Genomic DNA, 72089 nt, shown 5'->3' with positions numbered 1-72089 from the left:
ACGAACTGTGCTTAATTTGTCCTCAACATCAACACTAGACTAGATACCTAGGTAAAGCTCCACTACACTATAGGTCTAAATGTTTGTGGATACACCTTCAGGAAAATGCATTCAGCTACTTTAAGTTGCACCCATTGCTGACACAGATGTGCAAATGCACACACACACAGCTTGTCTAGTCCCTGTAAAGAAGTACTGCCAATAGAATAGGACTCTTTGGAGCAGATCAACATGACCCTATGGGCACCATGCTGCCTAATAAAGCCAGGCATGGGCTATAGAGGGGTATAAAGCCCCCCAGCATTGAGGAGCTATGGAGCAGGGGAAGAGCTGTGTTCTCTGGAATGATGGTTGGTGCTTCATACTTTTTTTAGGAATTTGGAGTTGGGAATTGGGATGAGGTGGAGTGGTGATCATCATCCAACATTCTGACCTCACTTGTCGATGAATTCAATCAAATCCTCACAGCAATGCTCTTTCAAAATCTACTAGAAAGCCTTCTTCCTTGGATAGTAGCAAAAGGTACTCAGGATCAGCTCTTTTTATAGTTAACTCTTGATTTCAGAAGAAACAATGGATGAGCAGGTGTCCCAATACTTTTGTCATATGTAGTATTTTGGCTTTGTCTGGCTTCAATGTCTGCAATAAGCATGCCTGAACACCTCCTACCCTTTCACACACTCTCAGACAAAGCAAGGAACCTGGATGTTAACAGAAGTAGCCAGTGCTGAGAGATGTGTTATAAACTCATTCATGGCTCCTGACCATAAAGCATGTAGAGAAAGAATGTGAGTGTTGTAGGCAGGGTGGAGTTACCCAGTATTGAGAAGGTCCTGTGATGGCAGTCTCCAGCCAGCATATAGCTACAGTCCCCAGGAAACTCATAAATGACTCCATCAAAGGTGTGTACGTGCTGCCGACCAAACAGGCTGCAGCGACCGGCCCCCTCCACTAATGCACAGCCTGGAGGTAAGAGAGAGAGTCATACACATGCTGTCTCTCAGCCTTGCTGTCTCACAGTCACATGCATGTTCATACAGTGAAAACCTTCACGTCTGGGCGTTTGATCTTTATGTGGACGTAATCTAATTAAACTCACACACCTGAAGAAACGTCTTTATTTATCATCATTTATAAAATGGAGTTAATATAAATTTAATTTTCTCATAAGGAAAAAATTCGAACCCCTGCCACACACACAATTATTACTCCTTCAAATGTGTAGAATTAGAGCCAGCTGCAGAACATCAGCTGCAAAGGATCAGAACATGGTTGGAGAGGATTATTCTGGAGGAGTCTGGAGTCTGATTTAAACCTCAGACGTTTAGTCTGGTCTGATCTTGATTGATGGTTGAAGTGAGAGGTGAAGAAGATCACCATCATGGCCAGATCCAGAGAGCTCTCTGAGGCCTTCAGAAAGAAGGGTGGAGATGTTGTAGATGAGTCTGGAAAGAGGTTTAAGAAGATCTCAGAACTGTTAGAGATCAGCCGCTGTTGCACTAAATCATTTACAAGTGGAACAGCTGACCAACATGACCAGATGAGGCCATCCTAGCAAGATCATCCCAACAGCAGAACCACAAGATGAGTCAAGAAGACTCCACCATACAGCATCTACCATCCGAAACAGACCAAACAAGTTAGATCTTCACGTGAGGGGAGCAAGGAGAACTAACATATCAGGGCAAGACTGAAGATTCATCTGTCTGAAGCACATTGTTCTGAACCTTCTGTGCAGTATATGTGTCTACGCTGAAGACAAGCCCAGCATACTTCAGAAAGGCAGCACATTAGACGGGCGTACAAACAGGAAAGCACTTGCCTGCTAACTGAAGGAAGAAAAGCCACGTGACTGCATTCCATCCTCTGAGCCGAGGCCTCTCCATCTGTGAGAAACGTGCAGAACGGGCTTGATTAAACATTAATCTCAACATCTTTCATTAATCAAAGCAATCATAACTTTCCCTATTTAACTCTTTAAAGCAGTAGTTCTGCTGGAAATCCAACGCACGTCTTTTTCTCTTACTCTATATGGACCAAAGTCCAGAGAGCTGATCCTGCTGTCCTGTAACTGTCTCTACTGTCCAGAGAAGAAGACTTTCTACTAGATTTTGTGGAATTGCTGACACAGATGTGCAAATGCACACACACAGCTTGTCTAGTCCCTAATGAACCCATTAAAGGGGTTCATGTTAATGCCGTGCAGTGTCGGGTGTATAACATGCATGGCTATACATGCCCATTACTTGTTAACCACACCGCGCCGGCGCAAAACCAGAGAAACAAACTCTGCAAACAAAGCATACCTTGACTAGTCGACTACATTTGAGATATAAGGGAAAAATTGTGTACATGTAATTTTGGCCAAACTACACCTTTAAAGTATTTGGAACCATCTGATGCACTGTTAGAAGTACACTGTCAATTTTGCAGTAAAGAAGTGGCAACAGAATTTAATGGAACTGCAGGGCACTGTAAAAGGACGCCACTGTCATTCATATTTACAGAATAATACTGTGATTATATAATACAGTAGTTACTGTACGTATTCAAAGTATAGTATAATACTGACGATAGAGTTATCAGACTGTATATTTGTACTTTTTTAACTCATACTCTTAATAAACATTACAGGTATATGATACACACTGATGAATTCCAGCTATTTATTTGCTTTATTTACAATGAACTGTTATTATTATTAAAACTACAAACATAGAAATGAACACTAAGCCAGATAGCAGCTACATGCAGGTGTGCTGTTCTTTATCAGTATGCTGACAGCAAATCTGGCAAGTGTGGCTTCATATGGCACCACAAGATAAAAGAAGAGCAATCTGTCTAACTACAACATATAACACAAGGTTAGGGTATATATGCTATTAACAGTATATAAAATAACAATACAAAGAATCATAGATTTAAAAAGAAAGGCCTGTTGACTAAATCTGGGAGATGCTGGGAGATCCCACACCCCCTAAAAAAACTCCTCAATACTGCACAAAAGACCGTTCCAAACATTATCCCAATACGCCCAGCAAAAATAACAGCTAATTACTGTTAAGTGCAGGATTTTAGACTCTTTGGCGAGTTTTTGTCTCTCCCAGAGTGCGTCCAAGTCTACAGCAATCTGCAGTATTTATCCGAACACAGCTGATTATATAAGAACGTGGGATTGGGATAGATAACTGCAGAACGTCTGCAGGAAACGTACAGCAGTGCAGTGTTCTGGTCTGATGTTGTATACTTTTTAAGCAGTGTAATGGAACTCACATGCCCTGAGTCAGAACAGCACAATGGACAATGGGTCTGGTTTTCGAGCCCAAATGATTTTAGCTCTGAAAAGCACGGTGCCATTCATTATCATTATGTTATTATTATATTATGTATATATATATATATTTTTTTTTTTCTCATTGCATCTCCAAAATAGCAACTTTACACAAGACAGAAAAAAAACTTTCTTAACTTTTAATGGAATATATATATATATATATATATATATATATATATATATATATATATATATATATATATTCCATTAAAATATTCCATTATATATATATATATATATATATATATCTTTATTTTTTTAATTAAAAAAAAAATTCTCCTTGCATCTCCAAAATAGCAACTTTACACAAGACAGAAAAACTTTCTTAACTTTTAATGGAAGGCAATGTACTATATTTTATTCCCCATCATTCTGCCGCATTTTAATGCTATTTTGCAATCATGTCAATTTTTGGCATTTCTGCAATGGTTGCATTACCTTCAATACTCCAGGTTCCCCCATTTTCCTCTATATATTGTATTAAAACACACCTGCAGATATACACACATACACACACACACTGTGCAGATACCTTAAGAACTGAATGCATCTGGGCCTCTCGTCACCTGCCTTGTTCCCGTCTCCTGTCTTGACGTTCCGTCCCCAGTTCTTCGCTGTTCAGTTTCGTGTTCTCCAGTGCCTCACAACTCTGGGGGGCATAACCGGAGCCCTGGCATGAAACGAAGGCGTGATTTTATAGGAGGACGAGAAAGAGAGAGAGAGGGAGAGAGAGAGAGGGAGAGAGAGGGAGAGATGTGTGATTTCCTTTCTTGTTCTCATTAGGAGTGAACAATAGGAGGAAGTCTGGGCACAGGAGGAACCAAAGGATTAGTCTGGCAGTGAAGACAGATAAGACAAATCAACAGAGTCGAGGAGTTCCAACACAAACATGAATAACCCCCATAAACACACTCTCTCACGCAGACACGCCGCACACACAGACCCGGCCTGCAGAGCATGCACATAAAAAACACCTCAGAAACTCAGCATGTCACATTACTCAGCAGCAGAGCCACACACACACACACACACACACACACACACTTATAAAATCATATACTCATAGAATAATGGCTCCTCTCACAGGGCAGTACCTCTTTGACATCCTACTCACTGCCAAAAGCACACAGTGCACATCCTACACACACACACACACACACACACACACACACACACATTTGTAGCCAAGTGAGTATTGCTTAAACAAACCATTTCACATTGTGTTCCTACAAAAAACCCCACACACAATCAGAATCACTGTATTTTACACACACACTATGTGGACAAAAGTATTGGGACACCTGTTCATTCATTGTTTCTTCCGAAATCAAGGCTATTAAAAAGAGTTGGAGAACCTGTCTCTACTGTCCAGGGAAGAAGACTTCTACTAGATTTTGGAGAAGCATTGCTGTGAGGATTTGATTGCATTTAGTGAGGTCAGGATGTTGGATTACCTCACCCTAACCTAATCATCCCCAACTCCCTAACTACAAATCCTAAAAGTACTGGATGGAGCTCCACCACCATCATTCCAGAGAACACAGTTCCTCCACTCCTCCCCATCTCAGTGCTGGGGGGCTTTATACCCCTCTATAGCCCCCGCCTGGCATTAGGCAGCATGGTTTCATTAGGTTCACATGTATCAGTCCTATTCTTTTGGCAGTACTTCTCTACAGGGACTAGACAAGCTGACAAATAGTGTGTGTGTGTGTGTGTGTGTGTGTGTGTGCATTTGCATATCTGTGTCAGCAATGTGGTGCAACTCAAAGCAGCTGAATGCATTCATTAGAAGGGGTGTCCACAAATATTTGGACATGTAGAGTGTTTCTGACTTGGTTAAAAGGCTGTTGGCAAAAACAGACCTATAGCTGGAGGAGGGAGAGGCATGACGTCATAGCCAAACTGAGGCTAAACGAGACCAGCCTGAACCCTGACTGAATCCTCAGCGAGACGGAGCTCTGAGGAGGAGGAGGAAGAGGAGGAGGAGGAGGAGGAGGAGGAGGAAGAGGAGGAGGAGATCAGCTCGCCATGGGAACCTAAAGTGGGAGCGAGGCAGATGCTGCACGCGCGAGCAGCGCTCTTTATTTATTTATTTATTTATTTATAGCTATTTCCCACCTCTAGTCCAACAAATCCCGCCTGCTGTTTTGTGATTGGCCAATAACGTCCCGCCTCCTGCGCTGGGATTGGCTAATAGTTCACACTCACAGGTTTAAGAGTAAAACTAGGACTAGTAAAACAAACACATGGTAACGACACTCGACTGATTTGAGCAGAAATGCAGATCAAAGCATGCTTATATGATTTGTTTTAATTGTTTGCAAATAAAATAAAAGGGGGTGCACGTTTAAACTAATCCCAGTACAGGGGGGCGTGGCTTGTCACAATAATTGTTTGCAAATAAAACAAAAGAGGGGAAGTTTAGATTAATCCTAGTGCAGGGGGCGTGGCTTGTTGCTTTAACTGACTTGACTTAACTTGACGTTCACAAATAAAATAAAAAAAAGACAAAATAAAACATTTGAACTAATAAGAGCTTGTTGCAATAATTATTTGCAAACAAAAAAAAGGAAAAAGTTGTACTATCGAATCTAAGTGCAGGAGGCGTGGCTTGTCAACATAATAATATATAAAAAAAATTTAACTAATTCTATGGAGGAGGCGTGGTCACAATAATGAATAATTATTTATAATAAAAACTTCAACAATTTTTTACAATTTTATTTTTTAAAATATATAAGAACTCGTATATAAGAACATGTATCCTATTGGGGGCGTGGTTTGTTACAATAACTATTTGCAAATAATATTTAAAAATGTAAACTAATCCTAGTAAAAGGGGTGTGGCTTGCCACAATAATAACATGCACATAAAATAAAAACAAAAATCAACTAATCCTAGTGCAGGGGGCGTGGCATGTCGCAATAATTATTAGCAAATAACGTTAAGAAAGAAAAATTAAAAGTTTCAACTAATCTTAGCGCAGGGGGCGTGGCTTGTCACGATAATTATTTTGCCAAATAAGACAAAAAGTTTGAACAAATCCAAGAGCAGGGGGCGTGGCCTGTGCGCTATAACTGTTTGCAAGATGAAAGAAAAAGTTTGAACTAATCCCAGTGCAGGGGGCGTGGCTTGTCTGAATAGAGGTGGGAAACGAAACGAGGCTGGTGTTACGGACGGAGCCGAGTGCGCGCCGCTCTCCCAAACTGCCCAGCGCGCGTTTCCCTCGGTCTGTCCGTAGTCGCGGGCTGCACGAGACAGACAGAGAGAGACAGACAGACAGAGAGAGAGACAGAGAGAGAGAGACAGAGAGATGGCGGCCCTGACCGGAGGAGAGATGTGCGTCAAGTACTTAATGTTCGCCTTCAATTTCATATTCTGGGTGAGTGCATTGATATGCAGCATAATAATGCTCGCGCATAAAGGAATAAACCATGGACTGGACCGGGCAGCACGCGAGCAGTACCGAGGGCTCGTGTGCTTAGATATGCGTCTGGCTTGTGCTCGTGGTTGTGAGGGGCTCGCGATTGCTGTGTAGTTGACGTAATTCTCGAGGGGGGGGGGTGGAGGAGGGGTGGGGGGGGGGTCCCTGATCTAAGATCAGTTCAGTCTAGGTCCGTGTCTGCTTGTGTGTGTGTGTGTGTGTGTGTGTTTGTGTGTGGCGGGACAAGTCTTGAATTTTGATGGCGTTCCTGTGACGCGCTCGCGCGCCCACTGACCTCACTCACGACTCCGCGCGCCGCTGCCCCGCTGTGGGATGGTGAGACAGTGGGTTAGGATAGCTGTGTCTTTATCCAAGCGCGCGCATCCCAGATTGTGTTTAATCCGAGGGACTATTTATAGAGTCCGGTAATCCCACGCGCAAACTCGTTCCAGGGCTGCGTGCGTGCGAGTGTGTGTGTGTGTGTGTGTGTGTGTGAGTGTGTGTTCAGTCCCTGATTCAGCTGATGTTTGATGGTCAAGGTGGTCAGTCTAACTCTTGACCAGTAGAGTGTATGTTTTTTTATTCAGGGTTTATGGATTAGATGGTCTATCAGCATGACCAGTTTGACCAGGCTGGTGGACCAGTAAAGCATGATCAAGCTGGTCATGCTGGTCATACTGGTCAACTACCTTAATCATGCTAGTCAACATGCTTGGTCATGACCAGTTTGGTCAAGCTGGTCAACCATCAAGGTAGTTGACCAGTATGACCAACATGACTACCCAAGCTGGTCATGCTGGTCAACTACCTTGATCATGCTGGTCAACCAGCTTCATGATGCTAGTCATATGCTTGGTCATGACCAGTTTGGTCAAGCTGGTCATACTGGTCAGCCACCTTGGTCATGCTGGTCAACTACCTTGATCATGCTGGTCAACTACCTTGATCATGCTGGTCAACCAGCTTAATAATGCTAGTCAACAAGCTTGGTCATGACCAGTTTGGTCAAGCTGGTCATACTGGTCAGCCACCTTGGTCATGCTGGTCAACTACCTTGATCATGCTGGTCAACCAGCTTAATAATGCTAGTCAACAAGCTTGGTCATGACCAGTTTGGTCAAGCTGGTCATACTGGTCAGCCACCTTGGTCATGCTGGTCAACCATCAAGGTAGTTGACCAGTATGACCAGCATGACTACCCAAGCTGGTCATGCTGGTCATACTGGTCAACTACCTTGATCATGCCGGTCAACCAGCTTCATGAGGCTAGTCAACATGCTTGGTCATGACCAGTTTGGTCAAGCTGGTCATGCTGGTCAACCATCAAGGTAGTTGACCAGTATGACCAACATGACTTCCCAAGCTGGTCATACTGGTCAACTACCTTGATCATGCTGGTCAACCAGCTTCATCATGCCAGTAAACAAGCTAAGTCATGACCAGTTTGACCTAGCTGGTGGACCAGTTTGGTCAAGCTGGTCATACTGGTTAACCACCTTGGTGGAGCTAAACTGGTCAGCTATTGTACTGGTTCAGACTGTTGTTTTTTCAGCAGTGGGTCGTGGAGGAGCAGCATGCGTGTCTCTGATTCAGTCTACAGGCTGCACTCTCGCTCTGTGTGGGACAGTGTGTGAGTGTCAGTCTCTTAATATCATGCCTGCATTATTCAGGAGTACGCAGGGGGGCACACAGCCCTGCTCCAGTCTGTGAGGCACTTCCATTCACTTCTGGGGTTAAAAACTCTCGTACTGAGGGGCTACACCAAGGCCCACTGTCATTAGCAGTGACCAATTAAATAAAAGCCACATTTTTATTTAAGATGTGTTTAAGAAATGCTCAGAGCTGAACAGCTGAACGTCCCTCAACATAAAACATTCATGTTGTTCCCACATGCTGCAGAGATGAGGAGAGAGAGAGAGAGAGAGCCTGGGGGGCAGTGGGTAGCACATTTTTCACCAATGTCAGAAAACATGGACACCGTGCCTCCGTTTCCTTCCTTTCCATAGAAATGTCCTTGCAACCAGAGTCTGCACAGTAGAGACCAGAGGCGGAGTCAGACTTGCATACTAATAAGGAAGACCCGCCCCCTTCTCCCAGATCAAACGTGTCTCAGACCACCTTTATGTAGCTCACAGCAGATTTTCCTCCTGGATTCCCAGTTTGTCCAGTAAGTGTAATGCTCCAACAGTAAAGGTTCAGAGCAGGTAAACTCAGCTACCATGCAGGTCCTGCAGACGGCCGGCCTCCTCCAGTCACTTCTTAGCATAACTCCGCCTTCTTATGATATAGCAAAAAATAAATAAAAATGGGCCAATAGCAGCACAGGGAAAACAAACTGCTGGAATGTGGAGACACTGGAGATATAAAGACGAGATGGGAAATGGGCTGTTCTGTCATTGGAACATCTGGGGATGGCCGGAGCTACACGTCATATCGCAGTCAGCCAGCAGAGGCGCTAGATCTGTTGTCCATGCTTTCTACAGTCACTGGGTGTGCTAGACAAGGAAAAGCACATGGGAAGAGGAACCAACTGCTGCCCACTGTTCTTCTTCTTCTTCTTCTTCTACCAGTACTCATCACCATACATTTGTCATCTTCAACTGAAGTGAGAGCGACAATATCACCTGCGGGACAGTAGGTGATACATTTCAATTTAGAGCATTTAGCTACCAATGTTGCACAACACTACACCACCCGTACACCTTCTTCACCATTAGGTCCCGATATCAGTTCGGGGAACCCCATCGTCTCACCATAGTCCTGTGTACACTATACATATATACACATTATACTAATTCCTGTACTGCCAATAGAATAGGACTCTCTGGAGGAGATATAAATATGAATCTATTGGCACCATGCTGCCTAATGCCAGGCGTGGGCTAGTAGAGGGGAATAAAGCCCCCCAGCATTGAGGAGCTGTGGAGCAGTGGAAGAGCCGTGTTCTCTGGACTGATGGATGATAGTGCTCCATCCAGTACTTTTGGCATTTGGAGTTGGGGAGTTGAGGATGATTGAGGATGATTGAGGATGATTGAGGATTGATGAGGTGAGGTGATGATCATCATCCAACATCCCGACCTCACTTGCAGTCCTGTTGCTGAGTGCAGTCAAATCCTCACAGCAATGCCTGCTCCAGAATCTAGTAGAAAGACAGTTAGTCCAACAGAAGCAGGATCAGCTCTTTTTAACACCCTTGATTTCAGAAGAAACAGTGAATGAACAGGCGTCCCAATACTTTTGTCCGATTAGTGTATGTTAAAATAATAAGTAAAAAGTAAAACTATAATAATTATTAGCTATAATTATTGTTATAAGTACTTTTATTTGTATATTTAGTGTATTTAGTGTTGGTATTGTTATTAGCTACTACTGCTACTGTTGTTGTTGTTGTTGTTGTTGTTTTTAAGGGTATCTGTTGATTGCAAATTTTAAGCTATTTTGACCTGAGGTGAAAGATATTGAGCTTTATTAAATTAAAATCATTTAAATTCCTAAATAATTAATAATTAAACCTTATATTTGTGTGGTGAACAATGAGCCGGGCTGTCAGCGGGTCAAGGCCTCTTGGCGGCCGGCCTTTGGCCCCTCAGCACCCGACAACAACAGCAGCCAGTCAGCTCGCCTAGTTTGGCCCTGTGTCCCTCTACTTGGTCAAAAACAGCAAATAAACGCTGCTCAGGCTGATAAACCTGTTGCTTTTACATTCAGTGCATTGTTATAATGGTGGGAGTCGAGGCTAACCTCGTGTAAATGAGGGCAGCAGGGTTTGGGTAGAAGGAGGGGAGCGAAAGGCAACTTCCTGGATCTGTGAATCGTTGACTCGCGGCTTTCCCAGGAGAGACGAGCGGGGGCAGAGGACCGGCACTAACCAGCAGACCCGGCCAGAACTCAGCCTCGCCTTTATTTCTCATTTTCAGACACTTTCTGAACGTCTAGTCCGCTGGTAGCAGGGAGCTCTTGGTGAGAGAAGTATCCGCTCCGTCCGCAGATCAGGGCTGAAGTGCTGCTCCACGCTGCCTGACCCGTAAACAATAGGGGATTAGCTCGGGTATCGGCGGCAGCTAACCCACCGCTGGCGAACACTATGGGGCTTCCAGGAGGCATAACGTGTGTGAAATACCTGATGTTTATCTTCAACCTCCTCTTCTGGGTTTGTGAGCCGTTCTGTTGAATTTTCGCACTTGTTTTGGGGGGTTTTGAGGAACAGAAAGTCACGGAAGCAGCAACCTGTTTGTATGTGTGCGCTGGATTTGTGCTTGGGGGGCAGATTGTAAGTGTGTGTGTGTGTAAGTGTGTGTGTGTGTGTGTGTGTGTGTGTGTGTGTGTGTGTGTTGTGGGCAGTAAAGAAGCCTTGGCATGGGGATTGCTGCTCAGCAGGGCTGGTTTTTAAATCAGGGAATTGGGTCAGGCAGGGAGAGAGAAAAGGAAAGAGGGGGAAGCTTCTGAAATGAAACCAGGGCTCCGTTTAGAGAACATGCCCACACTCGCTAAACAGGCTGATGTTGCGCAACCCGAGACTCCACCAGACTCGCCACTGTGGAAATAGCGTGAACCCGCAGCGACACCCGCAACGACACCCGCAGCCTTTACCAGGGCTTAAATACTAACTAGCCTGTTAGTGTGTTGGACCTTCTTTCGGTCTGCTGATCTGTCTGTCTGTCTGTGTGTGTGTGTGTCTGTCTCTCTCTCTCTCTCTCTCTCTCTCTCTCTCTCTCTCTCTCTCTCTGTCTGTCTGTCTGTCTGTCTATCTGTCTCTCTGTCTGTCTGTCTGTGTGTGTGTGTCTCTCTGTCTGTCTGTCACTCTCTGTCTGTCTGTCACTCTCTGTCTGTGTCTGTCTCTCTCTGTGTCTTTCGGTCTCTGTGTCTGTCTCTCTCTGTCTGCTTGTCTCTCTCTCTGTCTCTCTCTTTCTTTCTCTCTCTGTGTCTGTCTGCTTGTCTCTCTCTCTGTCTCTCTCTTTCTTTCTCTCTCTGTGTCTGTCTGCTTGTCTCTCTCTCTGTCTCTCTCTCTCTCTCTCTCTCTCTGTCTGTCTGTCTGTCTGTCTGTCTATCTGTCTCTCTGTCTGTCTGTCTGTGTGTGTGTGTCTGTCTCTCTCTCTCTCTCTCTCTGTCTGTCTGTCTGTCTGTCTGTCTATCTGTCTCTCTGTCTGTCTGTGTGTGTGTGTCTCTCTGTCTGTCTGTCACTCTCTGTCTGTGTCTGTCTCTCTCTGTGTCTGTCTCTCTCTGTGTCTGCTTGTCTCTCTCTCTGTCTCTCTCTTTCTCTCTCTGTGTCTGTCTGCTTGTCTCTCTCTCTGTCTCTCTCTTTCTTTCTCTCTCTGTGTCTGTCTGCTTGTCTCTCTCTCTGTCTCTCTCTTTCTCTCTCTGTGTCTGTCTGCTTGTCTCTCTCTGTCTGTGTCTGTCTCTCTCTGTCTGTGCCTGTCTCTCTCTATGTCTGTCGGTCTCTCTTTCTGTCTCTGTCGGTCTCTCTCTGTCTGTCTGTCTCTCTTTCTGTCTGTGTCTGTCTCTCTCTGTGTCTGTCTCTCTCTGTCTGCTTGTCTCTCTCTCTGTCTGCTTGTCTCTCTGTCTGTCTCTCTCTTTCTCTCTGTGTCTGTCTCTCTCTTTCTTTCTCTCTCTCTGTCTGTCTGCCTGTCTCTCTCTCTCTGTCTGTCTGTCTGTCTCTCTCTTTCTGCCTGTGTCTGTCTCTCTCTTTCTGCCTGTGTCTGTCTCTCTCTATGTCTGTCTGTCTGTGTCTCTCTTTCTGTGTCTGTCTCTGTCTGTCTGTCTGTCTCTTTCTCTGTGTCTGTCTGTCTCTTTCTTTCTCTGTGTCTGTCTCTCTCTCTGTCTCTCTCTCTGTCCTTGTTGGCTTACATCAGCACCTATAAATAGAAAACTAGCTTAATAATGTATACAAAAGAAAAATGCACTGTTTCTAGAAGGCCTGGCTTTCTTAGTCAAACCAGAGTTCAGTGGTATTCAATGGACACGGCCATTTAGGGATGCACAGTATTGTGGCTCATTATAATTCTTAATACTATAGATAGGTATAGATAGTATAGATAGGTATTGCATTTACAGCAACAATATATATATATATATATATATATATATATATATATATATATATATGTGTATATATATGTGTGTGTGTGTGTGTGTGTGTAGATCTGTCAGTCCTTTGTTTATTTGAGTGTGCAATAGGCAGGTACAGGTGATGTCTGTTCGTGTCATGTCACAGCCATTAAGCTATTCATTCTGGGTGTAATGGGAAAAGGACAGGGACAGAAAGGAGAACAGAAAATGGGACAGTGCAGAGGGTTCTAGGTCAAAATGAATTGATGAATTAAATCAATAAATATTTCTAACTAATAGAGTGTTATTACATATATTAAACACATTCCAGAGAACGCAGTTCCTCCACAGCTCAATGCTGGTGGGCTTCATACCCCTCTATAGTCCACGCCTGGCATTAGGCAGCATGGTGCCAATAGGTTCATGATTATCTGAGTCCTATTCTATTGGCAGTACTTCTCTACAACTAGTGGAGCTGTGTGTGCATTTGCACATCGGTGTCAGTAATGAATGCAACTTAATGTAGTCGAGTGCATGAATTAGGAGGGGGGAGGTGTTCACAAATATTTGGACATAGTGTATGTGTGTGTATATTGAAGTAGATTGTACACACACATATATGTCTGTGTGTGTGTGTGTAAATAAATGCTGGCGATCAGTCCTATCTGTCTTGCTTATACGTCTGTGTGTGTGTGTGTGTGTTTCAGTTGGCAGGTACAGGTGTGTTGGCTGTGGGTCTCTGGCTAAGGTTTGATCCCAAGACTCGTCACCTGTTTGAGGGGGAAAGCTCTCCCTATGTGTTCTACACAGGTCAGTGGTTTTATGTACAGGTTAGCTGAGATGTGGTATGCCAATGTGGAATGATACTCATTGTGTGTGTGTGTGTGTGTGTGTGTGTGTGTGTGCGTGCGAGTTAGGTGTGTATATCCTAATAGCTGCAGGAGCCCTGATGATGGTGGTGGGGTTCTTTGGCTGCTGTGGAGCCATTCAGGAGTCGCCGTGCATGCTGGGATTGGTAAATATAAACGTCCTTTTATCTTTCTGATTGTTCCCGCCCCCCCCCCCCTCTCTCTCTTTCATTTTCTTCGAGCTGTCTAGCTCAGCCCTTGTGTCTCAGTTCCTTGCTGTTGTTAATCTTTCTCTGCAATTGATTCAGCCCTTCAGCTTTTTTTCAGTACAAACATCAATCTTTCAGCATTATTGACTACGGAATTGGCTAATCTCAGTGATTGTGTGTGTGTGTTCCCTTTTTTTCCACAGTTCTTCTTCTTCCTGTTGCTTATCTTTGCAGTGGAAATAGCTGCAGGAATTTGGGGATTTTCCAACCAGAGTAAGGTCAGCATGGTCTCTTCAGCTCTCTCACAGACCCACATGCCAAGATCATCAAGATAATCAATACAAAAGGCATCAATGTTGCTTTTCAGCTCTATTGACTCTCTCTGCTGCCACAGGTTGTTGATGACATCACTCAGTTCTACAGGCAGACTTACAACAACTATAAAGACAACAAGCAAGACGCTCTGAAAGAAACCCTCCGTCTGATCCAGCACAGGGTGAGCTTCAGTCTCCTCTCTGTATTTATCAATTTCTTTTTCTTTATCAGTGTGTCTCTCTCTCTCTCTCTCTCTCTCTTTCTCTTTCTTGTGTTTAAAGTCTAAATCAGTATGCCTTTATCCCCCTTTAGCTGAACTGCTGCGGACCCTCCAACACAGCCGAAGACCTGAAGATTCTTGAAGACACCTGCCCCAAAAAGGACATCCTGGATGACCTTATTATCAAGGTAAACATAATGGGTACTCATGAGCTCCAACAGTGTCCTAGTTAATCTCATGGTCAGAATGTTGCATGATGATCACCACCCCACCTTATCCCCAGCTCCCATCATATCCCAAAAGTAGTTCCACTGCTCCACAGCTCAATGCTGGGTGGCTTTATACCCCTCTAGTCCATGAGTGGCATTAGAAATGGTGCCAGTAGGTTCATGTTTGTCTGCTCCAGAGAGTCCTAGTTTATTGGTAGTGTTTCTATACAGGGACTAGACTGTGTTTGTGCATTTGCATGTCTGGTTATTGTTTAAATGCACCTTAATTTTTTATTTGTTTTGTCTTTGGTCATTTCAGAGCTGTCCTGATGCTATCGATGAAGTCTTCAACTCTAAGCTGCACATCATTGGAGCTGTTGGTATTGGAATTGGCGTCATCATGGTAAGACTTTCTATGAACTTACATCCACCTATCTCATTCTCATGCTTCTCACTGGTCAGGATTGCAGTGGGTCTGGAGCCTTCCTGGAATCATTGGCCGGAATAGCCCCTGGGCAGGGCGCCAGTCCATCGCAGTTCCACAAACTTTACATATAACATGTAGTAAAGGTTTCATGGTTGAATACCATGTTGTCTTTAAAGTAGCTGAGTGTGAGAATGTGTGTTTTTGCTTTTGGGCTCTGCCTAAAGTTTGGGAGTGTAATTCACTTTTACACCACTCTCGTAAAGACAAATCATGCTTTGAACCATGCGCCCCCTCATGGACAGCTATACTGCATCTGAAGGGAGAGAGGCATGTGGACTGAGGCGGTAGAGTAATGCTACAGGATTTTACACTAATATGACCCTATGGGTTATACAGTGTTATACAGCAGTTCTGGAGAGAGGTTCTCCTCCTGCAGCTCCACCACCAAAGCTCCATAGTGCAGTAGCAGCAGCAGCGCTCCGGCCCGAGACGCCATTCTCCCTGTGACAGTCAGTGGAGCATCGGCATGATCCTGAAGCTGCTGATTTAAGGTTAAAATGCTATGTAATGTCTAAACCTTTAAACGAGTGTTTGCCTGTTTTTGCAGATCTTCGGGATGGTCTTTAGCATGATGCTGTGCTGTGCCATTAGGAAGACCCGGGAGATCGTGTAAGGGCTCTTCACCTAGGAAACTGCCAGTGTATTCATGTTGCATGATATCTGTCCCAAAGCACTCGCTCTAACCTCATCAGCTAAGGGCCAATTAGATCACACTGACAGCCACTTACCCCGGATAGTGCTGGGGTTCCTTTTGTCTGATTGGTGGGAATTCACTCTTTTTCTCGGTGCAGCTGTACGATTGGTTCAGATCAGGTGTAATGAGCCAGTGGGTTTAGTCGACTCTTGTCAAGCCCATTGAAAGAAAGAAAAAAAGCCTTCAAGTCTAACTTTTTATATTTTTTTATCATTCATGACAGATTTTAAAGATGACTTATTGTTTGCTCTGTGGTATTCGCTGTCTTGCTTCTATTGATATGAACTGATATGAACCTTTAAAATGTTATATTTGTTTGTGGTTTTTGAATAGGGTTATTTTAATGTACCACAATCGATGCACATGGTTCAAATAAATGCCAAATAATACAATGTGTGAGTGTTATTGCAGTTTTTTCAAAACTTAATGTTATTATTGTTATTCAAGTTTCTAAACTCTTAACTCTCACGCTGACCTGCACCTCATTCAACAGCTCAGTAATGAGAAAGCAGCAGGAAGCAACGATGGCCAAAGTTTATCAGATGTTTCCCATAATCACAACAATGAGTCAGACTGAGGATTGAGGGGCCACAAGCTATGTCTAAATTTCCTTCTTTTCTGTCTGCACCTTTATTTCTAGCCCTTTCTGCTCATTTCTGCTCTCTATTTTAGATAATATCGGCTAAAATTGTATTTTGGAAAAGGCTTTAAAAGCTGAAGCGTTCCAAAACACACTTGATAAATGAACAGAACAATACATAATAATAGATTATGATAATTAAACATAATAAAACCAATGTAATCATCATCATTATTCATTTAAACCAAAGCAGTTTTCTCTCTATGATGTTACTGTGTGTGAAATACAGCGAGTGCTCAGAGTAACCTGACAATTAACAAGTGTTTGTAGGGTCACCGCAAGCTTATCGAGTAAAAAACCCATCTCCCACTGGTTCCTTGCATAGTCTATTAGCACAAAACTTTACTCGTTCTCCTGACCTTCTTCTTCTATTGTGTGTGTGCATCTCTCAAGCTTATGCATAACTACTTGTGCTTACAGTGCTCTTGTGGTTGGTGTGATGCAACAACACTACCTGCCAGTGAGCTACCATTCCTGCACTCCTGCCACCGCATTGGCCCGCCTCTGTAATACGAGTAGCCTCCCTGGATAAGTTAATGTTATAAATGCTGCATGTTTACGAACCCAATGAGACCTAACATCCCAAAGACTTAAATAAATAAAGGTTACTAATGGTTCTTGGTTAGAACACACAGTTATTGCAAAACTATTTGAAAGATTTAAGAACCTCAACATAAGGGTAAGGTTCTATACTAAGTTTACTAGTTATGTTCAACCCAAGAACCATTTAAGTGCGTGGAACGCCTTGTTTATTGAACATGTTCATCAGAATCCAATCACTTTTTCTGTGCACCGCTGGAATTCATGAAGGACATAATCACTCAGTCAAGTACTATGTGTCCAAATGTTTGTGGACACCCCTTCTGATAAAAGCATTCAGCTACTTTAAGTTGCACCTAATGCTGACACCGACGTGCCAATGCCTCCACACAGTTTGTCTAGTCCCTCTAGAGAGAAGTAATGCCAATAGATTAGGACTCTCTGGAGCCGATAAACATATGAACCTATTGGCTCCATGTCTAATATCAGGCGTGGACTAGAAGAGGGGTATAAAGCCCCCCAGCATTGGGCTGTGGAGCAGTGGATTTTTCTGGAATTGTGTTCTCTGGAATGATGATGATGGTGTTCTATCTGATGCCTTTGGGATGAGTTGGGGAGTTGGGGATGATAAGGTGGGGTGGTGATCATCATCCAACATCCTGACCTTACTAACGCTCTTGTTGCTGAATGCATCAAATCCAATCCTCACAGCAATGTTCCTGCTCCAAAATCTACTAGAAAATCTTCATCCCTGGACAGTAGAGACTGTTACTCCAACAAAAGCAGGAGACACTCTTTATAATTGCCTTATTTTCAGAAGAAACAATGAATGAGCAGGTGTCCCAATACTTTAGTCCATAGAGCGTCCCTTTGAGAAGATGCTGTATGTGAGTCTGACAGTGTATAAACAGACTTGTCAAGAAAGGCCACAGACAGACAGTGGTCAGTGGTGTTCATTACATTGCATTTTTATGTGCCAGCCATTTGCAGACCAAAATGCATGAGTAAAGCTTCTCATTCCTCTTCCTTTTTTGAAACACCCTACGGTAAACAATGGTGAACAACAGCCTAGTACATCTACAGGGCATTGCTGGTGTGCAGCTTTTATCCCTTAACTGCTGAAAGTCTTTTGTCTTTAAGGAAATGCGTGCACTACTGACTTCCGTTCACTCTTCGGTTAGTGTGCATTTGTTTGTCATTGTGATGCACGTTCTCCTTAGACCCTTGTTTCCTGTTAGCACATTTATACTGCTCAGCTCAAACTGCACAACCTCCCTCTACCGCACCCAGTAGAGAAGGTCTCAGTGAGAAAAGCAGTAGACTAAAAACCTACAGCATCAGCCATAACATTAAAACCAATAGATAAAACTAATAGATAAAGTAAAAATTAAAATAAATATTAAAAAACATTGATTATCTGGTCCCACTGCCTCCAAAAGATCAAGCAGGCCTTGTGGGGTGGTCAGAAGTCATCAGAAGTGCTCTCACTGAGACCTTCTCTACTGGGTGCGGTAGAGGGAGGTTGTGCAGTTTGAGCTGAGCAGTATAAATGTGCTAACAGGAAACAAGGGTCTAAGGAGAACGTGCATCACAATGACAAACAAATGCACACTAACCGAAGAGTGAAGGACAACCGGCATCATGGGCATCCAGTGCACCCAGAGCCCATTGATGCTCATGGAGGCCCGACCTCACAACTTACAGGACTTAAAGGATCTGCTGCTAAAGTTAGTCTTGGTATCAGGTATCACAGCAGGACACCTTCAGAGGTCTTGCAGATTCCAAGCCTCAACCGGTCAGAGCTTTTCCTGCAGCACGAGGGGAAGCCACACAATACTGGAGAGGTGGTTCTAATGTTATGGTATGACGTTTGCAAGCAGAAAAATAATTCACTGTATACTTTATCCTTAATGTTGCAGGCTACTGCATAACGGCTTCTCACACACACGCCTTTAAACACACGCCTTTAGGTCATCTATCTTGTAAGCAGGGGCGCTGCCAGGCATTCTGGGGACCTCTAACAGTCCTGCCAAAATACTCAGTTAACACATTTTTTGGGCCCCTGTCAGTCACAGGCCCTCAGAATTGTCCTAACTTCCCCCCTTCATACGCCACCCATGCTAGTAAGTAAAACAGTGACTCACCAACAAACCCAAACAACTATTTTTGAACAAAGACATTAGCGAGATGAACGATTACATCAAAGCCTGTGTACCCACAATGCATCAAAACACACATGAACACACCCATCAAAACACTCCTATCAGTTTTGCCAGAACCATGTGGAAACTTTGAGCCATGTTCCAATTCTGTTCAATTATACAACCAAACACACAGCTAATCAGACACACAGGTAATCAAACACACAGCTAATCAAACACACAACTAATCAAACACACAGCTAATCAAACACACAACTAATCAAACACACAACTAATCAAACACACAGTCACTCAGACACACAGCTAATCAAACACACAGCTAATCAAACACACAGCCAATCAGACACACAGCTAATCAAACACACAACTAATCAAACACACAGCCAATCAGACACACAGCCAATCAGACACACAGCTAATCAAACACACAGCTAATCAAACACACAGCCAATCAGACACACAGCTAATCAAACACACAACTAATCAAACACACAGCTAATCAAACACACAGCTAATCAAACACACAACTAATCAAACACACAGCTAATCAAACACACAACTAATCAGACACACAGCTAATCAAACACACAACTAATCAAACACACAGCCAATCAGACACACAGCTAATCAAACACACAGCCAATCAGACACACAGCTAATCAAACACACAGCTAATCAAACACACAGCTAATCAAACACACAACTAATCAAACACACAGCTAATCAAACACACAACTAATCAAACACACAGCTAATCAAACACACAACTAATCAAACACACAGCTAATCAAACACACAACTAATCAAACACACAGCTAATCAAACACACAACTAATCAAACACACAGCCAATCAGACACACAGCTAATCAAACACACAGCTAATCAAACACACAGCCAATCAGACACACAGCTAATCAAACACACAGCTAATCAAACACACAGCTAATCAAACACACAACTAATCAAACACACAGCTAATCAAACACACAACTAATCAAACACACAGCCAATCAGACACACAGCTAATCAAACACACAGCTAATCAAACACACAGCCAATCAGACACACAGCTAATCAAACACACAACTAATCAAACACACAGCTAATCAAACACACAACTAATCAAACACACAGCTATTCAAACACACAACTAATCAAACACAGTCACTCAGACACACAGCTAATCAAACACACAGCTAATCAAACACAACTAATCAAACACACAACTAATCAAACACAGCTAATCAAACACAACTAATCAAACACACAGCTAATCAAACACACAACTAATCAAACACACAGCTAATCAAACACACAGTCACTCAGACACACAGCTAATCAAACACACAGGTAATCAAACACACAGCTAATCAAACACAGTCACTCAGACACACAACTAATCAAACACACAACTAATCAAACACACAGCTAATCAAACACACAGTCACTCAGACACACAGCTAATCAAACACACAGCTAATCACACAGCTAATCAAACACAGTCACTCAGACACACAACTAATCAAACACACAACTAATCAAACACACAGCTAATCAAACACACAGTCAATCAGACACACAGCCAATCAGACACACAGTCAAACAGACACACAGCTAATCAAACACACAGCTAATCAAACACACAGTCAAACACACAGTCAATCAAACACACAACTAATCAAACACACAACTAATCAAACACACAGTCAATCAAACATACAGCCAATCAAACACAACTAATCAAACACACAACTAATCAAACACACAACTAATCAAACACACAGCCAATCAAACACACAACCAATCAGACACACAGCTAATCAAACACACAGCTAATCAAACACACAACTAATCAAACACGCAGCTAATCAAACACACAGCTAATCAAACACACAACTAATCAAACACACAGCTAATCAAACACACAACTAATCAAACACAGTCAATCAAACACACAGCTAATCAAACACACAACTAATCAAACACACAGTCAATCAAACACACAGCTAATCAAACACACAACTAATCAAACACACAGTCAATCAAACACACAACTAATCAAACACACAACTAATCAAACACAACTAATCAAACACACAGCCAATCAAACACACAGCTAATCAAACACACAACTAATCAAACACACAGTCAATCAAACACACAACTAATCAAACACAACTTATCAAACACACAACTAATCAAACACAACTAATCAAACACACAGTCAATCAAACACACAACTAATCAAACACACAACTAATCAAACACACAACGAATCAAACACACAGCTAATCAAACACACAACTAATCAAACACACAGCTAATCAAACACACAACTAATCAAACACACAACTAATCAAACACACAGCTAATCAAACACACAACTAATCAAACACACAACTAATCAAACACAACTAATCAAACACACAACTAATCAAACACAACTAATCAAACACACAGCTAATCAAACACACAGCTAATCAAACACACAACTAATCAAACACACAGCCAATCAAACACACAGCTAATCAAACACACAGCTAATCAAACACACAACTAATCAAACACACAACTAATCAAACACACAGGTAATCAAACACACAACTAATCAAACACACAACTAATCAAACACACAACTAATCAAACACACAACTAATCAAACACACAGGTAATCAAACACACAACTAATCAAACACACAACTAATCAAACACACAACCAATCAGACACACAGCTAATCAAACACACAGCTAATCAAACACACAACTAATCAAACACGCAGCTAATCAAACACACAGCTAATCAAACACACAACTAATCAAACACACAGCTAATCAAACACACAACTAATCAAACACAGTCAATCAAACACACAGCTAATCAAACACACAGCTAATCAAACACACAACTAATCAAACACACAGTCAATCAAACACACAGCTAATCAAACACACAACTAATCAAACACACAGTCAATCAAACACACAACTAATCAAACACACAACTAATCAAACACAACTAATCAAACACACAGCCAATCAAACACACAGCTAATCAAACACACAACTAATCAAACACACAGTCAATCAAACACACAACTAATCAAACACAACTTATCAAACACACAACTAATCAAACACAACTAATCAAACACACAGTCAATCAAACACACAACTAATCAAACACACAACTAATCAAACACACAACGAATCAAACACACAGCTAATCAAACACACAACTAATCAAACACACAGCTAATCAAACACACAACTAATCAAACACACAACTAATCAAACACACAGCTAATCAAACACACAACTAATCAAACACACAACTAATCAAACACAACTAATCAAACACACAACTAATCAAACACAACTAATCAAACACACAGCTAATCAAACACACAGCTAATCAAACACACAACTAATCAAACACACAGCCAATCAAACACACAGCTAATCAAACACACAACTAATCAAACACACAACTAATCAAACACACAGGTAATCAAACACAACTAATCAAACACAGCTAATCAAACACACAGTCAATCAAACACACAGCTAATCAAACACAACTAATCAAACACACAGCCAATCAAACACACAGCTAATCAAACACACAACTAATCAAACACACAGGTAATCAAACACAACTAATCAAACACACAGCTAATCAAACACACAGCTAATCAAACACACAACTAATCAAACACAACTAATCAAACACACAGCTAATCAAACACACAGCTATTCAAACACAACTAATCAAACACAACTAATCAAACACACAGCTAATCAAACACAACTAATCAAACACACAACTAATCAAACACACAACTAATCAAACATACAACTAATCAAACACACAGTCACTCAGACACACAGCCAATCAAACACAACTAATCAAACACACAGCTAATCAAACACACAACTAATCAAACACACAACTAATTAAACACACAGCTAATCAAAACAACTAATCAAACACACAACTAATCAAACACACAGCTAATCAAAACAACTAATCAAACACACAACTAATCAAACACACAGCTAATCAAAACAACTAATCAAACACACAGCTAATCAAACACACAACTAATCAAACACACAACTAATCAAACACATATCTATCATATATGGCCCTATATGCACATATCACTGCTGTCCAATGAAAACCATGTATCTCCAATTTTGTCCGTGTTCAGTTTTCTCCATGGTTTGAACCCTGTAGCTGCTTTTTTACACTGTGTAAATAATTCTGCATGAACGGACCAATAGAAATGCTCTAAATCACTTTGAGTAAGCTATTAATTTGCATTGACCTCCATTCAAAGCTAAGGACGTTTCTGCCTTCTCCTGTAAAGTCACTATTTTGGAGATGCATGTTTTTAGTTTTTATTGGGCAGAGATATACAGGGGCATACATTTGGATCATATATATATATATATTGTATTCATTACATGTAAAGCGACATATTTTAACTTTTTTTTTATTTTTTACTTTTGCTTGTATCTTGTATTGAATCAGAATTGAATCCAGTATCTCAAATGATTAAAATATTTCTTTTGGAGTTTCAGTAAATTACTATTCATACAGTATGAGTACTGAGTATCTCTCAGTCCAGTTCTGCTCATGCAGCCACACTCATGAGGAAAACCACAGCGCTGACAGCTGCCCAGACAACGATAATTGAGGGTACGCCACAGAGAGCCATTGTTGATAAGGCCGGCTGTTCCCAGAGTGCTGTATCAGAGCATGTTAATGGAAAGTTGTCTGGAAGAGGAAAAGGTGGTAGGAAAAGGTGCACGAGCAAAAGGGATGACCGACTGCAGCTTTAAAGGGGATTGTCCAGAAAAGTCGATTCAAGAACTGGGACTGAGGCTGGGGTCAGAGCATCAAGAGCCTGAACCAGAGACACTGACCAGAGAGTCTGGAGGAAGAGTCCAGTGTCCAGTTTCCACAGTCTGGAATTGCTTGGTTTGGGGTGCTGTGTCATCTGCTGGTGTCCCCCAAGTCAACACAGCCTAAAGCCCACCAGGAGATGTAGAGCATTTAATGTTTCCATCTGCTGACAAGCTTTATAATGATGCTGATCATTTAGTCAAGTACACTACATGTCCAAATGTTTGTGGACACCCCTTCTTAGTAAAACAAAAAAGGCACAATAAAAACATTGCAGTATTCTAATTTATTGATATGCACTAGTATGTACATACAATATATGTCCAAATGTTTGTGGACATGCCATGTAATGAATGCATTCAGCTACTTTAAGTTGCACCTACTGCTGACACAGATGTGCAAATGCACAAAAACACACACACAGCTTGTGAGAATAGGAGTCTCTGGAGCACATAATCATGAAGATATCCTGATCTCACTAACACTCTTGTCACTGAATGCAATCAAATCCTCACAGCAATGCTCCTCCAAAAATGTAGTTAAAAAAAACCTTCTTCTCCGGACAGTAGGGACAGTTACTCCAACTCCAAAAGCAGGAGAAACTCTTATTAATACCCTTGATTTCAGATGAAATGATGAATGAGCAGATGTCCCAATACTTTTGTCCATATAGTGTACTTGAGTATTTGAGAATGTCAGTTAGGTTGGCATATACGTCTCATATATTTCAAGAAGTGACGTATATATGTTGGATATAAGAGGATTCCACAGTGTTGGAAAATATGGGAAAATCAAAAATGCACTACTTTGATTTTCTTGAGATCTTGAGAAAAGGGTTCTTCTCTCTCAGGAAAATGTTTGCCGGGTCAGGATAATGTTTAATATCTTGAGGCAAAAAAAAGTAATTAAAACATAATGTGAATCCAAGACCTTTTCATTTTCAGAAATGAAGAACATGTTTCTCTGCTGCATTTGATGGATCTCCGCTGAGGATCAGGGTTTGGGACAGAGCTCCAGTCCAGTCCAGACTGCCTCTTCACTTTTGGAGGGCTTGCACTCATCAATATGACCCATTATGGGTTCTCTAGTGGCCCTCTAGTGGCCATGGTGTAAAGAGTGTTGCTCAGGGCCATAATTATACATTTATTAGAAGTTTGATTGGGTCAGGCCTGTTTGTAGCTAGGATACGTGTGTGTGTGTGTGTGTGTGTGTGAGAGAGAGAGAGAGAGAATGAGAGAGGGGAGAGAGTGTGTGTTATAGTGGTGCTCAATGTGGAACAAATGGAGAGTCTGTGTTTCTGTCGTTAGAGGGCAGAAGTGACCAGTTGTCTCTCTCACTCACGCTCTCGCTTCCTTCCAGCCTGGCCAGCAAAACCCAGAACTACTGAGTGTTTCTCTCCCAGCTCTCCCAGCTACTGGACTAATAGTTTTTCTCTTGGACTCTACTCTTTTACCTGGGCTTCACTTTTGGCATTTGTGTGTTTTTTGTTATATATATATATTCTTCATTGTTTAACAGACACATTTAGACAGTAGCTGATGTCTGGAATCTTCAGGACACCGTGTCAACTTCTAGTTTCTTTCAGCAGTTTTTCTTCAGGCCTAGTCATTTCCTTCCTAACACATGTTGTTTTTTCAGCTCTGTATCATTAGGTGTGATCTTATTAAATATCATTTCAACTTTATTATATAATAAAAAAAAAGGAAAAGAAATATGCTCATTGTGCCAATAAAGTAAAGATTACTAGAGGGCCTTGTTTAAACTACCCCATACAGTAACCTAATACATGGTCAAAGGACTGGGTGTTCATTTCAAAATATGTGTACATATATATCATATACATATATCATATCATATACAGGACACACATGAATAGTATATGCATAGTTTATATTTATTTTTTATTGTAAGTAATTATTGTATTACATACATATATGCACATGTCTGTAGTAAACACATACAGTAGCAGTCAACAGGGTACACACAGGTATCCACTGTAGTTAGGATGTTGCTGCTAGGACAGTGGCAGTGTGTGTGTGTGTGTGTAAGGGTGGAAATATCTCTTTTAAAGCCTGCAGCTACAGTATGATAATGTACATGAATACACACACATTTACTCATTTAGCAAAAAACTATAAATAGTTTATATTATACATATAAAATATTTATATTTTGTAGGTAATTATTATTATTATTATTATTATTATTATTATTATTATTATTATAACTGAAAAAGGCCAATGACCACTTTGGTATATATATATATTGGTATATATACTGTGATTGGATACTAGTACAGCACATCGAATGCTTGGATTGGATAGTAGTGTCCTGCGTCCTGCTCTGGGATAAGCTCATTGTTTGTGCTTGTGGACAGGGGGTCTGATATTACTGGCTGATTTTACTGGGGTTATAAATCTGATATATATATATATATATATATATATATATATATATATATATATATATATAAATTATATATACAAGCACAAACAATGAGCTTATCCCAGAGCAGGACGCAGGACACTACTATCCAATCCTAGCATTCGATGTGCTGTACTAGTATTCAATCACAGTGCAGGACGTCTGACACTTCCAGCCAATCCTTGCGAGGTTGCCTGAAAACGGGTGGTAGGAAAAATAAGGCGCGATGTAAAGATGTGCCCCATCTCATAAGCTACAACGACAGTGGCTATTTTAAGGCTTTGAATAAGGTCAGCACTCTGCAATGATGAGCTTGATTTCAGCTTCATGGAATTGCCTGTTTCCCCTGTAAACTTCTCCTCGCCAGGCTGGTTCTGTGTAGCTCAGAGAAACTGCAGAAGAGTCTTTTAAAGTCGACGCAGGAATCGGAATAAAGGGAATTCTATTAATGTGGGAAGATGACCTGGTTGTCTGTTTCCTGAGTGAGTAGCCTGGATTGAATCGGATTGAACTGGATGTGCATGCAGTGACAGAAAGTCAAGGGGGTCCACTGTGTTTTGCAAAGGGTCAGGCAGGTAGGTAGGTCACTGCACCTGGCAGAACTTGCATGTTTCTTCTCTCTCTATTTTGCAGTGTGAATCTGATGCAGCCTGTATCCTGTGAGACTAGTTCACCAAATTATACACCCCCGCCCCCCCTTCACCTTCCAGGAGGGTGGTTGTGGTCTAAGGTGTTTGTCATTGAGGTTGAGTAGGATGAGCTGATGGTCGTACAGTTCGATGCCAGGGGTCAGAGTAGTTCTGTGCATGTAGGAGAAGGACGTGGGGCAAGTGTGACTCCTCTGCACCAGAGAAGCTGTGTATGTGCCGGCCTGCTGCCGTGCCGTCATGTCAGACAGTGCCGATGACCCCCTGGTGCTCCTGGAGATCCTGGAGGTGCTGGGCGTGTGCCGTGGCCGTGTGTCGTACGCAGACGTGTGCGTGTATCTGAGTGGCCGCTATGAGCTGCAGCCTCTGCTAGAGCTGCGCAGTCTGCTGTACTCCACGGCCTGCCGCGACCCATGCTTCCCGGCCACCCTGTTCCGCGAGCGGCTGCACCCTCCCTGCAGCAACCGCCTGTCTGCGGCTGCTGATGTGGTCTCCCTCTTCAACCTGCTCACACACACGCGCCTGCCTCCCTCACACACACACACTGAGCAGCACTCCCAGACCTCCTGCCTGGCCTGCGGTCAGGGATGTCCTCGCTGTGATTGGCTGCGAGAAGGAGGAGGGACCGTAGCTCCAGGCTCTAAATATGAGGGCTCCACCGAAGCATTGATCAGGATGAACTCTGAGGTCTTGCACACGCAGACTCCATCACACTTCCATGCTCACTCCACGCAGACGCAACCTGCTCCACACACACTCAGCCAAGGCGGCATGCAGGTCGCGCACTCCGTGGACGTTCCTGGCGAGTGCCCTGGGAATCAGGAGTCGTCCGGCAAGGCCCCGGCGACTGGCTCAGATCCAGAGCCCATCTACTCTTGCGCCCAGAAGAGGAGCGCGTTCAAGGGGGAATTTCACAACCTGTTGCCGTTTGTTCCAACGGACTCCAACAACCAAATGGAGCAAGCCCAGGAGGGATTCACAGACGGGGGCGAGGATGTCCCGTTCCTCAGCTACAAGAATCCGTATCCTGATTCTATCTACTCACATGACTCTGCAATGCTGCATGCACCGCACCACCCCTCAGAGCCCTTGCAAGGCCCTGCCGCAAACTCATACGTGCACTCTGTGCAGACCGGTGACGTGCTAACACACTCACAAGGGCCTGCCATGCCAATGCACGATGCACCTGTCGCACAACTGCAAGTTCCTGCCCACGAGCAGAAGCATAAAAGTATGGACGACCTGCAAAGCTCCACCTACTTTGGACCTACAGTAATGGAGAGGACCCACCGGAACCCAGTCAAGACTGCCAAAAGCCACAGCCTGGACATCGACAGCAGGCCGGAAGAAGAAGACAAAGTTGGACTTGATAAAAACGACTCAAGGAGACCCGGATCAGAAAGGTCAGCGCTCGATAAATCGGGATTAGCTAAACCCAGATTAGGCAAACTTAGCTTTGACAACAGTAGCTTCGACATCCCTGGCTTTGACCCATTCATTGTCCGGTCAGTACGGGACACCCTAAAGCGCCTGAGCGGGCTGAGCTTGGACGCCTGGTACGACTGTTCGCCAGGGACCGAAGGCATGGCCAGTGTGGCCACTCAGACGGACGTTCCCGATCGCCGCGCCCTGCGGAGCCTCATGCTAACCGACAAGCTTTCCATCGACAATCCTGACATCGGTGAGGACGACATCAGCGCTATCTTCCGCTTCCTGGATGACATTAGCATGTGTGGCTCGATGGCCGTGCTGCCAGGAGAAGGAGGCGGGGCTCAAGAGGGTGGCGGGTTGCCTGAGAGACGGGAGCGCCTGGGAAAACTCCGGCGGCTCTTCCACTCTCTCGAGGGCCCCGAGGAAGGGGTGCGGTGGGGCGTAGGGCGGCTGCTGCAGCGGGTCACAGAGCTGGAGCAGAGACTGGAGCCCATCTCCGAGCTGAGGGAACAGCTGGCACTGGTCCTTTCCACGCTGAACCGACTGGAGCAGAGAGGACAGCTCGTTCACTCGCACTCTGAGAGGCAGTGCCCACACAAGCAGGCTGCGCCAGGCTGCGTGCACGGCGCCCACCAGCAGCACGGAGGACCCCGGCCCAACCCAGAAACAGAGGGTGCTGAGGGGGCGGCAGCCAAACGCAGGGGCCTTTTTGTACGCAGGGCCTCCAGGAGCCACACAGAGAGCAGCGGCTCTGATCAGCAGCGTGAGTGGAGCGTCAGCTACAGCAAGGAGCAGCTCACACACCCTGCTCAGGTAGGCTTGCATGTGCACACAGCAGGGGTGAGATGAGCCCCTGGGGGGGGGACCTAATGTGAAGGGCCCATATCACTGACACATAATATTTCATACTTTTTAATACTAATATTAATGTTATTATTTAAATGTTACAATTAAAATATTAATGTTAATTTATAAAATAAATGTTTTATTAAATGCAAATAAAGCTGCATAAATTACATTTTTTAATTTTTTGTTTTTGTGATGTCACTAAAATCATGATATTCACATTTAGTCAAAATAGTAGTTTAGCCCCGCCCACTCATGTTGAAGTTATATATTATGTTTCAGCCAGGTGAAATACAGGGTTACCAATCAGCACACAGACTTTTGCATATTTGCATATATATATATATATATATATATATATATATATATATATATTTACATGTACAGCATTTGCATGTGTCAGTCGTAAAGACAGAGTAACAAACAGCCTGTTTAACTCTATTATGTTGTTTGTACACTATATGGACAAAAGTATTGGGACACCTTCTCACTTACTGTTTCTTCTGAAATCAATTGACCTGGCATTAGGCAGCATGGTGCTGATAGATTCATGTTTATCTGCTTCAGATAGTCCTAATCTATTGGCAGTACTTCTCTACAGGGAGTAGACAAGCTGTGTGTGTGCATTTGCACATCAGTGTGACAATGGGTGCAACTTAAAGTAGCTGAACGCATTCATTAGAAGGGGTGTCCACAAACATTTGGCCATATAGTGTATGCTTGTGAATGTAATTAGAATACAATGCATTTTATTTGACATTTGGTAGATTTGGGTATTAGTCTAAAACACCTCATCAAAGCCCTCATCTCTGCCAGCAGACACACACACACACACACACACATCATGTGTCTTGCTTTGCTTACTGTCACAGGCAGAGCATCAGGACGGGCTGTGTAAGAAAGAGGTCCACCATGTGCAGGAGAGAAGGAAGAGTTCGCACCTCATCGCTGAGGCTCACAGAGCTCCACTGCAGAGCTCCATGCAGAGCTCCTCCAACCTGCGCCTCACTGACCGCCCCAGAGTCTCCTGGAGCCAGACAGAGCTGACGCCCTTCGACCTGCAGGTAAGCCCAGTCAACTCTACTCAGCTCAGCTCAGCTCTACTAGTCCAGCCCATTTACAGCAGAGGACAGTTGCTGAACGAAGCAGACTCTGGAACACCAAGATGTGGGTGATTCTGTATGACAGAATGTATTCAGGTGCAGAATAGCGTGAGTGGCGTACTGCAGTGGAATAGAAGAGAACTGAACATGTCCAAATGTTTGTGGACACCCCTTCAAATGAACACATTCAGCTGCTTTCAGCTGTACCTATTGCTGACATATACACACTAAGCTTGTCTTATCTTTGTAGAAAAGTTCTGCCAAAAGAATAGGACTCCCTGAAGCACCATGCAGCCTAATATCAGGCATGGGCTATAGAGGGGTATAAAACCCCCCAGCATTAAGGAGCTGCGGAGCAGTGGAAGAACTGTGTTCTCTGGAGTAATGGTGGTGATGCTCCATCCAGTACTTTGGGGATGAGGTGGGGTGGTGATCATCCAACATCCTGACCTCACTAACACTCTGGTCGCTGATTGCAATCAAATATTCACAGTAGTGCTCCTCGAAAATCTAGTAGAAAGTCTTCTTTTCTGGACAGTAGAGACAGTTACTCCAACAGAAGCAGGATTTAACCCTTAATTTCAGAGGAAACAGTACATGAGCAGGTGTCCAAATACTTTTGTCCATATCGTGTATTTTTGCAAAATGAGTTAATTAAAATATGGGTAACAACACTGTCTATCCCAAGACAGACTAGGGTTAATTCCCCAACCAGGCCTCCACTCTGTACTACACCAATAAGAGACCTTGGGCAAGACTTCAAACACTACATTCGTAAAAGTGTAGTAAATGTAGTTCATATGCACCAAAAAGATAATATCACAATACTGTACAATACTGTGGTTAAATATTGAGGGGGTGAGTCCAAACTTAATGATGAATGGACCAATAGAAATGCTCCAAAATGACTGTAAAGTTTCTATTTTGGAGACACAAGGTTTTGCCTTGTATGTGTAAGTAATGTAAGACTCACTAGATATGAACATCAGCCAGATGCCATAAATGTAAATGTAGGATTAATAAGAATACAATTTGGCCGCTATTAAAAAGAGATTGGCTGACTGTATGATATAACATCACTAGGTTAGAACTGGAAAGATGCCAAGTGTGGAAAACTGCTTTTTAACTGAGTGATTGATTGATTGATTGGTCAGTATGGTGTGGGCAGTATCGGGCACTTTATATACAGCACTTTATTATAAAAGTAGCATGCCTGGTTTACAGTATGTATTCAGAATTGATATTGCACATATTTATTATTATTATTATTTACTATTAAGATAGACTCATTATGTCTGTTTACAGTACATACACATGTAATGTAGTTGTATATACAGTATATATACACACAGATGGACCCATATAAAAAAATAATCAGCAGCATGTCTCTGTATTTTCAGGTCCCAGAGTCTCTGGACTTCTGGATGGATGACGTTTACACTCCGGCCTCAGACACACTCCTGCGGCGCTCGCAGTCCCTCACCCGCTGCAACCGGACCCAAACCTACCGCATCACCGCGCTCAGCGTCACTGCCACCGTCATCCTCATCCTCATCATCGTCATCCCGATCTGCACTGCATAATATTCCCATCACACCTCAACTCTCACACGTACAGTAATTAATACGACAAGGCCATTTTAGTTCATGCAGTTACGCCGGCATTCTGCACTGTATGATGGCTTACGTTAGGTTTCCAGCATGATGGAAAATAAGGGTCTTTTACCTGCTGTACAGTACAGACCCACTGTCCTGCACTGAATAAATTCTGCCAAAACTCAGTTGGATTGGAGAGACTGATGATTTACACTGATTTACAGCCTGTATGTTTATATATATATATATATATATATATATATATATATATATATATATATATATACACAAATATAAAGCCATAACATTAAAACCACTGACAGGTGAAGTGAATAGCATCTGTTGATTATCTGGTTCCAATGGCACCTGTACAGGGGGGTGGGATCTACTTAATAGGCAGCAAGGGAGCAGCCAGGTCTTGAAAAACAGGCAATGAGCCACTTACATATATATATGAATATGAGCCATATATATATATATATATATATACACAGAAAGTGAGCCACTTGATGATGAAAACCAAGTCAAAACATCTCCAGAACATCAGACAGGAGTCTGCAGTGGTCACTACCTACCAAAACTGCTCCAAGGCAGGACAACTGCTGACCAGGCGTCAGGGTCATGGGCGCTCATGGAGGTCCCCACCCACCTCACAACTCACAGGACACAGGATCGGATCTGCTGCTATAGTGTTAGCCTTGGTGCCACACCCGGACACTTTTAGAGGTCTTGTTGGGACAGCACAAGGGGGACCCACACAATATTAAGCAGGTGGTTGTAATGTTATGGCTGATTGGTGTGTAGGTTTTGAAGGCTTTACTATGGATAGTCACTGTCATTATCCTGTCCATGCTCCTGCTCTCAATCTCAGCTCTCGTTCTTCTAAAAGCGATGGTGTGGCGACGTCATGTAGGCGGGCCCCTGAAGTGTGGCTGTAATTGCTAAAGTTGGTCTTATGCTGGAAATGACATTTTAGGTTCCACACAAGTAGGTCAGAGCCTATAAGAAGAGACATTAATGCCATTAATGGCACTTGGATGAAGTTTAAGGTCAATTTAAACAGGGATTAGTGAGCAAACTTTATGCCAACCGTTTCCAGGCCCTTGCTAACGTCTAATGCAGTGGAGTTGAGAAATGTGGAGGAATGCATTACCTCAGGAAGTGCACAAACGCATGCTTTTACTGTTCCTCATTTCACAACATGCACGTGAACTCATGCGCTTCCACTGGCAAAGCTGATTCAACTCTTTTATGGCTAGAGGATGTTTCCGGTAAATCCTCTTTACTGTTGCTGGATGCCCATTAGTCTAATCCAATTCCCCAGCAATTTGAGTCAGACATGGAGACTCACACACACACACACACACACACAGACACAGACACACTTGCGTGCAAAAAACACATTGTCCCATGGAGGAAGTTGGAAGCACATTCTTCTCTTAGAATCTCTGAACACTTTAGACTTCAACATCCAGGAAAAAAGTTGCATCGTTAGCTACACTAAATGACAAAAGTATTGGGACACCTGCTCGTTCATCGTTTCTTCTGAAATCAAGGGTATTAAAAATAGCTAATCCTGCGTTTGTTGGAGTAACTGTCTCTACTATCCAGAGAAGAAGACTTTCTACTAGACTGTTTATAGATTTTAGAGGAGCATTGCTGTGACGATTTGATTGCATTCAGCAACAGTATTGTGTGGAGCATCACCATCATTCCAGAGAACACAGTTCTTCCACTGCTGCACAGCTCAATACCGGGGGGCTTTATACCCCTCTATAGCCCACGCCTGGCTTTATTAGGCAGCATGGTGATCTGCTCTGGAGAGTCCTATTCTATTGGCAGTACTTCTTCTCTTCAGGGACTACCAAGCTGCATGTGTGTGTGTATATATGTCCATTTGCACATCTGTCTCAGCAATAGGTGTAGCTTAGAGCAGCTAAATGCATTCTTTAGAAGGGGCGTCTACACACTTTTGGACATATAGTGTACATTCCTCTCTTCAGTTGGTATTTTAGAATCCAGTCCTCAAGGATTCCCAGATGGTCCATCTTTGCAAAACTGCTGTCCAGAACTTCCACAAAACTGTGGAGCGATCTGGACTGCTTGGTGAACCTCCACAAAAAGTGGACCATCTGAGAGCCCTCGAGGACTGGATTCTAAAATACCAGCTGCAGAGAAGAACCTGGATAACAGCGGAGTTTCTTTCAGGTGCTGAAGAATGGTTAGGGATGGGGTCTGCGTCACTCCAATGTACTCCGTGGCATGTCTTGTGGTGTCTGCTACTCCTTAGTGAAGTGATACACACAAATCATCAGCTGCAGTGAACATGGAAGCAACACTAACGGCCCAGAATGCAAGCTATGCACAATACCTTCAGCCTGGTTGTTTTGCAGGAGCTAAAAACTTACAGAAATGTGCCCCCAGGGATCTATAATGGAGGCAATGGTTTAATGGCAGCACACACACACACATATACACACATACACTGCAAAGTAACATCGCAAGACCAGTAATGGGCTATGATAGCCAGCGGAGAGAGTGAAAGGAGAGAGAGAGCCCGGGAGGAGGTTCTGTCCTCTTTTTCCAGCTGAAGGTTGCTGAGTCCCAGTTCTGTCGGCTGCAACTGATAAATGAGCCCTGCCTCGCCTTGGCAGAAGCGTACGAGCCGAGCCAACGAGCCACCTCCACACTACTGGGATAGAAGCATAGAAAGCATAGAAATACTGAACTGTGTTACACCAGTGAGCCATAACATTAAAACCACCTGCGTAATACTGCGTATGTTCCTCCTCTTGCCACAAAAACAGCTCTGACCACTCGAGGCCTCTGAAGGTGTCCTGCGGCGTCTGGCACCAAGACTGACTGACAAGTCCTGTACGTGGTGAGGTGGGACCTCCATGAGCATCAATGAGCCCTGGGTGCTGGTGCACTGGTTGCCCTTCCTTGGAGCACTTCTGGTAGGTTCTGACCCCCACAAGACCTGCCTGATGTTTTGCAGATGTTCTGACCCAGTCTAATCCTGGCTTCCAACACATCGACTTCGAGAACTTGACAATTGACACGACAGTCCCACCTTACAACCTACAGGACAGGACTGTCTTATACGAATGCCGGAGACCACAGGACACCGTCCGAGGTCTTGTGCAGCCCATGCCTCGACAGATCAGAGCTGTTCTGGAAGCACAATATTAGGTCGGTGGTTTTAATGTTATGGCTGATCTGTGCATGCGACACAAACAAGGCCTGAAAATGCAAAGTCAGCGTCTTGGCAGAGCATCTCAGACAACGTGGGACGGCGACGGATGTGAACACGGTAACAGGTGGCGCTCGGCCCTGTCTTCTCAGCTGTCTTTTCATCTGTGCTGTATAAATATTAACGACGTCAGTAACAGGGCCACTGTAACTCTAACTAGTGCACCCCTGCAGCTTGCGGCGCACAGGGGTGAATATCTCTCTGATCAGCAGTCCTGAGGGGTGAATTCCCCTGTGTGAAACAGGATCTCCATCACTTTACTAGGCTGCAGCTTTTCCTTCCTGTTAGAGTTTTAATATTTCAGAGCTCAGCTCTCATAAACATCTTTTATCTATTTATGAGCTGTCAGTTCCGTTATTGACGCAAGAGGCACTTACCATCACTTACCATCTCTGTCTCACACACACTCACATAACACACACACACACATACGGCCACTCAAAGTTTGAGAGTGGCTGAGAGGACTTATCTAATAGCACCTTTACCCAATTGTCTTTGAAGTTGACGATGTTCCGGAGCTTCAGTAGATCAAAGTAAAAATGCTGGTTAACTTAATGCATGAATGTCTGGCTGTTTCTACAGAGTGTATCCTCAGGTACAGCTCTACCTGTCTGTCTGTCTGTCTGTCTGTATCTGTATATCTATCTATCTATCTGTCTATCTGCCTGTCTACTACCTACTACACTGAAAGTCCAAATATTTGTGGACACCCCTTCTAATGAATGCATTCAGCTACTTTCACACAAATACACACACACACACACACACACACACACACACATAGCTTGTCCAGCCCCTGTAAAGTAGACTATTGTCAAAAGTCTTGCCAAAAGAATAGGACTCTCTGGAGCAGATAAACATGAAGTGCCAGGCGTGGGCTTGAGGGAGTACGAAGCCCCCCACCTCCCCCCTCCCAGCACTAAGCTACTTATGTGATGATTCGGGAGTTGAAGGTGAGGCTGGGTGTTGATCATCATCCAACAGCCTGACTTCACTAATGCTGAATGCAATCAATCAAATCCTCACAGCAATGCTCCTCCTCCAAAATCTAGCAGACAGCCTTCTTCCCTGGACAGTAGTACAAACACCCTAGATTTCAGAAGCAAGGTGTCCCAATACTTTTGTCCCTCTGGTGTACCTACCAAGCTGTCTGTCTGTCTGTCTACGTGTCTGTCTGTCTGTCTGTCTGTCTGTCTATGTGTCTGTCTGTCTGTCTGTCTGTCTGTCTGTTTGTCTGTCTATGTGTCTGTCTGTCTGTCTGTCTGTCTGTCTGTCTACGTGTCTGTCTGTCTGTCTGTCTGTCTATGTGTCTGTCTGTCTGTCTGTCTGTCTGTCTGTTTGTCTGTCTATGTGTCTGTCTGTCTGTCTGTCTGTCTGTCTGTTTGTCTGTCTATGTGTCTGTCTGTCTGTCTGTCTGTTTACGTGTCTGTCTACGTGTCTGTCTGTCTGTCTGTCTACGTGTCTGTGTCTGTCTACGTGTCTGTCTGTCTGTCTGTATGTAAATACACCTGGTTACCTTCGGAATGCATTCAGCTCCTTGTTGCCATGGAGACGCGTAAACAGCACGCCCCTCGGCTGCTTGCTCAGCTCGCTGTGAATGGCACCTCCGTGAGCTGCTAACGCAGCACCAGTGCTAGCTACTAGGCTCCTTCACCCAGCCGAGCACGACCAGTTACTCGCCACAGCCAGAGAACCTGCAGAACCTCCGAAGATTACAGAGATGACCAATTTTCGGACCTACAGACCGAGCGTGCGCGTGGGAAACTGGAGGGAAGACGTGACCCTGGAGGAGGTTTGTTCAAACACTGTCCCAGAGCCACATACACACATCACACCCACATACAGCTACTCATAGACCTCATATCACTGAGCATATGTGTGTATTTGTATACCCAAGCATCAGATACTTTGATTGTGTCCCATATTATATATAAACAATCTATACATTATATATATACACACACACACATATATATATGTATATATATATATATATATATATATATATATATATATATATGTTATATATGTGAGATATATATATATATATATATATATATATATATATATATATATATATATTGCTATCAGATATCCATATGGACATACTGCACTCCTTAATCCTCACAGACCCTCCACACAGTGAATGAAAGTCCGATAGTACTCTATACCTAAGAGCTGAGTGTTTCTGCAGGACAGCCTGAGGGACTTCCTTCATCGGAAAGACAGAGGAGAGCTCTCAATCCAGAGGACAGGCCTGCTGAGACAAAGCATCCTGAAACCAGTAAGAGACTACCAGTGTCTACACATCGCTTAATGGGATTCTCCTGTGTGGCCTTTTTTTTTTAACAAAATCCCAAAAGCAGTTTTTCATTCATAATTAATCAGATAAGTGATTACTGTAAACAGATATTATGGGCAGGTATTACTATCAAAATAAACAAGAGAGGAATCTGATCCTAGATCAGCACTCCTCCTCCGAGAGGCTTTGTGGATATGAGCCTAGAACACTTAGAGGAACGATTTGCCAAAGCCTGCACAGTTTGCCCTTGTCCCAGATGTGGTGAATTAGCCAAAACATGATTCAATTTGCTGATATATTGGGTCACATAATAATAATAATAATAATAATAATAATAATAATTAAAATATATATATATATATTATATTGGAGAATATATGGAGTGTGCATGAAATATATGAAATATTTTTGATATATTGTACTATATGTAGTGTTGACTTATAGGCTAATTCACCCACTAACTATGGGTATGACTTGGTTCGGTTTGCACACTATTTCTGTACTATATATATAAATATATATATATATATATATATATATATATATATATTATGGATGTCATTCATTTATATATTATAAGGGGTGTCATTCATGCAAACCATAAGAAATACCCATAGGTTATATATATATATATATATATATATATATATATATATATATATATATATATATATATATATATATGCATGTATATATATCATATTTTACATTGACTTCCATCAGTTATACACAGAATCTGTGACTTTTATTATGAAACTGATATATTGGGTCACATAATAATTATAATAATAATTATAATAATAATTTATTATGAAACTTGTAAATACAGCATCTGTTCATCCAAAATCCAGATGTGTTAATACTGCGAAGATCTTCTCACACCTGTACCTCACCCGTAAAGTAATACTTTCTGACCAGTCCGTGTTAAAAAATGCATGGGTCCAAACTCAGCAGACTGGACTGTGAAGAATTCTCTGAACAGGCTTGGATTCAACTACAGAGCAGCTCCCGTTGCAGCCACAGGCTGTTGTCCAGCACAGCTTCTCATGGGCAGCCAAACACAGACAGCTCTTCCAGCGCTCACCCAGATTCTCCAACCCCAGTGGCCAGGCCTGGGGATTGCTGCGCAGATGGACAGATGGAGAAGGAAAAAAAAAAAAAGCCTCCTGACATTTTTTTTGTCGGGGCGTTTAGTGAGGGAAAGGCTGAATGAACAGATCGGGATGGGACGTTGTTGTCGGGATGGCTCAGGGTCAGAGCTGAGTAGAGGCAGGAGGCAGCTTTTTGGACTGAGGGCCATGGTCACATGGTACAACACCTAGAAACCTATACCTAAGATTTCAATAACAGTGTTGGTGTAGGTAAAGAAGAGGTGGATTTATGCCATCTCTGCTCTCAGTGTGGTAGCTGAATTAGCACTTGTAGAGGGCTTTAATAATAATAATAATAATAATAATAATAATAATACATTAACCTGGAATAAAAGTAGGAGAATACTGTAAACAAATGGACAGACTTTTTAAACACTCGATGCATCCAGGGCACTATACAGTAGTGCTCTTCATTTATGTGCATAATAGGGGTGTTAACCTCTGATCTCACAACCATTTAGATTCTTCAGTGTATCATAAAATCTCCAAAACTTCTCCTCATTTGATTTATTTAATTATTTAGATTCAGATTCAGATTCAGTTTCCCCAAATAAGCTATTTAAGCGTTATGAACTGTATTTACATTTGAAAATAACACAACAATTTAATGCATTTAATGTTAATGTTTTTTATTGAATATATTATTATATATGACATTTTTAGTATTATAAACAAGAGCATTTACTTTCCATAATATCTTTGTATAAGAAAATAACATGTTTAATTAATTATGATTTATTGTTACAACAATTAGTATTACAAACAAATATTAAAATATATAAAAAAGATCAAATCCATAAACAAATAATAATCAAAATTTGTTATAATCATTTCTAATCAATTCTGACATTTTTAAATTGATAATCAATCATATGGCCACCCTTACAGTAATGCATTATGATTCATTGATGCATTTTGTCCCCCTTGTGGTTAATCCTAGTAATCGCAGTTTTGAGCACTACCACATATACTAAAGGTCCAAAAGTTTGTGGACACCCCTTCTAATGAATGCATTCAGCTACTTTAAGTTTCACCCTTTGCTGACACAGATGTGCAAATGCACACACACACACAGCTTGTCTAGCCCCTGTAGAGAAGTACTGCCAATAGATTAGGACTATCTGAAGCAGATAAACATGAATGTATCAGCACCATGCTGCCTAATGCCAGGTCAATTGATTTCAGAAGAAACAGTGAGTGAGAAGGTGTCCCAATACTTTTGTCCATATAGTGTACAAACAACATAATAGAGTTAAACAGGCCGTTTGTTACTCTGTCTTTACGACTGACACACTGATACAAAGTCCTATATATATAGGACTTTCTGATCAACAGAAAGTCCTATAAACAGTGGAGTGATGGTGGTGGTGCTCCATCCTGTGCTTTTGGGATGAGATGGGAAGTTAGGGATGATTAGGTGGGTGGTGGTGATCATCATCCAACATCCGGACCTCACTGACACTCCTGTTGCTGAATGCAATCAAATCCTTACAGCAATGCTCCTCCAAAATCTAGTAGAAAGTCTTCTTCTCTGGACGGTAGAGACAGTTACTCCAACAAAAGCAGGAGACACTCTTCTTAATACACTTAATTTCAGAAGACACAATGAACGAAAAGGTGTCCCAATACTTTTGTCCATTTTCAGGTGAGTCTTTCAGTGTCTGGAGATGGTTGTCTGCGCTTTGGAGAGACCGTCATGCTGGTAAACTCAGGAGGAACAGACCTAGACCCACGTGAGCCCTGCAGTCTCAGCATTGTTGCTGACCTCAGCAACATGAGCTCACATTCACAAGCTAGCTCTGACCCTGGTCTCCACGGACCGTGCCAGGTGGGCGGAGCCAGCAGTTTAAAGCCGTGTGTGAGGAATGCCCTCGTCATTACCAGGTACTGTATTTTCACATATCCAAATTTTTGCTGGCCCATACACACAGTTCACTAATTCACTTATTTACATGCTGACTGGAACACGCACAAACACACACACACACACACATTCTCACTGATACGCATTTCCTCTTTCTGTGGTTTGTGGCCTAGTGTGGATGGGACGCCAGATGGAGAGCTGCTTAGATATGAGCAGAGCTTTGCCTTGAGAACGACTGGAGGTTTCGCTGGAGAGGTAAACACGCTGATGACCGCTGATAAACCTACGCTGATGATAGTCTTGACGTTGATGTGCGTGCCAATGCCTTAAAAGGGAATTCCAGCCTTTCCACTTTCCTGCTGATTTACAGAAACCTTCGAGAGTTTAACAGCGCTGTTTAAACACAAAATTTGCATCTGGGAAAAAAATGGAAAACATTTAACATTTAGAAAAAAGGGCTTGGAGGTTATGACCTTGTGTGCCTTGTAGTGACACTGTAGATCTGTAGAGTAATCGTGTAGAGTGGGTTTCATAAAAAAACATCAAATTATTCCCTCATACATGTGATCAGACATATTTTCCAAAACAGATCCCCATAAACATTTATTAATTAATCCCTTGAACCCTAGGTTTATTACCCAGTTATTAATCCTAATCTAGAAACTATGGGGAATTATTTAGTGACCATTGGGTTCAGCCTATCTTGTGAAGTCCCACAGGGTTCTATCATGGGACCTATGAGGCTGATTAAGGTTAAAGAAGCAGCCTCGAAACTGGCGGGTCATTGGTTTCTCAAATGGGTTAAATGCTGAGTTTGTGAGTTGAGCCTTTTTTATTTGACATGTGCTTTTATTCAGCTTTACCTGGCCAGTGACCACAGAACCTTCCAGAAGTGCGCCAAGAGGTCCCGACTGCAGGAAGTGAGCTTAGTGGAGCAGCTGAACTTCCTTTGCTGGTGGAGAGTGGTTTACTTTGATCCACAGGAGCGTCTGGAACAGGAGGGCTGCCCTGTCCAGGTAATCACACTCTTCTGTAGACTGGCCTACAGTACTGACCGCAGGGTAGACCACAGTAGGTCAGTTCCATAAGCTAAAAGCGTGTGATGAGTCTTATATAGGAATACATGGAGAGTGAACTGTAGTCTGCACTGCTAAATATTATAATAATAATATAATAGCTATATAATAATATATAGCTTTCCCAACATGCATTTATTTGTTCAGACCTGGATACAGGAGCATTTAGTTTCTCTTATTTTTTAACAATAATTTGAAATATTTTAATAAAGAATAAAGACAGGGCCAGTCGCCAACATGAACTGGACTTGTGATTGCTATTGAGGATAAAACACCATATTTTCAGCAAATTACATTAAGCACAATTACATTAAAAATTACAATTACAATTTCATTCAAGAATCCAACTCAAATCATCATTGTCTTCATTGGAATTATGACATAATTACATTATGGGAGAAGGACCATGGCCCAAACTCCTCCTCCTGCCCCTCAAGCCCCTTATCCCCTTATACACCCCCTCTCAGTTCAGCTCCTTGTTGAACAAATGTTACACCCTCCTCCTCCAAGACGGCACCTGAAGTTGCTACTTCCTGTTTGGTGCTGGAGAGAGCAATTTACAATGTCCACATCACAATTTGCACGAGCCAGGACTAAAAAAAACTTGTGACAACATTAAATAGGGTTCATTTTATCATGAAGCCAAGAAAAAAGGCCTTAGAGCAGCTTAAGGAGTTGAGACAGCTATCCTGATCACCCAGGGCCGGCCCAGGCCTCTAAGGGGCCCTAAGCAGATTTTCATTTAGGGGCTCCCATACGACCTCCTCAGCACCAGATGCTTCATCATTTCATAGAGAGAGAGATATTGTGCAATATGCTGAAGCGCCCAGGCCTTTATCCACCACCCAAGCAGTGCGTATTGGCATTGGTACAACAGTGGCGGCAGCAGCAGCCGACAGCAGGAATTTATTGACCTAGTATTGGTGTGCAAATATGAAAATAAATTGATATAAAAATTTAATTTACCTGTGTAAGACCCTTTCATTTTATTATTTAATGTTATTTTTAAAATAAATATTTTTAGCATGATATTTTCGTGCTCTTGGGGGCCCCCTGTTGGCGTTGGGGCCCTAAGGCTCTCAGCAAGATTAACTAGATATTGTTCAGACATGGGAAATTTGTCGGTGACAGTGTAATCACTTGAAAAGACGTAATCTTGGCATCAGGGTTGCAAAAGTCTCCGATGCTTTTTGACAAGGCCTGAGATCTTTATTAGCAAATCAGGCCTGAATGACATTTCCAAGCTTTTTAAACCTTATGTTAACACTTATCAAACATGGCTTCCTTTAACAGCCTGCAAAGATCAGGAAATGAAAGCAATCAAATCCCACAAGACAGGGGAAGACTGCAAGAGGATAGCCAAGCATTTGTCAGCTTGTGGTTTGTTGTGCAGTGTGGACTGTTATTAAGAAATGGCTTCCCAGTGAAACTGTGGAGGTCAAGGCAAGTTCTGGAACACTAAGAAAAATCTTGGGGAGAATTGCTTGTTTGCTGGTAAGACAGACAAATCAGCTCCCACAAAAAGCCCCATATGACTACCAAGAAGCTGCATGAAAATTTAGCTGAATCAAGCAGGCGGTGCACTATTCTACTGTGCAGCGTTGCTTCCACAAACATAATCTTCATGGAAGACGCATACAAAAGAAACTTTACCGTTGACCTCATTCTAGAACACACTGTCTGAAGTGCAGAGACGTCTAGAAGATAAGCTTTGAACATTTCTGTGGAGTAATGAAGTCAGAATATAACTATTTAATCACATTCAGCAACGATAACTGCATTTCATGAAAAGAACACCTTGCCAACTGTGAAGCATGGGGGCGGATCTATGATGCTTTGGGGTTGCGTTGCAGCCAGTGGCATTGGAAATATTTTTCATTCATTTATTGCTTTTCTGATTGTTGCCTGTTTTTCCTTTCTTGAATTCATTGTTGATGTCTTCAGAATATATATTTTCTGCCGATATCAAGCTCTAATTATCTGCTTATATTGCTTAGAATAAGAAATAGCCTTATTAATAGGCCAATTTTTGACCTACAGAGAGTTTTTTTGCTCTTGCAATGCCTCAATATGGTATGAAAGTTGCAGCCTATTTAACATATTCATATATATGTGTGTGTGTCTGCAGGGAAACCTCAAGGTGCTGATCTCTCACTGTAAAACCAACCAGTGTCTGGCTGCCCTGGCCAATCATGAACTCTGGTAAGGGCCTCCAAACATTTTCCACATCCACTTACTCTACGTCAAATGGCACTATATAGCATTTGTTCGATGGATCCTGGTTGCAGCAGTTGACAACAGGTTTTTAATAGAAGACATTAAGTCAGATCTACACTGTGTGTGTTTTATTAATGTGTGTGTGTGTGTGTGTGTGTCTGATATGTGTAGGACTCCATTTGGTAAAGAGTACGAGATCGTAGCTCACACCTTCCTGGACTCCCATAAGGCAGAACGGGACAGCAACCACTGGCTATTTGTCACCGCTGACCCAGGCCAAGAGGAACAGAGTCTACTGCAGCGCCCCCAAGCGTCTGATGACACTTATGAGAATGGATCAGATATAAAGGCAATCACAGACACTCCACAAGAGGCTGAAAGCTGAGGGAATTTCAGCTTTTAAAGACATGAATAAATATTTGTCAATAATTTCTCCTTTATTTGTCATCCTCCATAAGCTGTGTAAACACGGTTAATCATCTGATTACAGTAATCTTATAAAAATATATAGGGCATCACCCCCATTCTAAAAAGGCTTTAAGGCCGCAAGTCTAAAATTGGCCACATTTGTGCCTCGCTTCTGGTCCAAAAGACCACCCTTGAGAGCCATAAAATGGACATGCCTCTGGACATGCCTGAGTAACAGGATATATTGGTCTCAAGGAGCGCTTGCTAATAGCTCCCCTGCTGATCGGTATGGGTCAGTACACAAAATGAGTCAATGAGATTTAACAGTGACTGATTTCACTTAAAAAGACTGACTGTAAAGCACAGCTGGCTCATAGGAGGCCCAGTTAAAGTAGGGTCTGTAGAACGGTCCTTTAAGTAGATCAATCCTCTCTGTAGTGTACACTCATCAAGCAGTTTATTAGGAACACCTTGTACTCCTTTTAATTCATGCAATTCCCTAATTAGTTAATCATGTGGCAGCAGTGCAATGCATAAACGTCATGCAGATACATGTTCTCGTCAACCATCAGAATGAGGAACAAATGTGATGTCAGTGATTCTTAGCAGGGCTTGAACTGCTGATCTCCTGGGATCGGTGGAAGAGAAGGCCTGCTCAGGCTGGTTGGAGCTGACAGAAAGGCTACAGTAGCTTAGATAACCACTCTGTACAATTGTGGAGAGCAGAAAAGCATCTCAGAATGAGCATCAGCACCTCCAGCTTTGTGGAGGATGAGCTACAACAGCAATGGTTCCACTTCTTTCAGCCAAGAACAGAAAGCTGAGGCTGCAGTGCTTCAGCACAGGCTCACCAACACTGGACAGTTGAAGACTGGAGAAATGTAGCCTGGTGCTACTGATACTCACAGATAACTGGTTCAGAATTTGGTGCCTACAGACTATTGGAGTATTGTTGCTGACCATCATGGCCACAATTTACAGATCTTCTAACAGCTACTTCTAGCAGCATGCCGATGCAGCATGCCACGCAGCCAAATTTGTATCATACTGATTTTAATGGACATTACAATGAGATCGGTGTTCTTCAGTTCAGTGAACTTCCCAGTAATCAGATCTGAATCCAGTAGAACTGGTTTGAGTTGTGATAGAACAGGAAATTCGCAGCATGAAGGTTCTTCTGAAAACGTGAGCAATCATGTCAACATGGACCGGAACACAGACCTAGGAACGGAGGCTGTTGTGGGAGCAATGGGTGGCCCTATTCAGTATATACAGTGTTCTTAATAAAGTGCTTGGGAGTGTATATTTATGGTACTCCTACACATTTTCTAAAACACACTTTATAATAAAACATAGAAATGAAGATCATAGAATGTAGAAGGTCCATGCTGGTCATGGAGGGCCAGTGTCCAGCACAGTAGCACAGTTTGGAGTTTTCCCTGCTCAAACACTCCAACTAAACCCGGCTATTAACAAATGAGTTGAATGAGGTGTGTTTGAGCAGGGAGGACTGGACACCGGCTCTCCACAAGTAGCACAGGAGAAGCCCTGGTCCACAGGTTCAGTTAAAAGGAAGGTGTTGTGCCACTCAGTAAAATATGAACAGTAACAGTACAGCCTGCTCCCAACCACAGATCACTGCTGTAGCCTTTTTCTCGCTCTTGCAGCATCAGACACTTTTCTTCTTGTTCTTTTTCCTTTTGCTGTTTTTTCTTCTGTTACGCACCTAAGGATGAAAAGAGACGTCATGTGCATTTCTGTCCGTCGACACCCACACAACTCTCTTTACCCTGACGCCTTGTTCTGACGAGGATACGGAAGATGTTATCCTGAGGTTTACTGTTGTTAATCAGTAATGGCTTTTACTAAGCTCAGTTAAATCAACTGCAGATGAGTAACAGATAAACCCATGGTCGTCAACCGTAACTCTGAGAGATAAGACTATTGGATTATGATTAAATGTAAATGTTGTGCCATAAAAGTTCATTTATAAAGTTCAAATTCATTTATAGTGTATATTGTTGATTGGACAAAAAAAAATGCGGTTGGACAAAAAACTTGTATCTCCAAAAGGGCGATTTTACAGGAAAAGGAAAAAACCTTCTAAACACTTAATGTAACATATAACATAATATATATATATATATATATATATATATATATATATATATATATATATATATATATATATTATTATTATTATTATTATTATTATTATTATAATGTGAATCTGGCAGTGATTCTCATTGTGTCAAGATGTCATGATAAATGGACCAATCGAAATGCTAGGAATATTATATATATATATATTAAAATATAAATCTATATAATAATATATATACAAAAAAATATATATATATATATATATATATATATATATATATATATATATATATATATATTCATATATACAGGAAAAGGGAAAAAAAAAACTTCTAAACATTTAATGTAATACATTTATATAATATTCCTAGCATTTCGATTGGTCGATCCATCATGACATCTTGACACAATGAGAATCACTGCCAGATTCACGTTATATCAAAAAGGGAAAATCACAAGGTACAAGGTACAAGGTTTTAGCAGAAGAGCGACAGTCAGTGTTAATCTACTTGAATAAACACTTGATGAGAAAAGGCAGAAATGAGGATCACAGAAATGCAGAGCGTTCATGCTCTCACATCCACAGGAATAAAAAGAGACAGGGTGTGAACGGAAGAAGAGGGGCTTTTTAATTGGACAAAAGGGTGAACATAAATATCTGTGCTGTTGCACACTTACATACAAACACACACAGTCACATACAAACACATACAAACACATACAGTCACATACAGTCACATACTGTCACAGAGGGAACGTGGAATAGACAGGCAGATGTTCCGGACAGAGCAGTAAAACCTGCTGGTGTGTTTCTGTGTGAGAGGAAGGAGTCAGAGAGACAGGACAGAGGAGCTCGGTTGAGAGCAACCCATATGGAAATCTGATATGTGGCCATAAATGCACAAATGTCATAAATAATTAATGTGCATTTAATTCTCATATCTCAAAAAGAACATATGTACAGATATATCATATACATATATGCAAGCATCATATACTGTACACATATGCATCATATACTGTACATACATGGTTTTGATGTGTAGGTAATGCATATATGTTATTATAGTTATCATGTAAGTAAATATCAATTATAGTAAATTATAGTATTGTTTCAAAATTTCATGATGAATGGACCAATAGAAATGACTTTTTACATTTCTACTGCCTTCCACTGAAAGTTACGAAGGTGTTTAAATCTGCTGTTTTTGGAGATATGAGGAGATTTTTGATAGTGACAATTATAAAATCATCTAATTATTAATTATGTTTTGTTAAACATATATGTTTGTATATGTACAATAATATATGCTGAAATGGCCAATTTCAAATATGTTGGCCTATACGTTCTATATATTTCAATATAAGGAGATTCCAAATATTTAATATTATACTTTTGAATATGTTGTCATATATCAGATTTCAGAGAGAGAGAGAGAGAGAGAGAGAGAGAGAGAGAGAGGTGTGTTGAATGTGACAGGGTGCAGGTGTAGGTTCGGATTTTAGTGAGATACATTTTGCCATGGGGTCCAGTCACTCCACTGAGAGAGAAGCAGTGCGTCTCTACAGCGAACCCTCAGCTCAATGGTGCCCCTCGGGACCTTGTCGTTCTGGTCCAGCGTACAAGGCATCACCTGTAAGATTCAAGTTGTAAAACGTGATCAGTTTTGTTTACATTTTTGACTGTTTGATGCATCATAACTCATAAATCTATTATTTTCCATGTAACAGCAAGACATGTGTGCACAGAAATAGGCAGTAAAACAATACACCAAGCTTTTACCTTATTTGTTTTGGAGGTGGTGAAATTTATTGTGGCCAAATTATATTATTATTATTATTATTATTATATTTTCAGATTCCAGTGGCTAGAACCTTTTTTTTTCCTCCATCACACAATGCTGCCAGCAGTCAGGGGGTGAAGGCTTCCTCTAAGGCACATGAAGAACACTAACTCCCAATTCTGTTACATCAGCTAATATCCAGCTGCACTGACTAGCACTGCCCATGCTAAGTGATGGGGAAGAGGGAGGGCCGTCATACCCACCCAGAGAGAGCCAGTGGCTGTGCCCTCACTGGCGACCCCCAGATGAAATTGGGCCTAATGTTACAGTACAATTACAGTACAGTAAGTGTAAAACTTAGTTATTATTCTAATAACACTAATATTAGAATAAACACTAATAATATTACTCCATCACTGTGTTCTCCATCACTGTGATCATCATTAGAACATCTCCAAAGTTCTCCTCATGGAGTCTAGTATTATTGAGAGTTCTCCTCAGATCAACACCTGGTGGTAAATGATGGTGCGGTAGTCAGATTTGCTTCTCCGCTCTTAAAGAATCAACTCAATCAGGCAGAAGAATGTAAGAACGTAGAAAAACCCACGTGAATCCTGCAGTGAAGTAACGCCGGCGGAAGGCTTCAGAACTGCGCTTCACAAAAACCTTCTCGTATGGAGTCATTGTTACATTTTTATACTCCACCAATACGTGTTGAACGTGTCCTACATGACATTCACACATTGACTGGCTTTCAATTGTCTTTGATGATCACACTGGTTTCTATGCCCCCTGTGGTGAGGCTGTTGTGAAGTTGATAGATCCCATTGTTTCAGGGTTACAAACCCACCATCTGTCTGTTCCTGTTCCCCATACGGTTCCAAATGTAATAACGTGTTAAGACTAAAAATATATGAATATAATATTAAATAAAATAAAATAATATATATAGCATATTTATACGCCTAAAAAAATTCCATACATTGGTAAATCAGGGCTTAATGATGGTAAATCAGGTGAGCTGCTGCTGCTGCTGATGGAGTTGAACACATCCTCCACGCTGTGCTGGCTGGACTGGGGGGCGTCCAGGAGAACCCTGGAGGAACCGAGCTCTGTTCTTCAGACTAGCTCACCGACAAGATCTCACTACTTTCTTTCTTCAGAATGAGAAGCTCTTGTTTCTCCTTTTTACTGGATTCATGTTCAGCTGCTTTATCTGTTCTGATGAGATCTGGAGCTTCTACAGTAAAACCCTCTTACTGCTGCTGAGAGACGGGAGTTTAACTGGGGGATTAGGTGATTAAAAGTACTGCACAGTACTAGATATATACTATGTGTGTGTGTGTGTGTGTGTGTGTGTGTGTGTGTGTGTGTGTGTGACTTCAACATTACCGTTCCATCATCTTGCTTCTTGCACTGAATTTCATGGTCGAGAGGGTAGTAACTGCTCGGCTGGGCCCATGTGAGTGGGGGCTGTAAATCCACCTTGCTGTTTTTCACGTTGACTTCAGGACAGGCAGGCTTTACTACAAAGAAAGGAACACACAGCGGTCAGATTTACCCAAACACAGCCAGGCGGTACACTATATGTCCAAATATTTGTGGACACCCATTCTAATGAAAACATTCAGCTACTTTCGGCTGCACCCATTTTCACACACAGATGTGCACACACACACACACACACAGCTTGTCTAGTCCCTGCAGAGAAAGAAGTACTGCCAATAGATTAGGACTCTCTGGAGCAGATAAACATCATGAACCTATTGGCTCCATGCTGTCTAATGCCAGGCGTGGGGTATAAAGCCCCCCAGCATTGAGCTGTGAAGCAGTGGAAGAAGAGCTGTGTTCTCTGGAATAATGATGATGGAGCTCCATCTAATACTTTTGGGATTTGGAGTTGCGGAGTTGGGGATGATGAGGTGTGCAATCAAATCCTCACAGCAATTCTCATTCAAAAATCTAACCTGGACAGTGGAGAGAGCTGCTCTAACTAATTTTTAATAATTTTGGTTTCGGAAGAAACAATGAGTGAGCAGGTGTCCGAATACTTTTCTCACAGAACATGCTCATCCCTTCACACACACCCTCACACACTTACTGATGTCTCGGAGGTAGAAGCTATGGCTGAATTTAAAGTAGAGGTCTGAAGACGACACGGCCTCTCCTATGACCACCAGCCGATCGGACTCCTCTGCGTACGGGTTGGTGGAGTGGGTGAGGTAAAACATGCCACTTTCAGAACGCTGCACCCAGCTGTTGCTATCCCTGTGAGAACATGGGGTGTAGAAGCTCGGTTATGTTACCTACCTAAAGAAAGGACCTGAGAATTTGCAATCGAGTGATGGAGAAAGTGTAAGAGCAACAGAGAGAGAGAGGTGTGTGTACCGTTCATTGCGAAGTCTGAAATCAATAAACGCAGAGTGGTTCATTCTGCAGGAGATGCTGTAGGTGCAGTTGAAGGTTTCAGCTGTGCAGCTTATAGGTGAATCTACAAAGAGAGAACCTCAGTATTACATTCATGAATGATTGGATTCAGTGTTTCATTATTCACTATTACTTTATTAAATGCTCCAATCAAGTTCTCAAAACTGCTGCAGCAGTTCTGCAGTGTGGAGCTATTTTACAGTGGAACCTGAAAACAGACCATAATATCTGACCCTTTATAAAACTCTCACTGAAACGCTCTGACCGTTTTACCAGCGGGAGAACCGCAGAACCGCTCACTCGCCTTTCTCTGTTTATAATCCAACACTGAAGAACCCATTCAGAACCAAGTGGAGGCTAATGCTAATGCTAACACACACACACATACGCTATTAAAACCCCAATCACAGCATCACATTCACAACCACATATATCAGTCCAGATATACACACAGGAAGTGATTAGACTGCAGTGTTGTAAAGGAGCTGATTGGTCAGACTGGATTATAAGATATTAAACACTATAAAACATCATTTTAAGAAAAGTCTAAATGAGTGAGTGCAGAATGTCTGATTATAGAAACCGATGCTGAAAATAAAGAGATTTTACTGAAGCCATTAATCAGCATCTCGTCTGATCTAAACTGTGGGGCTGGATTATTTATCAGTTTATTTATCAGATTAGATCAGTATTGGCTAATACTCAGCATTAAAAGACTTTGGGGGGGGGGGGGGGGCAGCCCCAAGCAAAACAGTTCTATAGGCCTTAACACTGTAAAAAAATGCAAAGTCAGGCCACCCTCTGATAGAACCTCTGTAGTAACTGATTCCAGAGCAGTTTTTGAGTTAACTCAACTTAGTTCAGTCTAAATTGTCCTAACTCACATTTTTTACTTTGTATTTCAGTTTGATCAACAATCCATACTGGGTTAATCCTCAAAACCATTAGTAAAGGAGCTGTAGCTGAAACTGATTGAATACTGGTTAACATGTTAGTCCTTGGCTCCGCCCTTCAATCTGTTTACTGTTTACCCCCATCTGTAAGTTAGCGCTCTCCCCATCACTTGACTAAGGGAAAACTTCCTATTCCGGTACTCCTGACCATGGAGGGCTGTTTCGTTGACAGAATTTACTAAACTTATGACCTCCAGTCTCTTACCAAGCAACCAGTTAGACAGTCGCTCCACTCCAGAGCTGTGAAGCCGTGTACATTTCTGTGTCTGAGAGAGATGGGACTGTGTAATCGTACAGCTCTAGAGCTAACTGCTCGTGAGGAGGTCATAAGTTCAAATCCCAGCAAGGACTCAGCACCCTATTGTCAGAAGCCTGCTGATGTCGTGTGCATGTGATGGGAGAAGTTCTAGCTTGCAGATTTGAACAAACAGTAAACAGGGGAGGAGCCACGGACAGTTTGGAGAACTTTGAAAATCCAATTTCAACATTCTTTTAGTACTACTATTGGGTTCTTTAGCTTTGGTGAGAACAGGGTTCTATAAAGAACACATCTACTGAGACTGCCAAGCAAAGCATTTGGATTGTTCTTTTTGACTTGTTATGGTTCTATATTGGACCATTACTCTCACTAGAGAACCCTTTAGGAACCCTCACACTTTTTTTTGCATTGTAACCCACCCCAATTTCTATCATTTCTAATTCCCAGCGCTACCTAGGGCTCCCCCTATCACATGATGCCACCAGCCCTGGGAGTATGACAGCTAGCAGGTGCTTCCTCCAAGGCACATGAAGCGAGAACCCCTTCATATGCCTTTAAGAGAATATAACTCTCTACAGATCCCTCCTTTTAAGAGTGCATGCTCATTTATAAGTGCCATCACAGTCTCTATATTATATTATTCTATTGCTATATTATTAATGATTATCCCCAGAATGAGGGTTAGGGTCTAAAGGGTCTAGAGTCTAAAAATGCGTCCAGCTCCAGTCTAGAACACTCTACTGCAGAACACTCATACTGTTTCTCAGAAGTCTTTTATGAGCAGATGTGACGCCACAAACTGCTGTGGTGGTTATTATTAATATCTCACGTAGTGGTGTCATCATGGACCTCATGATGCACAATGTGGGCTGCTTAAGGGTGACAAGCCACTGTTCCTCACCAGTAACTTGGGAAGATATGTCAGACAGGACGTAGGTGTAGTCTATTATCTTATTGTTCCTCCAGCAGGTGTAGTTTCCTATCTGGTCGACCAGAAAGTCTCGGAGAATCAGCTGGTTGCCTTTGAGCACCGAATATTCTGACGGCAGCACTTCTTCAGAGTCCTGCTGCCACGTCACGTCCAGTTCAGCAGTGCGGCAGAGCAGGGTAACATTACTGTGCTTCTCCACCGCCACGACTACACACAAACACAGACACAAAGAGCGTGAATCGAGTGTGTGGGAATGTGTGCGGTGTGTGTGTGTGTGTGTGTGTGTGTGTGTGTGTGTTGTACATATTCTTACAGTTTTCAGGGAACGTGTCCACAGCTGACACTTCAGTGATGCCCAAGAGGACCAGAGAGAAGATCATGCTCAATGCTGAGATCATCTACAGAGTAAAGATCACCATCAGGTGTGGAGAGAGCGAGAGAGAGAGAGAAAGAGAGAGAGAGAAAGAGAGAGAGAGAGAGAGAGAGAGAGAGTAATGAGTTCAATCACAGCCAGAACATTAAAACCACTGGCAGGTGGTATCCAAGCGACATGGATACCATTGATTATCTGGGTCGAGTGGCACCTGTAAAGGGGTGGGATCTACATATTAAGCAGGGTGTTGAAGGTGATGTGTTGGAAGCTGAACGTAAGAATCTGAGACACTTTGACAAGAACCAAACTGTAATGGGTCAGAACACCAGCAGGCAGGGTGTTCCCGGTATGCAGTGGTCAGTACCTACCAAAAGTGCTCCAAGGAAGGATAGGCAGTGAACCAGCAACAGGGTGATGGGCACCCAAAAGCTCAGTGATGCTCATGGAGACCCCACCTCACAATTTACAGGACTTAAAGGACCTGCAAGGATCTGCTGCTAATCTTAGTCCTGGTGCCAGATACCACAGGACACCTTCAGAGGTCTTGTGGGGTCCATGCCCGTTTTGTTGGCATATGGAGAATCTACACAGTACTAGGCAGGTTGACGATCTATGCTAATGTTCAGAAGTTTGGAAACAGTGTTTTTAATATATATATCTATATATATATATATATATATATATATATATATATATATATATACACTTAATTTGGCAGGCAAAAAGAGTTCTATATTGTATATTGAAAGGGTTCTTTGGCTGTGGAACCCCTTTTTTGGTTCCTTTAAAGAACAGCTGAGGCTTTCAATCACTTTGCCACCGTTCTATGCAGAACCACTGCCCCATTTAAGAACCCCTGCAGCAGAACCCTTTTCTACGACAGTGTCTTTTCCTATCAGTTCCTACCAGCGTTTTACACACGCTTTATAAACATCAGCAAACACCAGCTTACAGAGCTCTGAACACACACCGTGCGTAAAGCGTAAAGTAATGCGTAAAGTATGGCACACTTACCTTGCTCATCGTTGCGCGTGGTTACCTGTGTGTCTGCGAGTATGTGTGTGTGTATGTGTGAGTGTGTGTGCTGGTCTGTTGTCCGGCGAGTCGAGCGGAGCTTTTTATACCCCAAACCATTACACTCCTACACCTCCCTCCTCCAGCTCTCACGTGTGCTGATTTCCCCTCGTCATGACATAAGTGCTAATACGCAGCATTGCGCCCATCTCCAATCGCCCTTACTAATAACCAGTTTTCTCTAAAAACCCAAAAAAGCACAGAAACTCAGAAACTGCGCGAGCTGACCTTTCAGCAGAGGGAGGCTGCTGGGAGTTACAGTGAAGTGCCCTCAGTGCCCCCACCGTTCAAGTGCCCTGGTCGCAGCATGTAGGAGACACTTAAGCAATAAAGGTTCTGAGAAGAGGGTTCTTGGACTTTTTGGTTACAGATAAACAAGAGCTTTTTCTTTATGAAGAAAAAAAAACACATAGTTATATAATATAAATAAAGTTATACATATATGGAAATCAGTATATTTCCATATATTATGTATATTTCCAAGTGTATATATATGTCTAATTTCTAATGATATGTATAATTATATATATAATTTCTAATGTATACCTCTCTCTCTTGCTATATATGTATGATATTGTACATTTATATATGATATGTTTATATGTTATGATATATTTATTTATTATATGCTTATATATTATTTATATATTATTATATATTATACAGAAAAGAGGATTCTTTGACTCTTTGATTCTTTCACACTAGTGGAACCATCTTTAATGTAACAAATGGTTACAGAAAAGTTTGTTTTATGGAGAAAAAAACTTATTTAAGTTATATAATATAAAGAAAGTTATATATGTATATATATACAACTCTCTCTCTATATATACATACACATATACACATATATATAGTTATAACACATAGTTGCATAGTAATATACATATAGTTATACATATATGGAAGTCAATATATTTACATTATAATATCTTACATTTAAAATAATATAACGGATAACTCCATGATGTATAATGTCTCTCTTTATATATATATATAACTATATAATATTGTACATTTATATATGATGTGTTAAAATATCATGGGGTTCTTTGACATAGTGGAATAGTAATTAGTGGAACCCTCTTTAGTGCTAAAATGGTTAAGATAAACATTAAAAAAAAACATTTATATAATATAAGTATATATAAGTATATATATGAGTGAGTGACAACACCAATATCTAACCATTGCATTGTGCTAAAAGTACCTCAATCAGTACATGTAACTTAGTAAAAGTCTAATTAATCAATCATTAACTAATCAATCATCAGTTTTATAAAGCTACTTTTATCATCAGTATTAAAGCTTTTACACTTCCAGTAGGCCTTGTTTTTTCTGAGTTTCTCTTTTGCGTCTTTTGTGCTTTTTTCTGCCGTTCTGAATGGCACCTTTCAAGCCGTTTCTGAGTATCGCCCAGCTTCCCTCCGAGTACTGTGAAACCTGAAGAGCATCCTAATACTAAATATGAACCCATGCATTCGCTCAAATAAGCCCATTAATCCACAAAATGAAGAAGTGAGAGCAAAGGAGAAAAAAAGAAAGGCTGTTAAACAGTGTGTAGAGAGAAGGAAGTGACGTGCCAAGGGTTCACTGACACTGATCCTATTTTATTGTATATGATTAATAATTTGCACGCTTGACACAAAGCGTTCATTTGGTCACTTTTGAAACAACTCAATTTCAACCATTGAAACCATTGACTTCCCTTCCTTTCCACTCCCTCTCTCCGTATTGCTCTCTATTTCTCTCTAAAAACAGTTAACCAGAATGCTCGTTTTCCCCCTGCTGAAGAGGAATTCCATTTAAGTGAGCAGCACTGGCGTGTGGGGGAACCGTTCCTCTGTTCATTTACCTCATCTGCTCTTTTTTTTCCCCTCTGAGTTCTTTAAATACATGTCTGAAAGAATTCAGACACAAGATGGTGAGCGCTGATAAGCAGAGTGATAAACTATCTGTGGTTGATACAGTTCATGTATTTCCGCCTCACTGAATTTCTTTTGCAAATGAGCCAGGGCCCTAATTTCAGCATAAAGGTGGGGGGGGACCCAGTCCTGCCCTGATGGACTTTCCAGTTGTACCATTGGATAGAAAGGGCTGTAAATGGCCCCATTGTCTGTGACAACCAACAGCTAGATGTGTGTAACTGCTAGATGTGAGACCAAGCATGTATGAGTAGTACTGAATACAGTGGACCCTTTTTTGTTGAAAGTCACTGACATCATAGTGGCAGATCCCCGGCCATGGCTGTGAACACACATTCGCTCGTCATTAGAAGAGTAAAAATCATTAGCACTGAGGTAAAGGGATCTTCCATCAGCCTGGAACAATAACATGTTAACCAGCGAAGGAGGCTCTCTGCGGCCTAAACCTGAGCTGACCACGAACAACGCTGCATGCAGATTAGCACCGTCCTCTAGGCTTTATTTCTTTCACTATTGGTTTTAACGAGAAAGCACATTTCTTGGGCTTTTGTTCTGTGGTTTGAGTAGACCTGTTCTCTATTCCTCTTATTGTTGTGGGCTGTCTTAATCATCACCCTCTGCTTCAGCTTCACGTTATGCTCTTGGGGTAGGATGGAGTCGCATGGAGCTCGCAGCGCTGCTCCAAAATCTACTAGAAAGCCTTCTTCCCTGGATAGTAGACATGGTTACTTTTCAACAGCTTTGACTTAAATGACCAGGTGTCCCAATACTTTTGTCCACATAGTGTTCATGTAAAACGCCTCGCAGCAACCAGACCAACTCTCCAGAGTCACCAAGCTGAATGATTTCCTACACCACAAGAGTGATTTTTTCATCGTGAGAATGAGAGCTGTGTGTGAGCGTCAGAATTCACACTTGGTCTATTTTCATCACTCTCTTGGTGGCTGCAGTGGAGCACTATTTTAAAGCATGTGCACAACTCTCTCAACTCACAAGCCGAGCTGAGAAGTACAGCCTGGTAGTGAACTCAGATCAGCCACCTGGCTAAAATTGTGCAGGTCTTCCTCGTATCACCTAAACAGCTCTGACCCGTCAAAGCATGAAGGTGTCCTGCAGTAACCTTAGCAGCAGGTCCTTCGATAAGTCTCTGTAGGTTGTGAGTTGGGACCACCAACACCATCATTGAGCCATGGGTGCCCGGTTGCCCTTCTTTGGAGCACTTTTGGTAGGTACCGACCACTGCATACCAGCAACACCCTGTCTGATGTTTAGGAGATGTTGTAGTTCTGACCCAGTCGTCTATCTAGAACATCACAGCTTGGTTCTTGTCTTAATAATATTCTTATATCAGCCCATTTTTTGACATCACTTAAAATGACTGTTCACTTGCTGCCATTAGAACCAGAAAATCTTTAGTCTTTAGTAACTTGACCTTCAGACGCTGGTTTTAATGTTGTGGCCAATCAGCCATAAACCTGCAGGTTCACTCTCCAGTTGAGCGCCATTTCTATAGTGTATTATAATGTCTACTAGACCCCATAATTACATCTTTGGACCCCCAGTATTCTGGGAGGTCAGGAAATTCTCGGGCCTCGTGTAAAGATATTACACTGGGCCCTGCAGCTCGAACAGTTCTGCAAATGTATGTTTTTAGGGTCCTCTAAATCAACCTACCCTCCCATACGGTGCAGCTGATGACCGTCAAAAGGGTGAGCTCCATTGTTGTTCTTAACTAGAGCTACAGCACTGGCCCAGAGACACAGACTGCCACCAGTTCTTTGGTCCGTGTCCTGAGATCTGTATTAATGTGTGGAACTCTGCACTAATCCTTAAGTAAGTGGCTACAGTACACCCTTAAAACTTCTTTGAGTTCTTTGAGAGTATATATCTGAATGCATACATGATCTTTTGAAAAATATGGTTTTATATAGCACCACAAATGGATCCCTTATTGTTATGTGACAAAGAACCCTTGTTCTCTACTATATTAGACATTCTAAGCAGAACGGTAGACAGTCAGGGTACTTTTTTACAAAACTAAAGGCAGCAAGGGTAATTTTTTTCAGCACAGGTTTCTCCGTGTAAAGGAAGCTTGTGTGTGTATTTATGGTCTATTCATGATAAATGACAAACAAGGAGAAATCCAAGGTTTTGCACAACAGTGTTTAAAGGGCTGCATTGAAAAGTGGTTGTTATTCTGACCACAGAGGGACAGGCTGGGTGGTATCGTTTTTTAAAAACAAGGGAATTTTTTAAGAGAGAATACTCTGAACAAAACTAAGAAGGTGGCACGAGAGACAAGAATGTGCAGTGCTTTGACTTTTGAAGGTCCTCCCAGCTCCAGATCCCCACTGAACTTACTGAACTGAACTGCACTGAAATTGTTGGATAATGCAGAGTCGTAGGTTTCCTTTGTGCTTCGGGAGAACACACACACACACACACACATGACTTATGCTACCCACCTCGTCATGGGATCGGTGTTACATATTAATATTATGGACATGTCAGACTGGGAATGTGTTGATTAATAGCAAAAAGTTGTTATATGATATAAAAATGTAATTATAATACATATATAACAGTAATATCATAAATCAAATGACTGTAATTATGTTTATTTTATTTTTAACAGCCTTGCCCCGTCTTTGTCTCTGGTCCTTTGTTCATAGCCCCCCTCGTGTCGTAGTTTCATGTGCTTATGTTTTGGTCCCTTGCCACCTTTCATGTCTCCGCCCTAGTCCCGCCTTGTGTGTCATCTGTAGCCCTGCCCACTCATCATCTGTCCCGGGTGTTTCTTGTCTACTCTTGTGTATTAGTAGCGCAGAAGACTACTACTTCATCTGTCTTGAGGATTATCTATCAGGATTATATCTGGATAAGCCCAAACCCAACACCTAAAAAGTGTAAACACACCCAGGAAGTACAACACAATGCGTCTAGACGATGCACTGTAACCCCATCACTCAAACCATGTTATGACCACGCTATGACCTTGTAGCGTGAACGCCGATCAGCCTACCTTACCTTACATTTACATTACATTTACGGCATTTAGCAGACGCTCTTATCCAGAGCAACTTACAAAGTGCTTTGCTATTTACCCAAGAAAACCTCAGCTAGTTAGAATAGGCTAATAATTCAAAAGATACCTCCAAGCTTAGACATTGCTAAACACAATACAATAAGGCGACCATAGAACTATTCGTCCAAGTACTCTCTGAAGAGGTGGGTCTTCAGTCTGCGTTTGAAGACAGCGAGTGACTCGGCCGTTCGGACACCCAGGGGAAGCTCGTTCCACCACTTTGGTGCCAGGACAGAAAAAAGCCTGGACGCTTGTCTTCCGCGGATTTTGAGGGATGGCGGGTCAAGCCGAGCCGTACTTGAAGCTCGAAGGGCTCTTGGTGCGGATCGGCTTTTGACCATTGCCATCAGATACGGAGGGGCTGGTCCGTTCTTGGCTTTGTAGGCCAGCGTCAGTGTTTTAAATCTGATGCGGGCAGCAGCTACAGGAAGCCAGTGGAGAGAACGCAGCAGTGGAGTGACATGGCTAAATTTTGGGACATTGAAGACGACCCGTGCCGCTGCATTCTGGATGAGTTGCAGGGGCCTGATGGTGCGCAGAGGGAGACCAGCCAGAAGAGAGTTGCAGTAGTCAAGTCTGGAAGTGACGAGAGACTGAACAAGGACCTGGGTGGCCTCTCTAGAGATGAAGGGTCGAATTCTCCGGATGTTGTACAGGAGGAATCTGCAGGACCGAGTTACGTTTGCAACATGACTTGAGAACGATAACTGATCATCCATCACTACACCAAGGCTTCGGGCTTCAGTAGAAGGAGTGACCAGTGAGTTCTCAAAGGTGATGGCAAGATCGTTTCTTGGTCCAGCAGTTCCCGGGATGTACAGCAGCTCCGTCTTGTAGGGGTTGAGTTTGAGATGGTGAGCCGCCATCCAAGACGAGACGTCGGCGAGGCAGGCTTAAATGTGCATGTCCATCTGTACGCAAGAGTGTAACCTATGCAGGAATCTATGGATTTAGGACATGATTATTCATATATATATATATATATATATATACATAATGCGTAATTTACTACACTTACACTATATGTCCAAAAGTTTGTGAACATTCCTCCTCTGGAATTAAAGTGCACCATTCAACACGTTTGGGATGAGCTGGTGTGGTGCTCCTCCAACATCCTGACCTAACTAAAGCTCCTGTTGCTGAATGCAATCAAATCCTCACAGCAAAGCTCCTCCAGTTTCTAGTAGAAAGCATTCTTCCCTGGACGGCAGTTACAGTTACTCCAACTACGCCGGATCAACTCTTTTTAATACCCTTAATTTCAGAAGAAACGATGAAGGAACAGGTGTCCCAATACTTTTGTCCACATAGTGTATGTTATTATGTTGAAATGATCAAAACCACAGGGGTCTACACTGCTCCTGTATGGAGACATGTAATGTGTAATACATGATTGTTTTTCAGACGAGATCCAGGGCCAGATCCCTGATGAGTAAGCTGGAGACAGCAGTGAGGAAAACTCCCTGAAATGGCAGGAGGAAGAAACCCAGAGAGAACCCCCGGCCTAAAACAGGACCCATCATGAAGAGTGGCGCTATTTAGTGAAGGCCTGAATGCTGTTGTTTGGAGCTGCGTTATAAACGTGTGGATGCGCAAGGAGCATGTGGGCTGCACCACAAGAAATCTGATGGAAACCCCAGTTCCAGGCCTGTCCTGGCCTAGTTTCTCCAACAAACAGTAATGTCAATAAGACTGATTAAAGATTTTACAGCTGGTGGGAAAGCTGCCTGTGCTGTTCCTGGGGTGCCAGTAGTCTTAAAATTACTCCTCCTCAGTGGTTCATATGTAGTTTTGGTGAAACATAGGATGTGTGTGTGAGTTAAAACTAAGATAAACTACCACACCATGTGGGAGACTGGGGTTCGATTCCTGCTCTGGGTGAGTATGCTGCGCTACACCAATAAGAGTCCTTAGGCCAGACTCCTAACGCTACATTTGACCTCCTCTGTAATACGAATACCTTCCGTGTGTAGGGATCGATATTCCACTGTTTTGTATTATTTCTGTATGATTTTATTATTTTCTGGACGTTTTTTACCTTTGAATTGAATTCGGCTCAAATTTGGTTTCACGTTTCAAAAACGAATGCTAATGATAATAAAAGGTGTCAATTCTGCAAAATATTTTATTCTATGTTTAAATAAATGCTCCAATTCTTCCTATTCAAAAGTTTGGAAATCATTTTAAGACACATGCATTAAATATTATTTAGCAGTGTGATTATATATGAGTTTTTATTGCAAAGGTTAAGCACCCTACACGGTCAGTATTTAGTAACACCCCCAAAAATCTTGGAATTTTCACCCATTAGTTCTGCAAAAGGTTTCTAGTTCTGCAGGATTATTAGGTTGTCTTACATGATTCAAGATTCGAGATTCGAGAGTTTATATTCATGAAGAAACAGAAACAGTTACAGTGTACAGTGTACGGTACAATAAAATTCTTACCTTGCTTTTCCTCCATTTTCCAATCTTATAAATATATAAATAGCAATATAAAAAAGAGAGAAACAAGATAAATGATTTATATCATTATATATATATTAAATTACACTAAAGTAAAGCTAAGTAAAAAAAATGTTACATTAAAAACAATTCAAGCATGCAGTACAGAGTAGAGTTGCATGTGCATGTGTAAAGTGCATAGTGCAAGTACAGTAAACATTGGTACGACAGTCGCAGTGATATATGTAGTAGTGGGCTCATATTAATGAGTGCATGTCAGAGTGCATGTCGCTCTTTCTTGAGGTCTATCCACAGTTTTGCAGTGATGTTTAGATCTGAGGTTGTGGATTGTGAGGTGTTCAGGGTCATGATCTTGTTGTAGAAGCTTTTTATGACAGTGAGATCTGAGTCTACTTCCTGAATTTGCCGGAATTTACCTGAATCCATTCGTCCCACTACCGGTGAAACAGACTTACATTTATATTTACATTTACGGCATTTAGCAGACGCTCTTCTCCAGAGTGCTTTGCTATTTACTCAAGAATAAACTCAGCTAGTTTAAATAGACTAAAAATTCAAAGATCCTCTAAGTTTAGACACTAAAAAAGCATTGCCTGTGTCACTGGCTGCAGCACAAGCCCACAAGTTTAACAGTTGGGTAGGTTTTCTTCTCAGAATCACAATCAGAAATACTGGGATACTGATCCCAGGAGGGAAACTGCAGTTGTTAAAGCTGCAACCGTTCATGTAAGAATAAACACTTTATATAGTACATTTTAATAAATTATATTAAATAACATTCTATAATATAAATTTAAAACAAAGAGAGAGAAATTCAATATGTATATAAATATGTATATAAAGTATATGACTATAGTAAAGTGGCATAGTGGTAATAACTGTGATAATAAATATGGAAAATTATTGCACCCGAGTTATTGCACACGTTACATTAAATTACAGCACTATTATTTTTGCACATATTAAAAGTATAATTTTCATCAAATTATGCATCTTTTTTTTCTCTTAATATACTTTTGCTCTTTGCAGTGTGTTTAATTTATGGTATCTTTGGATGTTTCCATAATGTTAGCAGTAGTAATAGTGTTTGTCTAACTGTTAAGTCTAAGTGTTGTTATATCTGTAAACTTAAAGGCTGATCTTCCTGGAAGCTTTCAAAACGTTACTGAATGTTCCTACAACCTTCCCTGCCAGCTGGGAAGGAATTACTTGAGAGTTAAGTGGCGTTAAGTGGAGTTACAACTCCTCCACCTCCACCTCCACCTCTTCATCAGCGCTATATATATATCCCCTTCACTCTCACTTCGCACCACATCGCACCCGCCACCAAGCCGCCCAGAACTCCAGACCTCTAGGTCTGTCATCTGAGCTCGCCTCCCCGTTCCCAGCTCCGCAGACGTGGTCCACACTAGCAAAAGACTCTTTGGAGAGATATACCGAGGCGTTCAAAAGTTTGGACACCCTTAGTCCAAGTTTCTGTGAACAGATGACCTTAATATGTTAAGAAAGATTAATTCTTTGATTTTCATATTTTTGATATTATAAACAGCCAATAATGAAAAGCATTCAAAGCAAAAGTTCAGCTCCTTACACGGTCAGCACTTAGTAACATCCTCTTCTGTCTTTCAGTTCTTCTTTTGGGGGATTTTCACCCCTTCGTCCTGCAAAAGGTTTGAATTACATGCCCTGCTCTTTTCTGAGGTCTATCCACAGATCTACAGTGATGTTAGATCAGGGATTGTGGATTTTTAGGTGTTCAGGATGTTTGTAGAAGCCAATCTTTTTTCATCATTATCTTTATATATAAATATATATAGACAGTGAGATATTTGCTTCCAGGATTTGCTGGTATTCAGTTGAATTCATCGTATGTGCCACTGGCTGCAGCACAAGCCCAAAGCATGGCAGACCCACCTTGTCTTAACAGTTGGAAAGGTTTTCTTTTCATTAAATGCTGCAATTCTTTTTTCTCTAATGTTGCTCATTGCAGTCAAACAGTTCTAGATGTTCCTTTACAAAATTCGGATGCTAAGATCTGTGGTGAGGACATGGAGAAAACGGGCCTCCACCGTTGCTATTAACCGCCTGTAATGGAATTTCCTAATTACATTACAAACCAAGGAAATGACGACCTGGGAAGGTGTTGCTATCTTCTTATCTGCTTTTTTTATTAGTATTTCTAAAGGCCGTAAAAAGCATACACTAATGCTAAAAAGGGACGTGTCATCTTTATGCCTTTTGGAAATTACATCATCTTAGCAATATTTACTTCATATATATATATATATTCATATATTATATTCATATATTATATAAATATATATATATATATATATTTCATATAATATAGCCATAGTTTGTGTAATAAGCCATGCCTCGGCTGTTTGGGAACACAACGCGAGTCTATGGCGAGTCTAAGGTAAATATCAAATAGCCCCCTACCCCCTACGTAGTGCGCTATACAGATCATTAAATAACCCCTTCCCCCTGTCAAATACTCCATTTCTACCCAATTTAGACCACCTGGTTTGACCGTGGGCTCCCTGTTCAACACGTATTGCTTCTAATACGTGTCGGAACCATAATCCCGTCACCTAAGTAGTGCACTACAAAGGGAGCACGGAGCCAATTGACACGCACCCGAAATTTGCACTAAGCGGAAGTACGCAGTCCAACATGGTGGCGCCCGTGTGGCCGTAGAAACAACGTGATTTCTCCACACGTTTAGCGGCGAAAATTAAAGCAGGTCTGAGTTTAATCCGCCCGTCTGCAGCAGGACACAGCAGACACGTCCTCAGGAGATCTCCGGTACATTTTAGCCTCATGTGTTTGTTATATTCCGCCGCGTTTGACCGGGTTGAGTAAAAGTTGGGCTTCGTGTTTAACAGTAAAACGTGGGGAGAGCCGGGGCTGAGGACAAGAGTGGCTCTAGAGGCTTTTATTATTATTAATGTTATTATTTTATTATCTTAGACTAAAAAGTGTTTTTATTATTAGCTAGTTTGTTATTAGCTTGTGATGCTGGCAGTAATGTTACTGTAGTGTAGTTTAAGGGTCTATAAGTGTTCATTAGTAAAAAAATAAATATATATATATATATAGAGAGTCATTTGAATGCTTGACTCTAGGGTTTGTTTGCTTTGTTGAAAGGTTAGGGAAACAGTTGTTTGTTTCCAATAAATAAATAATAATAATAATAATTATTATTATTATTATTAGTAGTAGTAGTAGTAGTAGTAGTAGTATTATATGTTTAACTATATATCTATATATCTATCTATCTATATATATATCTATCTATATATATATATATATATATATATATATATATATATATATATATTAGCTATATATAAGCCAAAAGGTTCCACTGTCCTGCTTGTTTGTGCACCCTGTCAAAACACTGTCCTCCTACTTAGTATATTAATAGATCCAGCAGATCTATAAATACATCTACAGGTAGGATATTGTGGTCCACCATATCAGCAAATGTATTTTGATGGCCTGAATCGCTTATCTGCAGAGCCCCAAAAATATAAATGTACTAAAATGTAATAACTAGAGGCTGAAAATGTTCCCGCTATTGAAAAATTGTTCCCTCAGTTTAGAGAGAGAGAGAGAGAGAGAGAGAGAGAGCAATCAAGAGAACCGATTATGTCTCTATATTCCTTCACAGTTATACACTGCTGTATGTGTGTAAATGGTGCACTACATAGTATGCAGTGACCCTCTGGGGAACGGTTTGATGGATAGGGCACGTTGTTATACACCCCCAGTTGTTACCGTTTTGCTAAAAGTGGATGGGAAAGTGTTGTGGTCTGAAATCCCAGGAACGATAGTCATAACCAATCCATTGTTTTCTTTTCTGGTAACAATGTCATTATTGATAATGAAAGTAGTTAAAACTCATTTGACATTCTAATTGAGTCATTGGCTACTTCTACTATTACTGTGGTCAGGCTTTAGTCCTTTATTGAACAGAATTCTTCCTAATTTTTGTGCAATTTTGGAAACGTTTCTCTGTTGTAGATCATCCAGGGTTCCTGAATGAGAGAACGCTTCTGCAATGGCTTCGTTTAAACCCACTAAAGTCCATGCGTATCCAAAACTAGGAGAGAAGGTGACCGAGGACACGCTCTACTGGAAAAGCTACAAGGTATTAATGACGAGTGTTATTTTAATAATTAATTCCTATTAGTTCTGGGAGATTTTCACCATTAAACGGTTCATTTGAGTTACAGTTTAGACACGATTTTCACAAGACAGACAAGCAGGCATTATACAGACATTATATCCGAAAACGCTACTCATTTCCGAAGTAAGCGTCATTACCATGGTTACCGATTCTTCTCACAGACCAACATAGTGATATTGTTTTTTTATTATTATTTTTTTTTTAGGTTGAAGGGAGATTCTTGCTGTTGTTACAAATAGCTAAATTATATATTTTAAAAAATATATATAATACTGGTTTATGTTATACATTTGACTCCCTCAAAAATAAATGTAAAAGGAAAGTTTTGAGTTCTAGATGCTGCGGTTCTGTTTTGGCACATGTACATTTTGCATTTAAATAAAAAAATACTAATTAAATAATTAAAAAAAAAAAAGTTGTTCTGCAGGAACTTGCAAAAAAAAAAAATTAAATCATAATTGAGAATCAGTCATAAATGTGAACAAAAAATCGAGATGTTTTTTTTTTCCCAGTGTCGCTCAGCCCTAATTCCCATAATAAAAATGAAATAATCCCGTTATTAACTCTTGTCTTCTATTTCAGGCTCCGGTGCAGATTAAAGAGTTTGGTGCTGTAACCAGAATCGAGTTTTCTCCAGTGGCTCCTCACAATTACGTCGTCACCGCCTCTACCAGAGTGAGTCAGCCTTTCTTTCCATTACTTGGATTCCTTTACAAGAACGCTTCAGGATGTGTTCCGTAAACTAGACGAGCTTGATTTGGTAGCTGGGGAGCCAGGACTTCTTCACCTGGGTGATTCAGGTTCAGTGGGTGAACATAGTTTTACAGGCGGTTATGATGTGGGTGTGCTGCGGACAGTAATGTTACTGTAATGTGGTTTAATGGTTTAAGGTTCTCTATAAAAGTTCTTTAGTAAAGAAAATAGTGTGTATTTAGAGCCATTTTCCATGCTTTGTATATTTATAGATCCAGCAGCCCAAATACATCTACAGGTAGGAAGTTGCTGTCCACCATATCTGCAGAATAAATGTGGGGTATTTTGATAGCCTAAATCTGCAGAGCCCCAAAAATATAAAGGTATAAAAATGAATATTTAGAGGCTGGAAATGTTCCCGCTGCCTTAGATTAACTAAAGTGTCATTTTTAAACTAATAGAATAAGTTTTCTGAACCAAGAGAACCGATTATGTCTCTAAATATTGTTTTTCTCCTCTTAGAAGCTCCAAACATCAGAAAATGAGACAGAGTTTACAGTGGTAGAATATTTGAGTAGCCTTAATCACTCCTGGGTTTTTCCTGGCATTAGAGGTCATGTTTTGATACTATCTAATATCTAATATGGTGATTTATGCAAAATATATGAAACTGAAGTGATGAGAAACCCAAACTCAAGCAAATAATAACAGTAAGTGGAGTTTGAATATGAAAATAAATAAATAAATAAATAAATAAATAAGCACAGTTATACACTGCTGTATGTGTGTAAATGGTGCACTAGTATGCAGTGACCCTCCGAGGAACGGTTCGATGGATAGGGCACATTATTTAACACCCCACTTGTTACCGTTTTGCTGAAAGTGGATAGGAAGCTGTTGTGGTCTGTGCATAGGGCCTTTTAGCTGTGTGTAGAGGAAGGTGCTTCGTGTTCACTGCTTTTAGTGCTCAGCATCTTGCATGGGTCCAATGGGTGCTGTGAGTTGCTCAACATGCGTTCAGCTTTGAAAAAGACCAGTAATTACCAACTTAAAGAATGTGTTTGTTTATTTATTGATTGATTGATTGATTGATTTATGTTTTTTAAAATCAGATCCAGGTGTACAGACCTCAGTCACAGGAACCCTTGCAGAGTTTCACCCGCTTCCGGGACACCGCGTATGGAGGGAGCTTCCGTGGTGATGGAAAGCTGCTGGTGGCAGGAAGCGAGGAGGGGCTCATCCGACTCTTCGACGTCAGCGGCCGAGTAGCTCTCCGGCAGTTCAGAGGACACTCCAAGTATTTACATTTACTTTACAAATTACATTACTTTTAGCAGGCATGCTTGTGTAGGGCGACTTGGAGACGTGCTTAGAGATGGCCACTTAGAAAATATCCCTAGGTAGTGTGGATATTTTGCCCCAATGCAAAAGTCAAGAAGGTTCTCGATACTCAGCAGCTAGGTGCAGTACATCTACAACACCTGACTGTCAAAGAAGGCAGGGTAGGACGCTTAAGCGCAGTCGCAGGCCTTTAATCACACAGGTACGATGCTGTGAATTTGAGGGAGGCAGCTTGAGAACGTGAGTGACGTTTGTATGTTTTCTTATGGGGAGGAAGTCAGATCAGGGATGATGGCTGTGTGATTACCATCTGACTTGTTGACGCTGTTGTGGGTTTATTTATTTATTTAATACAATTTTTTTAGGGCGGTCCATGTGACCTCGTTCCTCTCCGATGGCTATCGTGTGATGTCCGGCTCTGATGACCTGTCCTGTCGCATGTGGGACGTGGCCAACGGCACCCAGCTGAGCTCTTACACTGAACACACTGACTACATCAGAGCGGGTGCTGCCAGCCGACTCAACCCCGACCTCTACATCACTGGTATCTCTACTCCGCCCTCCGACCTTGTACAGTGGCCCCAAAAAGCAGTCAGACATTTGTGTCGTACAAATTTTTATGTCTTAAGTTCCTTGTGTTTGGATGGATGTTGTTGTAAAAAAAAAAAAAAAAGATGGTTTAAAAAGATGGTTTACTCAGAAACGGATCTCATTAAACATTAGCATGACCTAAAGAACCCAATTAACAATGGTTAAAGTGTCCAAATGCTTTTGCTCTCTCTCTCTCTCTCTCTCTATATATATATATATATATATATATATATATATATATATATATATATTAGTCTGTACTGTTGTCAGTAGTTAACAGTGTTCTCCATGACAGGCTCTTACGACCACACAGTGAAGCTGTTTGATATGCGGGTCGGAGGCAGTGTCATGACCATGCAACACGGTCATCCCGTGGAGAGCGTGCTGCTTTACCCCTCAGAAGCCCTGCTGGTGTCCGCAGGTACTCAATATGAAGCTATTTACAGATGACGGGACGTTTCCTGCTCACGTATCTTTTCTTTCCAGCGCCTTTTCATTATGACTTCCACTAGCGACCCGTTACTGATAGATGACTGTAGCGATGCGGTATCGGTCTGAACTCCCTCGGGAGTCCTGCAGGTTGTGGTGTAGGGGAGTGGATGATTAAACAGACCAGTGTGGGCGGCAGTGGGACAGAGCAAACATGTAGAGAAATCCCCCCCACACCCCACACCCCCGAATGAATCACGGCCCTGTAGGCTGCATCCCAAAGAGAGAGTGAGAGAGTGCAGAGGTCTGTGTTTAGATTAGGTTTAAATACGGAGAGGTTAGGTGTGTGGTTAGGGATGCTGCTGGAGACCATGTAGATGTCACTCAAACAGTAAACACACCCGATGATCTGGATTTTAATAATATTAAAGCAGAAAATCATCAGATAGCCTTTACTGGATTGTGGAGACCAAGACATTTAGGTGTTTTTTTTGGGACGGTCCCATGCAGACCTCTACAGTGTCCCACTATGTCTCTGAGAGACCTGCTCATATCTGTAGTCATGGTAGGACTGGGTGATATGGTAAAAAGACATTTTTTAGAATACACAATATTTGTGATATTTGCATACAAAATTCATCTACAGCATTAAAAAAAACTACTATCCCAATACTCTCTCTGATGGAGTTTTTTATTTATTATTCCATTTGTTTTCTGCTTTATCCAGTTAAACATGACTAATTGCACTCTTTGTGTCGAAATGTGGCTTCTATTAAAAATGTGCTGCACATTATTAAATTAAACAGGACTAATTACACTATGAAATGTGCAGTTGGTGAGTGTTCTTTAAGTACTTACGATATCGACGATATAATCATAAAAGCATTTAATCCGATAAAATAGCATCATATTGCCCACCCCTAGCTCATGTTCTAAGCTTATTTCTCTCCTTTCAGATCAGCCGGTTTCATTTGTAATGTGGTTGTAATACCTACAGTTTATGAAGCTCCTAAGAGAGGGTGTGCTGGTGCTGGTGATGGTGGGCGGGACTAATGGAATTGTGATGGTAATGGTGGTGCCTGTGTATGTTCCTCATATTTTGAACAGGGGGACGATATGTGAAAGTTTGGGACTTGTTAAAAGGAGGCCAGCAGCTTGTCTCTCTGAAGAATCATCACAAAACAGTCACATGTGCCTGTCTGAGCACCACAGACAACAAACTGCTGACGGGCTCGCTGGACAGGTGCGTGGGGGGTTTGTGCATGTGTCTTAGTTCATAACCGTTCTGTCAGATTTAGTATTAATGGTATTACCGGTGAATACCCATAGCACTAATAACAAACACACTGATGGATGTGTGTGTGTGTGTGTGTTTGATTTCAGGCACGTGAAGGTCTATAACTCCTCTTACAAAGTGGTTCATAACTTTGACTACGCCACTTCCATCCTCAGCCTGGCTGTGGCAGTAAGTAGTGCACTCTGAATACTCCGCCTAGAGTCTCTGCTGCGCTTTATCGTCTCTAATGAAGTTGTCCTGTGTGCCTCCAGCCTGACGATGAGGTGATTGCTGTTGGGATGACAAACGGTGTGTTAAGTGTCAGACACAGAAAACACACAGAGGATAAACAGGAGGCACTCAGCAAAAGGAGGCGGACTCCAGCGTATCGGGTCTTCAAGGGGAAAAACTACATTGCTAAACAGGTCTGTTCTTTACAGCCCGTTTTTGGGTTAGTTTTTGTGTCGGTGCTTCAGTGTCCAGATTCTCACGCTAACCCTTTAAAGCCAAAGCTGTCGTGTGTTAATAATGTTAATATATATTGTTATGTAATGACAAAATATATATGCATAATATATAATACATGAAATGCGTAATAATTGCATCAATAAGAAAATAAAATCAGATGTGTTCTGCCCCCTGGTGAGTCATCCATGTACTGATTGCACCAGAAAAATACATACAGATTTGTAAGTTTTAAATTAATTGATTATAAGGACTAATTTGTTGTTATATATGTGTTAGTTTATATATATATATATATTATTTTTCTTTTATTTATTTTTTTTTTATAATAATTGGTTAGAAGGTCAAATAAACCCTCCACTTTAAAAGAATTCAAACTTTCAGGAAATCATAACTATTTGATTATATAGCCTTAAAGGGCTAATAGTGTACTAATGTGAAAACGATAAATAAGCTCCCTCTGCTTTTCAGTGACTTGAGTGACTGCTCTCCCCTTTTAGGATGATTTTCTGGTCAGTAAAACAGTCCGACAGCATCTTCAGAAACATGACCGACAACTGAAGAGCTTCCAGGTGTCAAAAGCACTGGACACAGCACTGGAGGTAAATGCATGCATTGGCAAACACACGTGCTGATCATTTGTGTGGTGTTTGACTCTCTGACTCCGAGTTTGCACCTCCCAGTTCGGTGTGTGCTGACCCCTAGCCTTTGTTTTAAATCTTCCCATTAGCAACTATAGCATTTAGCAGACTCTGTTATCCAGAGTGGTCAGAAGTGCTTCACTGTCCACTCAGAAAGTATCTCTATATGGTGTGAGTAGACTACAGTCTGTATATATACAGTACAAACTCTACACCATGTCCAAATTGCCGAGGCTCTTATCCAGAGCTCTTACTGAGAGAATGTAGAGTTAGGAGTCTTGCTTAAGGACTCTTATTGCTTTGCTTGTCAGGCAGAGGAATCGATCCTAGTCTGCCAAGGGAAGGGCCATGATGTCGCCTACTACACCACACCAACCACTATACACTGACTGGCCACTTCATTAAAACGAGCTCCACTCACCATCTAGGAGCACTGTGTAGTTCTGTCTGTAGTCCAGACTGTATCCATCTGTTTCTCTGCAGACTCTGTTATCAGCCTCCTCTTTTCACCTGTTTGTTCTTCAATGGTCCGGACCCCTCAGAACTGACCACCACAGAGCAGACTGTAGTATTTGGGTGGTGGGTCGTTCTCAGCTCTGCAGTGACACTGATGGTGGTGAGTGTTATGCTGGTGGTACGAGTACATCAGACACAGCAGTGCTGCTGGACTAAGAATAGTCCACCAACCAGACATGTCCAGCCAACAGCATTCTGTGACCAC

General features: G+C 41.8%; 6 protein-coding genes across 8 annotated transcripts in view; 4 read left to right on the top strand and 2 right to left on the bottom strand.

Moving 5' to 3' along the window:
• vwf (von Willebrand factor) overlaps nt 1–3983 on the bottom strand; it is a 42217-nt gene extending 38234 nt beyond the window's left edge. Inside the window, exons 1-3 of the mRNA XM_072694621.1 lie at nt 3867–3983; nt 1823–1886; nt 817–963 (exon numbers count right to left, since the gene is read on the bottom strand). Of these exons, the coding sequence (XP_072550722.1) occupies nt 817–963; nt 1823–1886; nt 3867–3884 (229 nt within the window). The 5' untranslated portion in view covers nt 3885–3983. The remainder of the gene's footprint in view (nt 1–816; nt 964–1822; nt 1887–3866) is intronic.
• Nucleotides 3984–6487: 2504 nt separating this feature from the next.
• On the top strand, nt 6488–16181 carry cd9a (CD9 molecule a). 3 transcript variants are annotated; one of them, XM_072695165.1, is made up of 8 exons: nt 6488–6717; nt 13515–13617; nt 13725–13822; nt 14068–14142; nt 14259–14360; nt 14492–14587; nt 14928–15011; nt 15643–16181. In XM_072695165.1, exons 1-8 carry the CDS (start codon nt 6649–6651, stop codon nt 15706–15708), a joined length of 693 nt encoding a protein of 230 aa, XP_072551266.1. In that variant the 5' UTR covers nt 6488–6648; the 3' UTR covers nt 15709–16181. The 3 variants fall into 3 exon arrangements, with proteins under 3 accessions (XP_072551266.1, XP_072551268.1, XP_072551267.1); XM_072695167.1 differs by lacking the exon at nt 6488–6717 and adding an exon at nt 8243–9393; XM_072695166.1 differs by lacking the exon at nt 6488–6717 and adding an exon at nt 10422–10912.
• Nucleotides 16182–27352: 11171 nt separating this feature from the next.
• On the top strand, nt 27353–32075 carry LOC140575461 (major intrinsically disordered Notch2-binding receptor 1). Its single transcript, XM_072695805.1, has 3 exons — nt 27353–29356; nt 30262–30453; nt 31893–32075. Exons 1-3 carry the CDS (start codon nt 27353–27355, stop codon nt 32073–32075), a joined length of 2379 nt encoding a protein of 792 aa, XP_072551906.1.
• A 4854-nt stretch (nt 32076–36929) lies between these two features.
• On the top strand, nt 36930–44335 carry cfap161 (cilia and flagella associated protein 161). The gene is made up of 7 exons (XM_072695013.1): nt 36930–37132; nt 37535–37624; nt 40439–40677; nt 40831–40912; nt 41515–41673; nt 43862–43935; nt 44122–44335. The coding sequence occupies exons 1-7, from the start codon at nt 37061–37063 to the stop codon at nt 44333–44335; spliced, it is 930 nt and encodes a 309-aa protein (XP_072551114.1). The 5' UTR covers nt 36930–37060.
• Nucleotides 44336–44379: 44 nt separating this feature from the next.
• il12b2 (interleukin 12B 2) lies at nt 44380–54271 on the bottom strand. The gene is made up of 8 exons (XM_072695012.1): nt 54203–54271; nt 53129–53213; nt 52786–53022; nt 50634–50736; nt 50347–50513; nt 49638–49771; nt 47976–48095; nt 44380–46084 (listed from the first exon to the last, which is right to left on the bottom strand). Exons 1-8 carry the CDS (start codon nt 54209–54211, stop codon nt 46028–46030), a joined length of 912 nt encoding a protein of 303 aa, XP_072551113.1. The 5' UTR covers nt 54212–54271; the 3' UTR covers nt 44380–46027.
• Nucleotides 54272–64421: 10150 nt separating this feature from the next.
• Nucleotides 64422–72089, top strand: part of utp15 (UTP15 small subunit processome component) — a 9613-nt gene continuing 1945 nt past the window's right edge. The window contains exons 1-10 of the mRNA XM_072694959.1: nt 64422–64545; nt 65767–65893; nt 66515–66607; nt 67738–67922; nt 68332–68510; nt 68853–68978; nt 70094–70229; nt 70370–70451; nt 70535–70687; nt 71228–71329. Coding sequence (XP_072551060.1) covers nt 65804–65893; nt 66515–66607; nt 67738–67922; nt 68332–68510; nt 68853–68978; nt 70094–70229; nt 70370–70451; nt 70535–70687; nt 71228–71329 — 1146 coding nt within the window. The 5' untranslated portion in view covers nt 64422–64545; nt 65767–65803. The remainder of the gene's footprint in view (nt 64546–65766; nt 65894–66514; nt 66608–67737; nt 67923–68331; nt 68511–68852; nt 68979–70093; nt 70230–70369; nt 70452–70534; nt 70688–71227; nt 71330–72089) is intronic.

Source organism: Salminus brasiliensis, chromosome 13 (assembly GCF_030463535.1).
Source record: "Salminus brasiliensis chromosome 13, fSalBra1.hap2, whole genome shotgun sequence".
Classification (NCBI taxonomy): domain Eukaryota; kingdom Metazoa; phylum Chordata; class Actinopteri; order Characiformes; family Bryconidae; genus Salminus; species Salminus brasiliensis.
This window is presented reverse-complemented; position numbering and strand designations above follow the sequence as displayed.

Coding starts and splice junctions, on each gene's coding strand:
- cd9a (XM_072695165.1), top strand. CDS start 6,649: ATGGCGGCCCTGACCGGAGGAGAGATGTGCGTCAAGTACTTAATGTTC. Junction 14,361..14,491: donor TCCGTCTGATCCAGCACAGG/GTGAGCTTCAGT, acceptor ATCCCCCTTTAG/CTGAACTGCTGCGGACCCTC. Junction 15,012..15,642: donor TTGGAATTGGCGTCATCATG/GTAAGACTTTCT, acceptor CTGTTTTTGCAG/ATCTTCGGGATGGTCTTTAG.
- LOC140575461 (XM_072695805.1), top strand. CDS start 27,353: ATGTCAGACAGTGCCGATGACCCCCTGGTGCTCCTGGAGATCCTGGAG. Junction 29,357..30,261: donor AGCTCACACACCCTGCTCAG/GTAGGCTTGCAT, acceptor TTACTGTCACAG/GCAGAGCATCAGGACGGGCT. Junction 30,454..31,892: donor TGACGCCCTTCGACCTGCAG/GTAAGCCCAGTC, acceptor CTGTATTTTCAG/GTCCCAGAGTCTCTGGACTT.
- cfap161 (XM_072695013.1), top strand. CDS start 37,061: ATGACCAATTTTCGGACCTACAGACCGAGCGTGCGCGTGGGAAACTGG. Junction 41,674..43,861: donor AGGAGGGCTGCCCTGTCCAG/GTAATCACACTC, acceptor GTGTGTCTGCAG/GGAAACCTCAAGGTGCTGAT. Junction 43,936..44,121: donor CTGGCCAATCATGAACTCTG/GTAAGGGCCTCC, acceptor TGATATGTGTAG/GACTCCATTTGGTAAAGAGT.
- il12b2 (XM_072695012.1), bottom strand. Junction 50,737..52,785: donor CATATCTTCCCAAGTTACTG/GTGAGGAACAGT, acceptor CTCTCTTTGTAG/ATTCACCTATAAGCTGCACA. Junction 46,085..47,975: donor ACTGGACCCCATGGCAAAAT/GTATCTCACTAA, acceptor TTTCATCCTTAG/GTGCGTAACAGAAGAAAAAA.